Below are 69,905 nucleotides of genomic sequence, written 5' to 3'. Positions count from 1 at the left end.
AAAGAGCCAGCAACCAATTTGGACACAGGAAGGTTCCACAAACAGCAATGAGGTAAATAACAAAATAATATATTTTTTAGTTGTTGGTTGAGGGATAAATATTGGCCAGGACAGCATGGAGAACTCCCCTGCTCTTTTTTGAAATGTTGCCATGGGATTTTTTACACCCACCCAAGAGACCAGGCAGGGCTTTGGTTTAACATCTCATCTGAAAGACAGCACCTCTAGCAGAGCAGCACTACCTCACTCAGCGCGTCAGCCTGGATTATGCACTCAAGTGTCTGGAGTAAGACTTGAACTCACAATGTTCTGATTCAGAAGCATCAGTGCTATCCATTGAACCAAGGCTGACATTAAGGAGGCTTTCCTGCTATGTAGAGCTCAATGTCACCCCAGTTAAAAAGTAACAACGAGAGAAGAGGGTCTGAAAGTGTTTCAGGTGAGAACTCAAGGTTCCAGCTATTTTTATCGTTATGAGATGATTAAACACTAGGTGGCAGTAAGAGAGCTCAGTGACCCAGTAAAATTACTGAATCATGTTGGCTGCACTCTGTAAGACCAATATAGAACATGAGTCATGACAGACACCCCCAGTTTTAGTCACAATAATCCTTAAAACCAACAAACAGAAAATTCACCTCACTCCAAGTATTTTGATTAATTGAAAAAAACCACTGGAATGCATTACAATGCCCAAAATGCTTGCACTGTGCTGTGAAGCATAGAAACAGGCAGGGCTGTAGTTTGCAAAGCTGAATACTGCTCTCTCTTGACTATTCCATCTATAATGAGCTTCCTGCATATTCTTCCTGTCCATTTTTAATCTCGCTGCGCTTTTTTTTTTAACAATGCATTAATCTTTGAAGAGGCAGTGGGGGTAGGGAATAAAAATTAACAAACCGCAGCCCCTGAGTAAAATAATAAATTATCTTTTAAATTTTAGTAATGAATTATTAATGAATGAAATAATGAAACAGAATCAGATTGCTGTTTGAAAGGGAAGAAGGTACAGGGAGACCGGGGCGGGGGGAATGGCGCTAGGTGAATGGCTCATTTGGAGAGCTGGTGCAGACACGATGGGCTGAATGGCCTCCTTCTGCACTGTAACAGTTCTGTGATTCTGTAATTACATAAGAAAGAGACCACTTTGCCCCATCCAGCTTGTCTCACTGCTTATGCTTCACCTGAGCTACCTCACACTCATAGAAACATAGATAATAGGAGCAGGAGTAGGTCATTCAGCCCTTCCAGCCTGCTTCACCATTCAATATGATCATGGCTAATCCTGTATCTCAACACCGTACTCTGGTCTCTCCCCATACCTCTTGATGCCTTTAGAGTCCAGAAATCTATCTATTTCCTTCTTAAATATATTCAGTGACTTGGCCTCCACTCCCTCTTCCTCTCACCCTATGAACATACCCGATTCCTTTCTCCTTCTGCTACTTATCTAGCTTCCCCTTAACTGCATCTATACTATTTGCCTCAGCTGCTCCCTGTGAAAGCAAGTTCCACATTCCCACTGCTCTCTGGCAAAGAGGTTTCTCCTGAGTTCCCAATTTGATTTCTCTTAGTGACCATCTTATATTCCACGATCTTTAGCTTTGCTCTTCCCCACGAGTGGAAACACTGTCTGTGTCCAATCTGCCAAAATCTTTCATAACTTTAAAGATCTCCATTAGGCCACCCTTCAGCCTTTTGTTTTCTAGAGAAAATAAAGCCCAGTCTGCTCCATCCTTTCCTGATTGTTATAGACCCTTGGCTCTGGTAACATCCTCGTCAATGTTAAAAGGTTTAATTCCTCACCTCCTTCCCCCTCCCATTTACTCCAGTCCTGCAGGCGCAGGCTCTTTTTTGTGGTGCAGTTCAAACAAGGCTGGGGTATAAGTGCAACCCTGCATAAATTAACAATCATTTTGTACACAACTGTGTCCTGGTCACTCCTGTCTCTCTCTGTTGCAATCGTGTATCCACTACTAGACAGTGATCACCAACCGACCATGGGAGACTACATAGAATTTTTAATCAGTAAGGGAATCAAGGGTTACAGGGAAAAGGCAGGAAAGTGGGGTTGAGGATTATCGGATCAGCCATGATCTCATTGAATGGCGGAGCAGACTCGATGGGCCGAAAGACCCACTCCTGCTCCGACGTCTTATGGTCTTATGAGGAGGAGGGGAATGGAAGAATACTGCCAGTTAACATCGTGCCTTTTGGTTTGGAGGTCTTTTTTTTTTAAATGAACCCTCTTTCCTGTTTCTGATCAACATTCTGTGCGTGGATATCTGATCAGGGCAGAATGGAGCATGATGCCTTCACCGTCATATAGTTTGCCAATGCACCCGCCCCCCCCACCCCACCACCATCAATAATCTTTGAAGAGGTCTCTGTGCATCCATATCCCTATGGGAATTTGCACATTTATTGGAAGGAAATAAAGCCTAGTTAAACATGTTTCCTGTGTAGCAGTGTGCCTCGATGATCTAATAGCTGCTACTTCTTCCCTGCAGAATCAGGCTCCTGATAACATTGGCTGTTTTTTTTTTCTGGACTGTGCTCAGTTGTGCATTAGGTCTCTCCTTCTTAAAGCAAGTGATTTGGCCAGCAAAGAGCTAAAAACACAATGTCCATACTGGATATGCAGGCCAGGAGAGAGTAAGGATAGCTTAGTGACAAACCTCAGAGGTCTGGCTGGTCCTTTACAATCCCATCACTTCTCTCATGTTCTTAAGTGTGAATTTCCAAAAGATTGTGGAAAAAAAACCATGTTCTGCTTTTAAAGAATGAATATCATGACATCATCCTAACTTAGAGACTTAAACTAAAATCTAGGCTGAGACTAGTTCTGAGGGAGCGCTGCACAGTTGGAGGGTCAGTACTGAGGGAGCGCTGCCCTGCTGGTGGGTCAGTACTGAGGGACTGCTTCACTGTCAGAGGGTCCTGACTGAGGGAGTGCTGCACTGTCAAAGGGTCATGACTGAGGGAGTGCTGCACAGTCAGAGGAGCAGTACTGCGGCAGTGCTGCACAGTCAGAGGGTCAGTACTGAGGCAGTGCTGCACTGTCAGAGGGTCAGTACTGAGGAAGTGCTGTAATGTCAGAGGGTTGGCACTGAGGGAGTGCTGCACTGTCAGAGGGTCAGTACCAAGGGAGAGTTGTACTGTCAGAGGGGCATCACTGAAGGAGTGCTGCACTATCGGAAGGTCAGAACTGAGGGAGTGCTGCATTGTCAGAGGGGCAGAACTGAGAGACCACTGCACTGTCGGAGGGTCAGTACTGAGGGAGTCCTGCACTGTCAGAGGAGGAGTACTGAGGGAGTGCTGCACTGTCAGAGAGTTATGACTAAGGGAGTTCTGCACAGTCAGAGGAGCAGTGCTGAAGCAGGGCTGCATTGTCAGAGGATCAGTACTGCGGCAGTGCTGCACTGTCAGAGGAGCAGTACTGAGGCAGTGCTGCACTGTCAGAGGATCAGTACTGAGGAAGTGCTGTACTGTCAGAGGGTTGGCACTGAAGGAGTGCTGCACTGTCAAAGGGTCAGTATCAAGGGAGAGCTGTACTGTCGGAGGGACATCACTGAGGGAGTGCTGCACTATTGGAAAGTCAGCACTGAGGGAGTGCTGCATTGTTAGAGGGGCAGAACTGAAAGAGCGCTGCACAGTCAGAGGAGCAGTACTGAGGCAGTGCTGCACTGTCAGAGGGTCAGTACTGAGTAAGTGCTGTACTGTCAGAGGGTCAGTACTGAGTAAGTGCTGTACTGTCAGAGGGTTGGCACTGAGGGAGTGCTGCACTGTCAGAGGGTCAGTACCAAGGGAGAGCTGTACTGTCAGAGGGTCATGACTGAGAGAGTGCTGCACTGTCAGAGGAGCAGTACTGAGGAAGTGCTGCACTGTCAGAGGGTCAGTACTGAGGTAGTGCTGCACTATCAGAGGGTCAGTACCAAGGGAGAGCTGTACTGTCAGAGGGTCATGACTGAGAGAGTGCTGCACAGTCAGAGGAGCAGTACTGAGGCAGTGCTGTACTGTCAGAGGGTTGGCACTGAGGGAGTGCTGCACTGTCAGAGGGTCAGTACCAAGGGAGAGCTGTACTGTCGGAGGGGCATCACTGAAGGAGTGCTGCACTATCGGAGGGTCAGAACTGAGGAAGTGCTGCATTGTCAGAGGTGCAGAACTGAGAGACCACCGCACTGTCGGAGGGTCAGTACTGAGGGAGTCCTGCACTGTCAGAGGAGGAGTACTGAGGGAGTGCTGCACTGTCAGAGGATCATGACTGAGGGAGTGTTGCACTGTCACAGAGTTATGACTAAGGGAGTTCTGCACAGTCAGAGGAGCAGTGCTGAAGCAGGGCTGCATTGTCAGAGGATCAGTACTGCGGCAGTGCTGCATTGTCAGAGGAGCAGTACTGAGGGAGTGCTGCACTGTCAGAGGGTCAGTACCGAGGGAGAGCTGCACTGTCGGAGGGATATCACTGAGGGAGCACTGCACTATCGGAAGGTCAGCACTGAGGGAATGCTGCATTGTTAGAGGGGCAGAACTGAGAGACCGCTGCACTGTCGGAGTGTCAGCTCTGAGAGATGCTGCACAGTCAGAGGAGCAGTACTGAGGCAGTGCTGCATTGTCAGAGGCTCAGTACTGAGGCAGTGCTGCACTGTCAGAGGGTTGGAACTAGGGAGTGCTGCATTGTCAGAGTGTGAATACTGAGGTAGTGCTATGTTGTCGGAGGGTCAGTGCTGAGCGGGTGCTGTGTTGTTGGAGGGTCAGTGCAGAGGGAGTGCTGCACTGTCTTTCAAATGAGATGTTAAACTGAGGCCCCAGCCGGCCTCTTGGGTGGAAGTAATAGATCCATGGCTCTATTTGAAGAGCAGGGAATTTATCGCCAGTAACCTGATCAATATTTATCCTTCAACCAACATCACTAAAACGAGTTATCTGGGCATTATCTCATTGCTGGTTCTGGGAGCTTGCTGTGTGCAAATTGGCTGCTGTGTTTCCTACAACAGTGACCACACTTCAGAAGTACTCCATTGGCTGTAAAGCACTTTGTGATGGCCTGAGGGCGTGAAAGATGCTATATAAATGCCGGATAGCATCTCAGGCAGTGCAGAACTGAACCGCACTGAAGTGTTGGCCTAAACTATGTCCTCAAGACTCTGGAGTGAGTCTTGAACCCAGAGCTTTTAGACTTTGAGGTGAGAGTGCTTTCCACTGAGCCAAGGCATGGAGCAAACCTGAAGGTCCATAGGTCAGGTCAGGAATGAAGGTTGCAAAAAGTAGCAGCAAAGATGGAACTAGTGAAGGACTAAGTGATTAGATGTTGCCAGGTTTGGATTTCAAAAGTCTGTAGGTAAAAAGAGCAAGAGAAGACTTGAGGAGTGTTGGTGAGCTTTTATGTTTGGGTAAAGAACGAATTATGGTCAGGGACAAAGTGATGAGTCTTCATTTCAACACATTGAGGATGAAGGTGGAAGGAAGAATGGCATGTTTACAGTCTAATACACCAGTATGGGACAGATGGGTTTGTGCTGTGGGTGCTGAGGAATGCTTGCCTATATACAACCGAAACATAGAGCTGCTAATATTAACACGTCCTGACAGTCTTGTCTTTAACCGGCTCATGAGAGGAATGGAAGGAATGCATGTGTGTTGTGGAAACAAACTTTCCCTATTACTGTCGTGGCAGGTCATGCTATGGACAACTTTCACTTACTGTAGTGTCAAGGCTTTGAGGCTATCAAGTGAGCTGCTGGTGATGGAGGCAGTGACCGCGTTAGCACTTAGGAATAGATCAGATGGTTGAGTGAAGGAAAATGTTGCTGAATGAATTTGGGAACAGGGTGGCCACAAGGTGTTGGCTTACATGCAGGACAAATGCCAGCATTGACTGGTTGATTCCATGTTCCCCTTCCTACGTAATTCCATAGAAACAAGACTCCAGGCTGAATTTTCCAGCAGGGCATTGGGCCCATATGGGGCCCCTGAGCCTACCCATTTCTGCATCATGCCCGCCGGGGTAGCTTTCCAGGGGGTTGGAGGGGAAAAGGAAAGGGCCCCAGCCTTTTATCACAGCAGCCCCATGATTAGATTAATGGGACTTCCTTTTCCGGTAGCCCCCTAGCCTGCCAATGGGAGGCTGCTTTCACTGAGCCAGAAGTCTCAGCAAGATGCAGGGGCTTTTTCCTTTATTCTTTCACAGGATGTGGACATTGCCAGCTTTTATTGCCCATCCCTAATTGCCCTTGAGAAGTTGGTGATGAGCTGCCTTCTTGAACCACCTCAGTCCGCAGTGCTGCCAGGGAGGGAGTTCCAGGATTTTGACCCAGCGACAATGAAGGAACAGCGATATGTTTCTAAGTCAGGATGGTGTGTGGCTTACCACCCCTATTTGGCAAAATCCCGGCACCAGCGCAAAATGGTCCCCTAAATGGTGCTTTAATTGGCTGCGTTCCTCCATGGAGCAGAGAGCAGTCCGGTTCCCAGTCCACCCCTGGGAAAATCGCCCAGAGCCGGGAGTGCATTGGGGAGGCTGTCATAATGTGGCTCCCCACTGTTTTCCCGGCTCCCTCTGCCTCCAACCCCATCTCCATGTGGCCGGGAAAATCCACCTCTTACTTTCTCCACAGTGGGGTTGCAGGGAGTAGAAAGAGCTTGCAGACAGTGCACAAGGGAAGAGAGTTCAGAGCAGCATCAACCTTCGACCCTGAAAGACAATTGATGTCAGGTACTGGGTAACCTATGACCCTGAAGGATTACATCATTGGGACTGTGCAGCCAAGGAAGCAGAAGAGAGACGGTCTGTTACCCTGACATCACTGTTTGTTTTAAAAAGATCTATCACCAGCTCCTGAAAGAAAGTTACCACAGGGAGAATTCACTGCAGGACAGCATATCACAAAAGCAAATAAAACAGCTTTAAAATAGATGAGCATGACTCTCCTAGTGAGGAGAAGGAAATTGCTGCTCGTTGAAAGGAAAGAAAGAACATTTATGCAGAGATTGTGCACATCATAGAAACACCTGAGAGAATAATTTATATTTGGCATGCAGTGTCTATAATGTGTAAAGCAGCCATTCTGCACAGCAACATCACAGCCGACAATGGACTAAGGCAGAAAAGTCTTAAGAGAGAAAGCTATGGTCTTCAAGTAGCTTAATTGCTTGGGACCTTACAAATCCTGTCTGAGGGAGAATTCCTCAGACAGTTAGAATGAAAGAAAAGGAAAGGAGGAGAAAGAACATGAGAAAGAAAGAATTTACAGCCAATTAAGTGTCGTCACTGTCGTAATGCACGAAATGCTGCAGCCAATTTGTGTGCAGCAAGCTCTCACAAATAGCAACGTGATAATGACCTGATGTTGGTTGAGAGATAACTATTGGCCTGGACGTCAGGGAGAATTCCCCTGCTCTTCCTCAAAGTGAAATATCTTTCACCCACCTGAAGGAGCCTTGGTTTCACGTCCCATCTGAAAAAATGGCACTTCTGACAGCTCAGCATTCCCTCAGTACAGTACTGGAGGGTCAGCATGGATTATGTGCTCAAGTCTCTGAAATGGGAGTCAAATTCTTCTGAAAATAACAGGCATGAGTGCTATTAGCTAAGACAAGTTGGTAAGCAAGAGACATCAGCACTAAAGAATGCAATGGGAGTTACCCTGTGTGGTATAACATATAGTGTTTATTGTACAGGAGTGCTAAAGACATGTCTTCCTGTTCCAGGAATTCCACTGGGAATTTTGCTGCTTTTGAGTACGAGTTCTTTGTTTTTAAGTGATTATGTCATTGATGATTAGTCACAGGCACCATGTCAATCAAACAGACAGGAAAGTAAAACAATGTTGAATTCCTGATGTCTCTAAAGAACTGGAAGTCACACAGGCCCTTCCCATGGTCGCTTGATGTAGCCACTCTACTCATTTGGATTGGATATGAATTTCAGGGAAAACCTAAGCCTTTCCAAATCTTACTTGGTTCCTCACTGAATTCCTTAGTGGAACAGAAAGTCCAGAAGAACTACTAAAATAGTCAATTTGAGCAGCAGCACCCTCTCCCCAGCACCAAACGCCCCTGGTGAGATCATCTAGCCCAGCAAAGGCCTGGGATCCATTTTACTCTCTTCCTGGTCTGTCTGTCTGGTCCATTTCCACATCAATGCATTTCCGAGCTGAACCACAATTAAATACATAACCGAATGGTGAGTTAAGTCTTTAAAATTATGTACAAGGTTACATTCATTGCAACAGCAGGAGGCGATTCAACCCCTCTAGTCTGTTCCGCCATTCATACACAATGCCTGATTAGCACCTCAACCCCATTTTGGCTTTGCTTCTTATCCCTTGATACCCCCATCTATCAAAAACCCTTCCACCTTGGTGCCAAAAATTTAAACAGACAAAGTGGCGTTCCCTTCGCCCCCTCCCTTCCCTTCCCTCCACCTCCCTCCCACCATGTTCCCCTAGCATTTTGGGGAGAAGCTTCTCCATATTCACTGACCTTTGGGCGGAAGAGTGCTTCCTGACGTCATTCACTATTCACGGCCACTCTCTGAGGAGACAGTCAACAACTGTATACCCCTTGACATTCCCATGCTTGTGGCATTTTACCACAGTATCAGTTTAGGCATCTTGTGTACTTTTTACCCAAAAATAAATACAGGCAAAAAAAAAAAGAAACTTGGCAATAATACCAGTTTCTGCTTCATAGCAAGTTGCGTTTCATGGTTAATCTTTACTGAGAGAACATCATTGTTTTGGGACCTTTTGCAGCTATTGTTTCTGTGTTGGAATGTTTCCATTCCTGATTGGCCCAGACCACTGGGAATGTTCGCGGTAGCTGGGATCCCTGCACCTCCTAGTGGGCAACATCAATACTTGCAGAGACAGGGGGGTATTAGCTGCCCCTCAAGGGGGAGGGGAAGACAATCAGCTGGAGCTTTCACTATACACACCCGAGAGTAATGCCACCAAAGGCTCAGGGATCAGGCTCCACACTGCGGTGGAAAATGACCACTTTGATATGGCCGGGCAAGCGTAGAATCGCGGCCTGGAGAGCAGGGGGAGTCATTTGAAGGGTTAAAAAGCATTGTCCAATGATATCGCGTCCGATACTTCACCAAAACAGCCTTCGATCAGCGTTTCTGATGCTCTAATCGTGAATTCAAGGGAGCTGGGCACCCACTCAATAATGTACCTGAATCAGCCACACGGCGGAAAATCTCATTTATTTTTTTTTTGGGGGGGGGGGGGAAAACGCTTTTTTGCACATCGCTGGCCATTCAGCTGTGTGAGCCATCACCGCTGAGGTACCTGTCCTGACTCCGTGCCTTGGCCGCCCAGTTTTCCTTAGGAGACTCTTGTGCGGCGATCAGAAACAGAAACCGATTATGTTCCCGGGTCATTTGGCGGTTTATTTTCCGACGAATTGTTCCTTGTTCCCACTTGTCCAACGGGGGCGCGGGGGGGGGATGGGAATTGCCGCTGTTTCCAGCCCCGCTGACGTCGTATTCCATTTTCAGCTTTGGACACAAGAGGCCGAACTAAGTCTGTCACCCCAGCCCCTGGTCAAGCGCCCGGCCCACGGTTTTTCAACATGTCTATTCTGATGAATATTCTGGCCTGAAACACGACCTGTTTCTCCCCTCTCCCACCTTTGCCTGGCCTGTTGACTTGGGGTGGGGGCGGGGGGGGGGGTGTTTCCTGTAGTTTCTCTATTATTTTTTAATATTTCAGGTTTCCAGAACCACTGGAATTTGCATTAACGCCGTTGGTTAGATGGGCCTTCCCCTCTGGCCGGTTCATCATGCGCTTTTCTCGGATTCAGCGCACATTCTGCTCTAGGATATTTGATCTCAGCTGGTGGAGAAGGTGGGGGGGGGGGGGGGGGGGGGGGGGTGGGTACAGGGTTAAGTGGCGGGTCCCAATTTGCCCGAGTGCTTTTGGGCATAAAAGGGGTGAGGGAGACAAGAGCGTGAAAATGCTGATATTCTCCCCAACTTGCACCCTCTCCCTCCCATCCGCTCCTCCTGGCAATGAAAGGGCGATGAAGCCCCTGGCAGTCGAATAGCCTTCCCTAGGCGGCTTTCCCCTCATCGCAGTCGGATGGAGTGTGTACAACAGCAACCGTGTGGGGGAAAGGGGAAAGGGGGAAGGGGGGGGGGTTGTAGTTTAAGTTAGAACATCTTCTGTCAACCTCAACAACTCTTTGGAAGACGTGAACAAGAGAGAAATAAAGGTAAAGAAAGGGGTTCCGTGATTGGCCAGAGATCAGTGGCGCTGCGGAGAGGCGGGCTATTGGCTGCGACGTAGCAAGGGGGGGGGGGGCGGGGTTAGGCTAATTAGGAGGCTGCTGAAGGTTCCACACGCGACTGGGATCTGGAATTGTTGCATTTGTGTTAGCGAGAGAGAAGGGTACATTGTGTCAAAGAGGGGATACACTGTATTAATGCTACCTGGACAATGAGGGGATATTAATAATGTGTTACTTTACCACGAAGCTCTGATCTGCCGGAATTATATCGTTTCTTTTTCTCCCTCTCTCACTCCCTCTTTCTTTCAGTTTCCCGATACTTTGCATCCCTCATTCGGATCTCCTTGTCTCTCTTTCTCTCTCTCTCTCTCTCTCGTTCGTTCGAATGGATCCTGTCCCTCCCTGTCTGAGCCGGGGTTCGGCTCTGGGTGCCGCCTGCTCGCCGTCTGCAAGTGGCGGCAGGGATCACCCTCCGCCGCTGGCCTCCCGCTCCACCTCGCAGACGCCCGACATGAAACGCCAGGCGGTGAAGCGGCACCACCACAAACACAACCTGAGACACCGCTACGAGTTCCGCGAAACTTTGGGCAAAGGCACATATGGTAAAGTGAAGAAAGCGGTTGACAGATCCGGCCGAGTGGTGAGAATTTCTGTATTTTTTTTTTATTATTAAATTGGCATACAGTGTAAAGGTGATCACAAATGAGAATCTGCTTTGGGGGTGTGTGGGGTGGGGGGACTATTATTGTAGAAAAGGCGGTTTGGGGGGGGGGGGGGGAGTGGTGGTGGGAGAGGGTGAGAAATGTTGGCGGCGGTTCTCCTGAGAGAACCAGTCAAAACTTCCGCGAAATTGACTCGCTGTTAATTTCCTCGGAGCCTCGAAATTAACAACTCGCTTCACCTCATTGACAGCCCGTCTCTGCTGCTTGGTGCCTCTCGGACCCGCCTCAGCACAATGCAAAAAAAAATTCATTTCTTGACAGATCTGGGGCAGATATTATTTGTCATACGGCTGACCAGAATCTTAAGGCTGAGGCTCTCGTTTCGACCCCTGGACTAGTTCCAAATTCGCTTTGGGGTTTGCTAAGAGCTGTGTGTGTGTGTGTGTGTGTGCGCCTTTTATATACATCTTGTTGGTGTAGGAACATGGTTCACGGGGAAAATATTTACAATCATCATGGATTTTTCAATATAGCGTCCCAGTTGATGATGAATTTTATGTGGGTTACTTGCTATGTAGGGTTTTAATTCGGAGCCCACAATCTGTCTGAACATGTTTTTTGTTAATTCCATGGCGTTATTTTTCAGTGTTATGATAACAATAACTGATGCCTGTGGCAAGGGTTATGACAGGATCGCTGTTGGCGATTTCCAAATAAGTCAAGTATTGATCCCGTGTATTTCCTGCATTTTTCTCAGGAGTCTGGCTGCGAATCGTATCCCACCGTTCTGACCATTTCGAAGCAGGATTGGTGGGTTATGGCGGCTGAATGGGCCAAATTTATCTTTTATTACCTGGGATGTCTTTGCACGTTGCGGAAAGTTGCTGCACCCCTTACTTAGTTCGTCAACCTGGTCTGATCTGTGCAACCTGGGTTTAGAGGCAGAAGCGGTCACTTTGCCCAGAGTGCAGCAACAGCACAAGGTTGATATAAATGCAAAAATACTGCGGGTGCTGAAAATCTGAAATGAAAAAAAAAAACCGGAAAATGTTGGAAAAACTCAGCAGATCAGAACCAAAGGAGAGTGAGTCACACTGAGTTTTTTTTCCAGCATTTTCTGTTTTCTGTTTGAGATTTTCAGCATCCGCACGGTTGAAATGCTGGTTTTGGCTTAGCTGCAGGTTTGTCACCATACCCCAGCTTTGATGCTCTCTTGTTATCAGATTATGAGAATTTCAGGAATTTCCCCCGTGTATAGTTCTATAGTCATATAATCAGGAATCCCCTTAATCCATGGAATTTCCCCAAGAACCCCAATCCATAATGTGGAAGTTTCTTCCCCTCTTTCTCCTCCACCCACAACGCCCCCCCCCCCAAAAAAAAAGGCTGTGGATGCCGAGGATCCGTTTTAAGTATTCCAGTTCAGATATTGATAGATTTTTGTTATTTGTGCATATTAAGGGTTACAGAGCAATGATGGGTAAATTGATTTCAGGTACAGACTGACTGAGATCAAACTGAATAGGAAAATGAGCTCAAAGGGCTAGCTCCCATTCTTCTGTTCCCTTTTATTGAAAATAGGTTTGTCCCTGATTGTCACAAGTGGGTTTGTTAAAGGCAACTGCTTTTCACCCTTTCCCTGTAGTAGTCCCTGGTCATGTTGCCAGGCTACCCTGTCAGCTAGTTTTCCTTTGAATGAAAACTGACCAGTGGTTGGTTGCCATTTTGCCAGGAGATCATGAAGGGAGAACATTTTATCGGCCAAAATTGAATACATGCCTGACACCACCCTTGGTCCAGTGTGATCAGTTGAGGGTCCATTTCAAAGCTGTCACTGGGACTGTACTAAGACAGTACAGTGGGTATGTGGAGCTTGATAGGTGGAGTCTTCTGCATCAACCGTTATGATTTTCCAACCCTCTAAACATAAGCACCAAGAGTCTCAGGATGGTGAATACACCAATAGAAACCCCTGGAATTGCGGAATATGCCCTCAAACTGCATTTTGTATCCTCTTTTTGAGGAGCGACTGTGTCACTGGCTCCTGTGCAACCCAACTGGCAACCCTGCATAAACCTACCAGATTCGCCAAGAGCTGGGCATAGGTAGGTTGGTGGCCTTAGGAAATTGGGCAAGCGCAAGTTTGGGTGTTACCCTAGGAGTGGGGGGTGGGGGGGGGGCATGTATGAGGTCCTTGAATCAGATCCTGGCAGCCCATGCTCCATCCCAATGTTGATATGATAGTTATTGCTAGTCCTGTCCATTCTGGGACAGAGCATTTTGAGCTGACCTAAAATCATTGAATGATACAGCACTGAAGGAGGCCATTCAACCCATCATGCCTGAGTCAGCCAATTAGTCCCATTCCCTTGCCCTGCAAATTTTTGTCCTTCAAGTGTTTATCTGATTCCGTTTTAAAAGTTATCATTGAGCTGCTGTCACCCTTTTGTACAAATTAAGTCACAACAATTCACTGCCTTGAAACACTCTCATCTCTTTCTCTCTCCCACCACCCCCACAACCTTTTCTTTTGGCAGTGCTCTGTGTCCTCTGGTCACATTAGGGTGAACTAATGGTGGTCAGAAGTCTGACACTTGATGATAGCATCTTCAGCAATTAATTCAGGGTGATATATAAGAAATGTAATTGTAAATTTAAAAACTACTGGCATAAGTCTGAATTATTCCTTTCACTGTATTGGTGCCATAGGAGTGATTCCCTAAACCAGCACTCCCTCTGTAAGAATTATACATCAGAAAATCACAGGTTCATTTTCCTGGGATGTTTCACCATTCATTTTAAAGAACAGAAGATCATGGGTGTGTTCCCAGGATGTGCTTCCCAATGACAGCACTGCTCTACTGTAACATTGGGATTTTTTGTAGCAAAGAATGTGAAGAGGATAGGAAAAGGGCTGTCATGCTGAGATGATATTTATGTTGGAGCCTTTGCTTCATTTTTTTGACTTGAATCACAAACATTTTATCTTTTTAAGAATCTGTCAATCTTGTCAATTAATCTCCCACTCAGCAGCCATATCTCAGTTCTCCATGTCAAATATTTCTCAAACTTTCCAAAGATTGCTTATTTAGTTTATGAACTGAGAAGTTTGCTTTACACCCACTTAGCTGGTTCTGTGCAGCCATTTTCTGATTTTTCCCTCCTATCTCTCCTCTTCCAGTTTACTCTCTTCCCTCCCTCTAAGACCCAGGCTCATGCTGGTGTCCAAGTCCATGAGACCCACCAATACCTCATGCAACAGGTAGCTCCTTGTGTGGGAGTCAAGGCAATGAAGTTGGTTTGGTTATTTGACCATATGGAGTGTCATAATCCAGAGTGGGAGAGGCTGGGGTCCTCTCTACACACCCAAAGCCCATATGTCTTCCTCAAGGGATCAACCCACAGAGCTTAGTGTGGGGGCCACCCAGAGACAGAGGGCAGTTGAACTCTACTTAAAGCCATCTGCTTCCAATTAACTAACTCAACTTAACATAGCTATATTGAGATAGTCTGGACAGGGGATGAGCTCGGGTTATTCAAAGCAAAGTCAAGATTTTCACCAATCTTTGGAACAGAATCTCTTGCAAAAGTGGCCCAAGGATGCTTTCCTGTATGTATGGAAGTGGAGACAATCAATGATTGCATAAGGAAATTGGCTGGGCATTTGGGGGAAATAAACATGCAAGGCTATAGGGAGATAGAAGGGGAGTGGGACTGAAAAGGAAATTGGCTGGGCATTTGGGGGAAATAAACATGCAAGGCTATAGGGAGATAGAAGGGGAGTGGGACTGACTGGATCGTTCCACAGAGAGCCCACATGGATTCGATAGGCCGAATGGCCTCCTTTTGCACTGTTAATGACTCTCTGACTCTGTTTCCAGCATGGCTGGAATGGTCATATTGAGTTTATAAACAGCCACTTAATTATGCAAATTTAGGGATTTAAACTTGTTTGACTCAGTCCCTGTGATGTGCCCTTAAAATATACTAAAGTTGGAACAATACAGAGAAGATTAGCATGGCCCCTGCGCAAATTCGTGAAGCATTCCATATTTTAAAAAAAATTACCTCTTGCGCCTGATGTGATTGGATTTTCTCAAAAGGGCTGATCTTGTCCTTTGATAAAATGCTTTCAGAAGGATGAAATTTGAGCCTGGTGTTCGGAGTGATGATTGGAGTCTAGCTATTGTGCTTATTAACATTGATGATGCACCCGAGCTACAGTAAAAGAACTTAAATGTAAGCAGTGCAGAATTAATGTGTGATTCAGGCTTGTTTGCTCAGTGGTCATTTCTGGGAAAACATCCTGAATCCCAAAATTCACGCTGTTAAATGAGGTGGTTTAAAAATAAACCTAACTTCAACCAAGATTTATGTTCATATAAGTTCAGCTTGCTTTCTGATTTAGAAATAGCAGGCTTTCAATTGAACGCTCAGTGTCATTGCAAAGCTATTGTTTTATGTCAACATTTCACCCAGAATCTGGTATGGATGAGACACTCTTGTGGTTGCCAGTTATGGCCCATGCGCCAAGTGAGATAGATTGCTAGTCCAGTGCAATAAGTTGAAATGTTGCTCTTTGTGTGTGTTTGGAGAGTCAGACACACAGACGTTGAAAGGGAACCATGCCACATATACGCACAAAAAAAAAAGCTTGTTTCAAAAGCATTTATCTTTAATTTATTAATTCTCAGAATGTTGGAAGTGCCAGCAAGGGGCATTTATTGCCCATCCCTAGTTGCCCCTTTTTAAATATGCTGTTCTTAAAATTTGTAAAAATATGTTACGTAACAGTTCAAATTGACATTATGTAATGGTACAATTCAGTTCAATTTCTTTCAATACAGTATGTGCACTCACTACACTTGCAATCACAAGATATATTTACAATATACGTCACTGCAATTCTTATAGTGAAGGTGCTTGTACAGTACTGTTAGGCAGGGAGTTCCAGGATTCTGACACAGCCACAATAAAGAACAGAAAATACACCTCCATGCTGAGAAGGGTTATTGTTGTGGCAGAATGTTACCCTCCCCCCCCCCACCCACCCACCGACAAACTCAATGGTTCTGGGAAAACCTTGTAAGTTAGACAACAATTTTTTCATTCCTAGCTTGTATTTTACAAACACAATTATCCTGCACTCATCATGGTTTTAAAAATGTTATAGATTTAATATTATAACGTCAGATGATGGCAATTCTTGCTGGGGTTCGCATGAATACAGCGGCTGGGCAGCGCTCAGTAGCTCATTGTACTTGCTCGAGTGACGAGCTGCCCCTCAGCACTGTGTCAGTTGGCCTGTGTGAATGCACTAGCTCTTACAACAGTGCTCCCTTTGAGCGGGTGGTTTTCTGGACAAGAGCCCTGGGTGAGATTATTCAAACAGGTGCAGTTATGTGAAAGCCAGCCTGTTCATTAAATATGTAAGAAGTTTTTCGGGGAGTTGTCACTGGACGAAACGTGCTGATTAAATCTGCACTTGTGTTTCTGAAACCTGCTTTCACTTTAGAGAAAGTGCTATTGCAGAGAAGGACAATTAAGGTGCATTCGTAATGTTGTAAACTGACATGGAGATAGTTATGGGGGATGGGGAGCAATGGAGTGATCTTTGTTTAATGCTCCTTTGCATCTCCCTTGTTCCAAGATTTCTATAAGAAGCGATTTCTTTCTTGCTGGATTTAATATAGCAATTACTAGCAGCCCCTTCCCCCACCCCGCAGGCATTTGTATTTTATTTCCTTACAGGGAATTTGGGGCTCCATTGCACAGGACCCTACCACATCTGAAAAGTGTAAGAAGGCAAGATGTTAATTATATTGTTAGATACACAGGTGAAACCCATTGTTTAAGTAAGTACTTGGAGCACATATAAATAGGGGGTCTTTCATGACTGGTGGGAACTGGAGTGCTGCCTCAGTCTCCAAAATGATATTTAAATTTAATTCAATACGGTTCCTTGAAAAAAATTTCTCCTTTGTTACAGCGTTCCTTTAAGAGGCTATCACTTTAATTTGGCCTGGTTAATTGGCCAATTAGTTACAGGTGTACTCAAAACAGTATAAATAGAGGAAGCCTTCCACAACAGTGGGCACTACAAGGGCTGGAGCATTTCATCAGCCCTTGAAACAACACTCTAATTTAATGTGTGTTTCCTTTAAAGTTTTTTGTCTTTTGTTACAGTTTGCAATTTAAGGGAACCCATCTTGGTTCCTTACCCCTCAACACCCTTACTTAACAAAAAGCAATCAATCTCCATTTGAAACGTTTTTTAGCTGACCCCAGCCTCAGCAGTTTTTTGGGGAGCATGTCTCAGATTTTCACTTCCCTTTTTGTGTTAAGTATTTCCTGACAACACCCCTGAATGACCCAGCTCTAATATTAAAGATTATGAAGTGCTTTGTGTGAGAAAACCTTGCTCAGAAGTGTATTAGCCAGTTACAGCACGATTCTGATCTGCTGTAGTATGACATGTAATAAGATGCCATATTGTGATGGTCATTGTAAAACTCTGTATTGTTTGGTGTAAATGTCCATCAGGATGGTGAGCACAGATGGCCTCCTCCTGTTCCTATGTAAAGAATTCACCAGCACCTGATTTAAGTGCATGACAGTTGAAAAAATTCATGGATATGACAGGGAAACGATACCTCAGTGTTCATTTCTCCTGGCTTCTGTTTTTGTTGTGGATTGGTGTCAAGTGGGAGGTGATGTCACTCTTTGATGTTTTATGCAAATAAACCTGATGGGAATTACATCATTAAAGGCTGTACAAGCATCCAAATTGCAAAGGGAAGGCAAGATGGAGGAAGGTTTGTGGTTTTATATGTGAGGCATTTATACCTTGTCATGATGACCTCATGACAGTCATATCCTGTGTTGGAAGAATTAGGAACTTAGATAAATTGTCAAGATCCACTTAGTTAGTCTTCTACCATCCTGTAGTGAGATGACAATGATAATGGAGTTATTGACTAATCACATTGAACAATTTCTAATAATGAGTCTACAACAGACCCAGACATGAGGTGAGGAAAACCCCTACTGGTGGAGAGCTTTCAGAACCATTGCTCCAAAGATACCCGTTGCTCCAAACCTACAACCATCTAGAAGGACAAGGGCTGCAGGTGCATGGGAACACCACCACCTGCAAGTTCCTCTCCAAGCCGCACACCATCCTGATCTGGAACTATTTCCCCATTCCTTCAATGTGGGTGGTTGGGTCAAAATCATGGAATTCCCTTCCTAACAGCACTGTGGGTGTACCTACACCACATGGAGTGCAGCGGTTCACCACCACCACCACCTCCTCAAGGGCAATTGGGAATGGGCAATAAATGCTGGCCTTGCCTGTGATGCACACATCCCATGAGTGAATAAATTTTAAAAATTACACTCGCCCACACATCCGTCTCCTCAAATGTACATAAACTTACTAAAGGATGTACAGAATCCCTGATGTGAAGCATATGATGGTGCAATTGCTGTACAGTTCTGCAGAAAGTATTAATGGAAAATTACAGTTCACTTCTTTACACTGACCTTGGGGCCCAATCTGTGCTCACCATCCTGATGGACATTTATAGCAAATACAGAGTTTTACCATGACCGTCACAACACAGCATCTTACAGCAGCAGATCAGAATCGTGCTGACTAATACACTTCTGAGCAAGATTTTCTCACACAGAGCACTTCATAATCTTTAATATTAGAGCTGGGTCATTCAGGGATGTTGTCAGGAAGTACTTAACACGCAAAGAGAAGTGAAAATCTGAGACACACTCCCTCAAAAAGCTGGGGTCAACTAAAAATTTCAAAATGGAGGTTGATAGCTTTATGTTAGGTAAGGATGTTGAGGGGTAAGGAACCAAGATGGGTAAATGGAGCTAAGATATAGATCAGCTATAATCTAATTGAATGGCAGAGCAGGATTGAGGGGCTGAATGGCCTCCTCCTGTTCCTATGGAAGGCATCCACCAGCAACTGATTTAAGTGCATGGCACTGGAGGTGACAGGGAAACAATACCTCCGGTTCATTTCTCCTGACTTCTGTTTTTGCAGTGGGTTGTTATCAAGTGGGAGATGTTGCTCTTTGATGTCGTATGCAAATAAACCTGATGGGAATTACATGATAAAAGGCTGTTTAAGCACAATGTAGGATTGCAGTGTAATATCAAAAAGTAAATGGCACGCAATTAAACTGCTTTCTCAAGCGATTACTGTTAATGTGTTACCAAGCAATGTGTTACCAAGCCACCTCGAGTAAAGTGAATGTGCAGTGAATTGGATGATTAGGGAGTGGGGTAGCTGCTCTTTTTTTTTCCCATGGGGACTGGCATTGGCCAGGGGACAGTTCCAAGCACAATGAGGGACATCTCTTCCCAACTTGTTCAGGTGTCTGTTTCTCGGTATGGACCTTGGCAGTGTAATTTGGCCATGGGGAGCATCACAACCAAGACTGATCCTATTCTTGCCTGCGATTTGAGCAGCAGTTACTGTGAATCGTTCAGGAGTGACATTTTGCATGTTCTCTCCCCCTCCCTTTCTAGCTGAGAGGAACGCTAAACTCCCTAACTGTTCCCTCAAAGGAGCTTGAACTTGGGATGTGTCCTGGTTTGAAATGGCTCAGTGCACTGGTGGGCAGTGCAATCATCTGCACATCCAATGGTGTCTTCAAGTTTAGAGAAAGTTCAGCTGGTAAGATTGGCAGGGCTGTGGAGTAAATCCACTGACTTGAATACATGTCAGCTGTGGATCAGTGGGCAGCTCCTCCACCTCCGAGTCAGAAGATTGTGGGTTCAAGTTCCACCGCAGAACACGAGAGACTAGGCTGACAGTCCAGTAGACTGAGAGAGTGCCACACTGTTAGAGGTGCCATGTTTTGGATGAGGCATTTAACTAAGACTGCATCTGCCTTCTCTGGTGGATGTGAAAGAGCCTATGGCACTTTTGCAAAGAGAGGAAGGGCAGTTATTCCCTGTGTCCTAGTCAATGTTTATCCCAGAATCAACTTCACTAAAAAAGGTTATCTGGTCATTATTTGTGGGAGCTTGCTGTGTGCAAATTAGCTGCAGTGTTTCCTATACTACTATAATTCAAAAGTACTTAACTTTGCTGTAAAGTGTTTTCAGATGCCGTGTGCTATATAAATACAAATCTTTCTTTCTTTTGACTGTTAGCTGTGGACTGCAGGAGAGCTGCCTATTATGAACTCCCACCCATCAATAATGTTATTGCCCCTAATTGGGACACAGTTATACGATGACAGGATAGCTATATAAAAGTTGAATGACTGAGCTAAGTAGATAACAGGTTCCAACTCATGTGGAATTATGGAGCAGTTGGTTGATATGAAGCTTGTGCTAGTTAATCAATTGGTTAAGTTCTGGCAGGGTGAGAAGGAGATAAAAGGTCAGGGTCAATGAGAGTGTGACTGAACCATCTGGTAAGTAGCAACTCTGGTGAATCAGCCATGAGAATTTATGCAATTAAAACAAGGAATTGCCAGAGCTAGCGAATGGAAGCCTGATTATAGGCCAATACTGATGGAAGAGTGTCTATTAGTTATCCACTCCCAACTCTCGAGTCCTCCCTAGCCTAGGAAAAGTGGTTGGACATTCACCCTCATGGAATAAATGGGCCTCAGGGAATAAATGGGCCTTTAATTCCCCAGTGACAGGAGATCAGATAACCTTTGGTGGAAGGGAGGTACATTGGTCCCAGAAGTAACTCCCAGCGTTGACTGTGGACTCTCAAAGTCCTGACTAGTGGTGGATGGGAGCATGGAAGGGCTTTGAGTTTATATTGGGTACCTGTGGGCCAGTCAGAGCTTGTCCAGATTCTAAAGCAGGTCCCAGGAACTCTGATTCAATAAGACCTGGATTGCTCTGAATTGCAAAAGGCGTGTAGGGAATGGTATCTGCTAGTTAGAATCGAGGCAATGAGGCCAATGAAAGTTGGACAGGGTTTTCCCGGCACAACTGACGTATTGGGTTGATGAAAGAACGTGATTGAGATGATTGTAGATGCAATCATCCAATCTTCCTGATCTAAGAGGATGACTTGGTATAAAAGTAAAGGGGAAGATTATATTTTAAATATTTTTTTTTGTACAGCCCAATACTGATACATGAATTGATGCATTAATCAGGATCCCCTATAGATGAAATTGAAAATGTTACACTGCATTAGTGGGTATTGCACTAATTAATCAGAGGTACATTAAACCATCCAACTGTGACTTGAGATATGGCACCAAGGCATGTAGCTAGAGTTAAGATACACATCAGCAATGATGTGTATGACGGATGAGGTTTGAGGGGGCTGAATGATGTCTTCCTCGTATGGCAACATTGCATGACTGTTGTGTCATGGTAGGAAAATGACACGTCAACCGATATCCTCGTGTGAATGCTGTTGGAGTGACACTGAGCAGTGTCTTGGAATACAAGCCTTGGGTGGTCACCAACGGACGGTGCAGCAGCTGGGGCATGGGAGAGGCATTTTGTTCCTCATACATACATTAAGTATTTACGTAAAGTGAATGCTAAGGTTCATACAGTAGGAAGTCACTCTCGGGCCTGTCGGTTTGAGTCTCGCCTAGTTTTATCTGGCCTGTTATGAAGCTCAGTTACTAGTGTTGTCTATTTGTACAAAGGGGCATGGTTTAATCCTGTAGACATACATCGAGGAGAAGTAAATAATCAGTTCCTAGTTTTGTTTTCACCTGCAAACCATTGACTAATAAAGAAAATGTTTGGTTTTGAAATGCTGAAACCAGCAAATCAACTTGCCCTCTTGCATCACACCCTGGTTTAAAAGAAAACAGGCTGGCGCGAGAGCATAAACCACACTGCCATGGTTCCAAATTCTTGCCCATCATCTTTATACTTTTTAATGAAGCTTAAAGGGGTAGTGTCACCTCACTGGGCATTCAGGAAGACCTGCTGTATGGGGCACAGTATAATTCCTGTAAGAAAGCTTATGTGGATTCTGTATCTCCTGCAAACCTAATATTTGTGATTCAATTCAGATTTTTATGTCATTTGTAATCTTTTCCCCTTAAAGGAGCATGCAGTCCTTGATGAGGGGTATTTTTTTTTTGCAGTCCTCTACTTGCCCTTGTAAAAGTTTATCTTGCAGTAATATAGTTACTGAATATTTTCTAAATTCACCCCACTTTCCTTTCTAGTTCCACCCTGCCCACAAACTTCCCTGGTGTTTCATCGCACTGTTGGTGAATTCAGTGCAAAAAAAAAAACAAACTTGTAGCTTGCTGCACCTTTCTCCTTCAGGCGTAGGAGTGTCACAGTTCTGTTGATCTGAGCATGTCAGCTGTGGCTCAGTGGTAGCTCTCTCACCTCCTGAGTCAGGAGGCTGTAGGTTCAAACCCTACATCAGCAACTAGAGCACAAAACCTGAGCTGGCACTTGAGTGTTGCACTGTCGGAGGTGCAGACTGTTGGGTGAGACTTTAAACTGAGGCCCCGTCTGCAGAAACCCGGGCACCATGTTGAAGAACGGCACAGGAGTTCTCTCCAGTGTCTTGGCTGTGATTTATCTCTCAGCCAAGACTTGAGACAGCAGTTTCTCAGATCATTATTTAATTGCTGCCTGTGGGAGCTTGCTCTGTGCAAATCACTGCCACACTTCCAACATTGCCACAGTGACTACGTTGCAAATAGTATTTTGTTGGCAGTAAAGGAGATTGTGAAAGGTGCTTTGTATATCTCTCCTCTCCCCCCCCCCCCCCCCCCCCCACCACCCCCCCCCCCCCCCCCCCCACCACCACCACCACCACCTTGCCCAAAAAGAAAGCACAAAATGGAACGAAAAGAATCGTTGCAAGTTCCAATCAAATTCCATCAGATTTACATGGTTGTCCCATGAGGACAGGTTCGGCCTGTATCCACTGGTATTTAGAAGAGTAAGAGGCAACTTAATTGAAACCTTTAAGATCTTAAGGGGTCTTGACAGGGTGGATGCAGAGAGGATGTTTCCCCTTGTGGGAGAATCTAGAACTAGGGGGTCACTGTTTTAAAAAAAAATAAGGGATCGCTCACTCAAGACCGATGAGAAATTTTTTTTTCTGAGGATTGAGTCTTTGGAACTCTCTTCTTCAAAAGGCGTTGGAAGCAGAATCCTTGAATATTTTTTAAGGCAGAGCTAGTTAGATTCTTGATTAACAACGGGTGAAAGGTCATCGGGGGTCAGCAGGAATGTGGGTTTGAGATTACAGTCAGATCAGCCATGGTGTTATTGAATGGCAGAGCAGGCTCGAGGGGCCGAGTGGCCTACTCCTGCTCCTAATCCGTATGTTTCTATGTACATCGAAAGTTGGAACTGGAGACGCTCAGGGCCGCTTGAGCATTCCACTCACCTGTATTCCCCTATCCCATTTATTATGGATTCTCATCCAAAAATGCAAGATTATTGACTGTGACAGCTACATTACTACAACATGCTGCCTTGTCATGTGGGAAGATGTCTTGAAGTGTTTTAGGATGAGGGGAAGCACAGGATGGGGACTTGGGGAGACTTGAAGAGAACAGAGACACTAAGACAGGAAACTGATGGTGGAGACAAAGTTTGGGGGGGGAGGTGATGGTGGTGCGTGGCTTCAATAGCCACCAAGGGAAGGATGTTAGGGGTTGCAAAGCATGAGGAGAGCAAATAGATTCCATATATGTTCACTGAAGTTTTAGCAGCACAGAAGGAGGCTACTTGTGTCATTGTTTCCGGGCTGGCTTTACAAAGAGCTATCCACAACCCAGCTATTTTCCCCTAACACTATATTTCATTAACACAACTGCTGTTGTGTTTATATTATTGTTATTATTTATTTCATTTTTGTTGTTATTTTATTATTAGATACTAAAGACATTAAGGAAAATGGGGATAGCACAGGAAAATGGTGTTGAAGTTGATGATCAGCCATGATCTAGTTAAATAGTGGAGCAGGCCCAAGGGGCTGAATGGCCTACTCTTGCTCTGTTTCTGGGAGCTACATACAGTGTACTGTTGCTTCACCTTTCCTTCACTTAAACATTCTTTAATAAGTAACATGTTGTGCATCACTGCACAAATTCATCCCCCATTCAGGCTGCTTCCTCGAAACCTACTTGAATGAGTAACCATATGGGTTAGCAGCTGTTCAGCCTGAGCTCCACAGCTCCTGCCTTCCTCCTTGCCCAGTAATGTTCTCCCCCTTCAGCTCCCACATAACACACGACCTGAATCAGAATACTCTCTGCAGGATAGCTACTGATGACGCATACTGTCTCCCACAGAGAACTGCTAAGCGTCTTTTTTTTTTAAACTGAATCGGCGTTGAAGACAAGAGGTGAATATTTGGCTCAGCCTGGGTCAGTTTTTGTGTGCCTGCTTGATGTCACCCAAGGTTCAGCTCCTAAATGGAAAGAAGGCTGTGGGACATTATTTTTGTTTAAAATGTCAGAAGTGAAGAGGTTTTGCACGCACACAAGAGAGAAAGGGATTTAAAAGAAAATTGAAGGGTTTGGGGTTTTATTTGTGAGTTCTATGCTCAAGTTGAACATAAGCAAGAGCAGGAGGAGGTCATTTGGCCCTTTTGAGCCTGCTCTGCCATTCATTCAGATTGAGCCTGACCTTCTACTTCGACTCCACCTTACCGCACAATCCACATAACCCTTAATTCCCTTAATATCCAAAAATCTGTTGGCCTTGGTCTTGAATATACTCAACGACTGAGCATCCATGGCTCTCTGAGGTAGAGAATTCCAAAGATTTGCAATCACTGAGTGCAAAAGTTTCCCCTCACCTCAATGGTCAAACCCTTTATTCTGAGACTGACACCCAAGTTCTGGATTCCCCAGCCAGGGGAAACATTTTCTCAGCATCTACCCTGTCAAGCCCCTTAAGAATTTTATATGTTTTAATTAGATCACCTCTCATGCTTCTAAACTGCAAGGGATATAGTCTAGTCCTCTCAATCTCTCCTTGTACAACAATCCCCTCATTCCAAGAATCATGTGCACAGGCCTCAATGGTGAGTACGTCTGTCCTTAAGTAAGGAGACCAAAATTGCACGTGCTACTTCAGATGTGGCCACACCAATGCCCTGTATAATTGTAATAAGACCTGAGGGAAGTGACTGCTAGAGGAAGTAGATCCCTTTTTCTAGTTATGGGCATTCAGTGCCAGCATCTAGTGCCACCAACTCATTTGGCAGCTGTAAAGTTGCCTCATCCCCAATCTCAGAGGAAGAAGCTACCCTGTGCAAGTGCGGCATTTATAAAAAAAAAAATAACTTCCTGCACCAGCTACCTGTGGTCTCCCTGATTGGCGATGCTAATGCTGCATCCATCAGTGCCAAATTAAGAACACCTTTGTGAGGTAAATTAGAAGTTCAGAATAAGGGGGGGTAACCTCAAAATTCGAGCTAGGCTTTACTGAGGTGATGTCAGGAAGCACTTCATCCCCCAAAGGATAGTGGAAATGTTAATCTCTTTCCCCCCCGCCATTAAAGCTGTTGAGTCTAGGGAACAATTTAAATTTCAAAACTGGGATTGTTAGATTTTTGTTAAGCAAGGGTTATGGTAACTCCTTCCCGACCACTCTCATTCACACTGTCCTCAAACAGCCAGCGCACAATCCATCATTTAGTCCTGGAGTATAAGTGGACTCTGTACTCCAAGCTGTCAGGCGACCTTCACAGTTCCTCTGCATTAAATCCCTTTCACTCACCACTCCATGTGCTCACTGACCACCATTAGCTCCTGATCTGGCAATGCCTCAATTTTAAAATTCTCATCCTTATTTTCAAATCTCTCCATGGCCTCACCCTCCTCCCTTTCTCTGTAATCGCCCCCCCCCCCCACCCAAACCTACAACGAGATCTCTGCGCTCCTCCAATTCTGACCTCTTGCACATTCCCGATTTTTAATTGCTGAGCCATTGGCAGATGTGCCTTCAGCTGATTTAACCCCAAGCTCTGGAATTCCCTCCCTAAACTTCCACCTCTGTTTTCCTTTAAGATGCCCCTTAAAAACCTCAATCTTTGACCAAACTTTTGGTTATCTGTCCTCCTATCTCCTCATGTTGCTCGGTGTAACATTTCATTTGATAACACTCTCCGGTGAAGTGCCCTGGGATATTTCACTACGCTAAAGATGCTATATAAAGAGAAGCTGTTTTCATTTTGGTCTCACACAAGCTGCCTTAGTCTAGAAAGTCACATGTCAGTCATTTGGCTGCACACAGACTAACTGCCGGACATATGTCTGTTTACATTGAAACTTTTCAAACGCAAACAGCTCGAGCCGACTGGCTCCATGTAAGAGGGCGTCACAGACTTGCCTCGTCCTTTGACCAGCATTCCAAATGCCTTTCTCCCCTGTTGTCAAGGTGACCAGGATCAATAGCATTGAATTTGTCTTTTTTTCAAATGTGTGTTTGTTCGGGACCATTGAATAGAATACCCAGGTCCTTTCCCAGGAGACTTGTCTCAGTTCTGCAAGAATTCCAGCTCTGAGTTTCTGCCCTGATAAGCTCCAATAAAAAGGTTTGCATAATAGTCCAATGACCTCAGACAGATGCGGAGATGCTTTTGCAGTAAGGGCCCTGACAAGCTGTCAGTTCAGGTTGAACACAGGGAGCTCAGTTTAAAAACTTTTTAAACAAAGGGCAGGAAACCCTCCATATTCATTGTGCTGGGATTTGTGCCATGCACCAGTGTAAATACCTGCATTCTTCGCTGAATGCTGCTTTGTCATTTTTATATTGTGCTCTTAATAATTGTCACTGAAAAGTTCCCAGCATGGAAGAGTTGGGGAATCCCAGGGTGCTTTACAGTCAATTAAATAGTCTTCTTTGGAAAGTACAGTCACTGTTGTAATGTACAAGCGACAGCCAATTTGCACACAGCAAGCTCCCAGAAACAGCAGCCTGACAATGAGCAGGTACTGTCGTACATTTTGGGGAGGTAGATTAAAGGATAAATATTGATGAGGCATGGAGGAGAATTCCCCTTCTCCTCTTCGAAATAGTGACCACGAGATCCTTTGCCTCCACCCGTGTGGGCAGACGGAACCTTAACAACTTGTTCGAAAGATGGCATGTCTGCCAGTGTAGCCCTCACTCGGTACTGTGTGTCTCTTTAGTTGGTTTCTGCCTAGTTTATGTGCCGGGTAAAGCTGGAACAATTTGCACAGTTGAGCATCCAGCCAGAAAAAAACCCATTTAATCACATTTTGCACAGCAGTCAAGATATGGAATGACCTTACGTTAATTGATTGTGCAAGATGCACCCGGAATATGTAGATAATTATCCTCCACCCTAAAGTAATTGGCCTCGTTGTACCGGTAGTAAGGTGATAGCTGCAGATTAAGATTAAAGAAGCAGCTGGTAACCTGTAGGTTCTATTTATCAAACACTAGGGTTTTGAGCATTTTGTGAGTCATAACGTACAGAGGAGACACCCTCACCCTCACCCTCACAATCCTCCTTGTAGCCACTGGTAGATTTTCAGTCACTTCCCCACCGCCCCCCACCCACACTCTGATTTACCTTTCTCTCCGTCTGTGCAATCTATTCCATTTGACATTGGCTTCTCTTACAGCAATGCCTCAATTTTAAAAGCTTTCATCCTTGTGATCCTTGGGTTCAAATCCCTCCATTGGCTTTGACCCTCCAGTTCCTGGACTGGAGTGACAAGAACTGCATTTATGTAGCACCTTTTTAATATGGATTAAAAAGAATGAAGTGTTCCCATGAAGAACCAATCCAAAGAAATTGGAAACCGAGCCACATGTGGAAATATTCGGACAGTTGACCTACAGCTTGGATGACGAGCGGGATTTTAAGGAGCGTCTTGAAAGAGGAGGGAGAGGCAGAAAAGTTTAAGAAGGGAACTCCAGACCTTTGGGCCCAGGCAGCTGAAGGCACAGCCACCAATCATGGGGTGGGGGGAAAGTAAGTGAGGAATGTGTGAGCGGCCAGAATTGGAGGCACACATATCTTGGAGGATTGTAGTTCTGGAGGAGGTTACAAGAGATAGGGAGGGGGCTGAGACCATGGAAGGGTTTGAACACGAGCATGACAATTTGTAAAACTGGCATCTTTTGGGTGAATTATAAAGGTGACCGTTTCTATTCTGACAGGTCGCTATCAAGTCGATCCGGAAGGACAAGATTAAAGACGAGCAGGATCTGGTCCATATCCGCCGGGAGATTGAGATCATGTCATCGCTTAGTCACCCGCACATCATCAACATCTACGAAGGTAGGCCTGGGCTCTGAGCGTAAAGGCTGGGAGCTGACGGAGGCTTAAAATCCAAATCATGCTCTCTGCCCGCTCCTCCTTTGTAGTCACTTCCCAGATTGGCTCCCAAATGAAAGGGAAGACATTCCACACACACCCTGACCACCCCCGCCCCCCCACCCATTTTCCTGAATTTGCTGTGGTTTAAATTAGGCCACCTGGCATCCATTTTTCAGGCATTTTGTGGCCTCTGAAAGCCCCAAAGATAGCAGGGAAGAAGCACGTTCACACCTGCGATTGTTAATGCACTGGCCGTATTGGGAAAGGGCAGGCACGATGTGGCATCTTTACCCACAGCTTTTTTTTAAAAAAATTCATTCATGGGATGTGGGCATTGCTGGATAGGCCAGCATTTATTGCCCATCCTTAATTAAATGAAAGTGGTGATCAGGCCATTTAAAAGTTATCATTGCTGAGGGTCTCGAGTCATATCTGGGCCAGTCCGGGTAAGAACAGCATTTGTGAACCAGACAATCAGCAATGGCTTCATGGTCGTTATTTGACTTTCTTAATTACTGATTTTTATTGAAGCTGCCATGGTGGGATTCAAACCTGGGTCCCCAGAACATTACCCTGGGCGTCTGGATTGCTAGTGACGATACCACTACAACATGCAGGAGCAAGCATTATCCTATTTGCAGATCTTTTGGATGAGGCATTAAACTGAGGCCCCATCTGATCTATCATGCGAATGTAAAAGATTCCCAGAGCCACCATTCCAGGATGCGCAGAGGAGCTCTGCGTGCTGCCCTGGACAACATTTGTCCCTCAACCAAATCACTAAAATCTGGTTATCCGGTCGTTATCACATTGCTGTTTGCAGGACCTCGCTGTGCACAAACTGGCTGCTGTGTTTTCTACATTAAGACAGTGATTTCAACAGTAATTAGTTGGCTGTAAAAGTGCTTTGGGGTGTTCTGAAGTCATGAAAGGTGCTATAGAAATGCCCGTTTCACGTAGCAATGAAGGACCTAAATGCTTGATTTAGACACTCCTTCAGCAGCATTGGTTCACTCAAACCCAGTTGGCGTATTAACCCTGTGCTGGGGAAGGGGTGGGTCCCAAAATTGGTACTCCCCAAAGAAGATTTTCTTACCCCATGTGCTCAACATCCCTGTCCCACACACGAGCAGTCTTCTTTCTACATGAGTCTGGATGGTGAGTGTCAACCAGCAATTGGGTAGCATTGGGAAAGGGGCAGTCTTATCGGGGATCGATCCAGTCCCGTCTTTTCTGCATCCCCCCCACCCCCCGCCCACCAACCACCCCCATGCCTCATCCCCGTCCTGTCACCACCTAGCATCGGAATGACACTCGAGGATGAGATCCTGGAGTGTCTTGATCCCCGCTTTATCTGAAGGGTGGGTCCACACCTTCAGGGAGTATGGCGGTGTCGAATGAGGAAGACGCACAATTCGACAAAACCCGCCTAAGTGCGATTACAACCGTGAAACTGTTGTCAGGGGAGGAACTGTTTGGCTGCACTAAGTCCACCTGTAATTTTAGATTCCGTTGTATGTGCGCAAGCCATGGCCTGCGGAGGGAGCCGGGTCTGCTTTGTGTAAAGTGCACAGCTGTCTCCAATAGTCCCAATAACTCCTTTGGCAGCCTTCCCGTCCTTGATCTTTAAATAAAAATGTTGTATGTTTTTTTTAATGCTTTTAAGTGAGTTGTAAAGCGCACAGCGCTGCTTGATTTATGAAGTGCCTCTTGAACCTTTTTAGCAAATAGCCCATGTCGTGGGAGCTGCTGGACATAGCGGCGGCAACATTGTGTGTGTGTGTGTGTGTGTGTGTGTGTGTGTGTGTGTGTGTGGTTTGTTTAGTTGTATGGCCCTTGACCCACTGTGGGCGCGAGGGCTTATAGGTACGGTGTTAACCTCAGGCCACATTGCCCCCTGCAGCGATCCATGCCCTCCTTTGAATCATCTGTCCAGGGCCCTACCCCGTCACCTTGTGCACCTTCAAGCAATGTCCAGTGAGAACTGGAGTGGGGGTGGGGGCGCGGTTTGGGCTGCCACGCGATGCCTGCCATAGTTGCATAGCCTACTGCCACTCACTTTCTAGGCTCAGGCAAATAAAAATGCACACTCTGGCCAGAAAATGTGCCCTACTGATTGTGGGCGCTTTGGGGAGGCACTTATATCTGCATAGTGTGTGTACAATACTACAGAATGTCACCAGAAATTGGCATAGTGTGGGTACACAGCAAAATAATTTTTACATTTTAAAACAAAAACCAAATGCGCTGCCAGTGCTGTACTTTATAAAATTTTGCACTTTGGATGTGGTGATGAACAATCAGCAAATGGCGTTGATAGATGGTTTTATTGCCTGTCCCTAAAATAGGAGGATCGTTACTATTTACAATAAGTAGGTGCCTTCTGGTTGCACTTCCTTATAGTGCTGAGTTTTTTTTTTCTGTTGTTCTACTGAGATAATGGCATGAGATCGAAATTTGAACCTTTTCCACACCCCCCCTCCCCTCTCTCTGCGAGGGGAAATTCCACAAACCTAATGTTTGTTTGGTGCTTTAACAAAGTGACAGCCAAGAGGAAATTGCTGACCCTTTCCAAGGTTGGTCTGTTTTGTGAATTTACACATTCTTTCTTGCTGGTGAACATTCCATTGTTCATCATGCCTGCAATCACACCGAGTCCCTATTATTGCCATGACATCAGTGGATGGAAATGAGGAAAATTTCCATACTGTTGTATAATGCCATCGTTCTCTGGTGTCTGCTGTTGTATATAAACAGTACGCTCGCTCAGCCTTGGGTTCTTTCTTTGTTCTCTTAACTTGGCTGATACACAGAGACGCGTCTCCTCTCATGCTGCCAGATTATGGTTCCTCTTGCGCTGATGGACCTCCTGATGCCTTGTCCAAATCACCAATGTTTCAGTCTAGACGATGAAGAAGAAATAGCTTGCATTTCTGCAAGGTCTTTCACAACCTTCAGATTCCACAAAGTGCTTTGCAGCCAATGAAGTATAGCCACTGTTCTAATGTAGGGACAATGGGTCAGCCCCCCCCACCCCCATATGTGCACAGCAAGCTCCCACAAACATCAATGCAATAACGACCAGATTATCTGTTTCTTTTTTTAGTGATGTTGGCTGAGGGCTAAATGTTGGCCGGGACGCCTCTTTGAAATAATGCAGCAGGATCTTCTGTCTCTACCCGAGAGAGCAGACAGGGTCCTGTTCTCCTCAAAAATGGAAGGCCACTAGAGGGAATTTAAACTGAAGGAAGCAGCCAGGTGGATGCTGACTGGTATTTTCCATTGCAAAGTCATAGCTGCTGAATCTGTTTAACCAGCTTCGTAGAGTAAATGTGTACCAAGGTGTAAACAAGGTTATTATAATTCTGATCGTGTGATGGATTTTAAACCTGACAGATCTATCTGTGGAGGGGGCAAAATGTGCCAGTTTTATGCCCTGAGTTTCCGATGGAAATTAGTGCGGGCATAAGATGCACCTGGGCCCTATTTAAGGTATAGCCAGGCAAATGATAGGTTCATTTCTACCATAAGGTCTGCTGATCTAATTTGTGTCACTAGAAAGCTAAGGGTTAACTAAGGGCAGCAGGTGGTGAGGGATGAAACTGGAAGCTTGAAGATGAATTGCTTTTTCATTAGACAGGATTTTATAACTTTATCTTGGATTGGTCTTGAGTCAGGTTTTTAATGCCCTATATGAAACTCCTAGTTTCATTTGGAAACTTTCCTCAATGCTGTTTTTTTTTTTAAATTTTGGGGAATTTCTCTCAAGTGAAGGGGACACTGCAGTCTGATTTTTTTTCCCCACAGGAGTCCCCCTCCTTCTGACTTTACTGGTTGGAGAAGATCAGCGAACCAGTTGGGAAGTCAGCCCCTGAGGAACATCGTTCCCCGCATGTATTCACGTAGCTGTGTGACTATTGGAGGGTTCTTTTGTGTGCAGGAGTTCCTGAAGCTGCCACTTGTTCTAGGGCGTGCTCTGCCATGTCTCTGTGGTGCCACAAAGAGTGGGATTGGGGATGGATTTGCCACCATTGCTGTCATCTGCCACACATGTTCAGAGCATCTCTGCAGTCCCTTCAAATGGTTGTGATGTCTTCTCATTGCAGGACCTATTGGGATGAGTGTCCAAATGCTCAGGGGCCAGGGTTTAGTGTCACCCAAGCTTCTACTCGAATGCCTCAGACTGCAGCTCCTCGTTCCCTTGTCCACCTTGTGTGTTGAGGGCACTGGCACTGATTCCTTGCTGTAGCATCTTTTTTGCTTCCAGCCTCTATGGAGATAAAGAAGAATGATAGGTGTTGTTAATTTTCTGCTGCCTAATTGCTTTCTGTAAGGGTCCCTCAGAGTATGGCCCTCAAAAAAAAAAGAGACACCATTTCTCATCATTCACCATTAGTGTTCAGGGTAAACTCCAAAACTCCACCCCCCAACAGCATGAGCTGACTGAGTGAGTGCTCAGGATTCATAGTGCTACTGCAACCAGCTCCTTCCCCGTCTCTCCTTGCTGCAGCCTGTCCATCTCCGGAAATGCACGCAATCATTTCCTGCATGACTATAAGAATGCTGTTTATTGTTGGACGCGGACTGTTTAATTTGACGGCCATTGGAGAACTTTCATCACTTCTCATGGAATTCACACACAGATGGTGAAGTTTCAACGAACGCCCACTATTTAGCGCTGTGCCCATTTAACTGAAGCCTTCCGTGAACCGGTCACGACAGATCGTTCAATATGCCCTAGTGACACCCTCAGCTGCCTGGGCCCTGAGCTCTGGAATTCTGTCTCTACGCCGCACCACCCCCACCCCCCCCCCCCCACCCCCCCCCTCCCCCCCACCTCTCCCTTCCTATAAGAGTCCACATTTTCGCCAAAATCTGACAATGTCCCACCACAGAACAGGTGCCGGATCATGGAACTCAGAATTTCGGGAGGGCCATTTCTTTTAAATGTTGGGGCGTGGTTCGATGTTGAGCTAAAAATAATGAGTTAAATTCCCAGTGAGTGGGTGGTGAGGCGCAATAGATATTGTTCTATATAAAAGGGGGAGGGAGTTCCTTGGCCTTTTTGCTCTGTTGTGAACACTGACTCATTCACCTTTTTACAAACTTTATCTGGTCTATCAAGTTTTTTAGTTTAAATTCCATAACATACAAGCAGCATGTTGCACTGCAGGTAGTTACTGCATGCTATTTTTACATGCAACATGCTACATGAGTTGTCACTGTGAGCTATTTTACTTTCAAATCTTGATGTGATATTGACAGTGGAAACTGAGATCCTTCCATTACCATGTCCATGATTGGCTTGGGCACTGAGTTTTGCTGGGCTATTTGGCCATGAGGGCATCACAGCCAAGTCTGATCCAATCCATACCCAAAAGCCTACTGACATGCACTTTCCAAAAGAAATTGCCAGGATCCAGTCAGGAGTGGAAACCCAACTTGATTTTTACCCACCCCAAGGTGTGATATCAGTACCCTGACTGCTGCCCTCAGCTGGGTTGAGTTGAGACAACAGACAAGATCTGCAATTCTTCTGGTATGTTTCTGCCAACTGAATGGGGAGGGCAGCAGCTCAATCACCCTCCCTTCCATGATCAACCAGCTTATTCAAGTGAATCTGTTAATGGTAAAAGTGCAGATTTTATATAAAAAAAGATGTCTCTCATTTCTCTCAGAGTGCCTACTGCCTTCATTTGCATTTAAGGGTGATTTTACCTGAGTAAGTCCGTGACTGCCAGAGGAGAACTGTGCCCAGTGGGAGAGTCGATCAGAGGACTAGCTCACTGGGCCAAAGCTTGGTCTCCAACCCGAGCTGCCATTGACTGCAGCTCCTCACTGGGAGAGTTGAAACGGGCAAATTTCCCCTGTTACTTAAAAGGTTTTTCCAACAATTTTGAGTTATTTGAAGGCAGCTATCAAAACCGCCAGTGTCATTACCATTCAGTGATCTCGGAACTCCATCCTGAATCAGAAAAGCTTGTATCCTGAGTGACAGAAGCAATATTTGATGTTTATGGAATAGCAAGCGCCTTTATAAACTTCACAGGAAAATTCTGTAAACTTAAGGAATTTTTTTATATAATTTCCTCTTTTAGTTTTTGAAAACAAGGATAAAATTGTGATCATTATGGAGTACGCAAGCAAGGGTGACCTGTACGACTTCATCAATGAGAAGCAGAGTTTGACCGAGCAAGAAGCCCGACGTTTCTTCAGGCAGATTGTATCTGCCATCCATTACTGTCACAAGGTATGATATCAGACGGCATCTGCTAAACAGCTTGGCTATCTTGGTGGGTGGCAGAAGGGATTCTGACACAAATCGATTTTCAATGGGCTTTGTCTGCACTAGTAAAATTAGTTAACACTTTGCAGCTCACACAGCTGAATGCAACCTTCACACAAATGCAGGCGCACATCATCTCACACTCACACTTACTTTCTTTCTCTCTCTCTTTCCCTTTCATTCTTCCAAACGACCATGCGCAAATAGGAGCAGAAGTGGGCCATTCGGCCCCACGAGCCTGCTCCACCATTCACGGCTGATCTGTTTGTGTTTCGATTTCCACATTCCCACCTACTCCCAATAACCTTTGATTCACTTGCTGAACAAGAATCTATCTCCCTCCGCCTTGAAAATATTCAATGACCATGCCTCCTGAGGTAGAGAGTTCCAAAGTCACACAAAACTTAAGATAAGAAAATTGTCCTCATCTCTGTCCTATAACAGTGACCCCTAATTTGAAAGCAGTGCCCCTTAGCTCTGGATTCACCCACAAGAGGATATATCCTTGTCAAGACCATTCAGGATCTAATATACTTCAATTAAGTCACAGCTCGGTCTTCTAAACTCCAGTGGAAACAAGCCCGGTCTGTCTAACCTTTCCTCATAAGACAGCCCACTCATTCCAAGTATCAATCTAGTAAACTTCCTCTGATCTGCCTCCAATGCGTTTACATCCTTCACCGAATGAGGAGACCAAAACTGCACACAATATTCGAGATGTCATCTCACCAATGCCTTGTATGACTGAAGCATAACATCCTTCCTTCTACTTTCAATTCCTCTCGCTTATGATTCATTTGATGATTCAGTCCACACTGTTAAACCAAGATGGGTAAACAGGAAAATCCTAATTTGACCGTGGGTCCACCTCCCCCAACTCCCTTACAGGGTTGATTTTGGTTATAGGCAGAAATTGGGGTGCTAGAATTATCCTGAATGCCTTCAGTTAAGGAGGTGGGTGGGTGAGGGTCGTAAAGCAGCCAGGTGACCTGTGCTGGACAGTATGCACAGGCTGGTGCCTGGTGAGTCGGGATTGGGCTTGGCTATGAAGCCCCATGTGGTCAAATAGCTCGCTATTTAGACTTGTAGAACAGCTGCTTGGGTGAGGGATAGGATGGCTGCTAGCACCTATGGAACTGGAATGCTCTACCACCGCCACCACAAACCTGGGAGTAGAGGTGCTAACAGAAAGTAAAACCCTTAAACTGGCATGCATTGTATTTTAATGAAGGCTAGTGGGAACCAGAATGTTTCAAACAATTATTTAAGGTGTAACCAGATTCTTCACGGATAAAGTCACAGGCTTGAATGATAATATTCTGTCTAAATTAGAATGAGCGCATTGGGTGTGTTAACAGGTGTGCCGCACAAGCCAATGTGAATGTCCCAACAGTGGCAATTGCCCCTGGCTGACTTTCTTTGATGCAAATGATGATGACGTTCTCTGCTGGTAGGCTTGGAGGGGATGAGGATGGGGAAGGAGTGTCTGACCTTTCTGGAATCCAGGCTCCCTTTTTACAGTGCCCTTCACGCAAAGGTCAAAGTGATGTCTCTTTTCAAAAGTAAAACGGGCAAGCATCGCAGGATGTTTTCTCTTTTTAAATATTTGTTTTTTCCTTTTCTTCTTCTTTTGTAACCTAACCCCTGTGTTTTCAAGAGTAACTAGACCAGCAAGAATGCAGTCAACTTCATTGACACTTGAATCAAAAATTGAGGAATGCGTGGGAGAGTGATGTTCTTTTTTGTCTCAGTTGAAACCTTAGCTGGGAATGTCAGAGATCAAGAAGCATTTTACTGTAATTAAAAAACATTTACAGTTTCACTTTTCCTCCCCTTCATTCACTCTTGCATCGGGTGTGGTCCAATTAGCAAGCTTCCTTCACATGTGAGCCAGACAGTTAATGTTGGCCAGACGTTTGACAGTTTAACAAGTAAAACATCAGGTGGTACTCCCACTCGTGTTTTCCCGTAAAGGTGAATGGATGATGATCAGGGACAGGATCTCATGGCAGCTTCCACCTTCACCTCCCCCCGCCCCCCCTCACACCTCATCACAGTTGGACAGGATGAGTAAACTTAGCTTGTATTCTCTTGGGTAGCAGAGATTATAGAGTGATCATATGGAGTTGTTTAACATTATAAAAGGATTGGATGGGGCTGAAACAGAGAAAATACTTCCCCTGGTGGGAGAATCGAGAACAAAAGGGGATCATCTTAAAAGAAGACATGTTTAGGAAGAAAATTGGGAAGCACTTGTTTCTCTCTCTTCTGATTTAAAATGATTGTTGCTGGGTTCAGATGAGTTTTCAAGACTCTGATTAATAAATTTTTGACTAAGGCCATTGAGGAATATGGAGCAACAATGGGCAAATGGAGTTGAGATGCAGAACAGCCGTGATCTAATTGAATGCCTGAACAGGCTTGAGTGGCTGAATGGATCTCATATTGAAGGCATCCCTTGGCAGCAATGACCGTAATATGATTGAATTTTACATTCAGTTTGAGGGAGAGAGGGGTGTGTTCAAGACTTTGTGTTTAAACTTAAAAAAGGGAAATTATGAAGGCATGAAAACAGAGCTGGCTAAAGTGAATTGGCAAATCAGGTTAAGGGATAGGTCAATAGAAATGTCGTGGCAAACATTTAAGGGGATATTTCAGAATACACACAACAGATACATTCCAAAAAGTATGATAAAGTCCAAGGAACAGACCAGACACACCATCCGTGGTTAACTAGAAAGGTTAAAGATAGTGCCAAAAAGAAACAAGTTATAGGGCCAATGCTCACTTTGTTAGAAAGTGAGTCTGGAGAAGTGATAATGGAAAGCAAGGAAATGGCAGATGAATTGAGCAGGTATTTTGTATCAGTCTTCACCATCGAGGATACAAGTAACATCCAAAAAATAGCTGCAAATGAGGAAATGGAAGGGAGGGAGGAACTCAGGAAAATTACAATCAGGAAAATTACAATCACCAGAAAAGTGGTACTGAGTATAGTGTTGGAGCTGCAGCTGACAGGTGCCTGGGTCCTGATGGACTTCATTCTAGGGTCTTAAAAGAAGTGGCTAATGAGATAGTTGATGCATTGGTTTTAATTTTCTGAAACTCCCTAGATTTGGGAAAGGCTCCATTAGATTGGAAGATAGCATATGTAACTCCATTATTCAAAATAGAGGGAGACAGAGTGGGAAACTACAGGTCAGTTAGCTTATCGTCAAATGAGAGGGAAAATGTTAGAAGCTAATATTAAAGAAGCAATTACAAGGCACCTAGATAAGTTCAAGGTAATCAGGCAGAGTCAACATGGTTTTGTGAAAGGGAAATCATGTTTACCCAACTTATTGGAATTCTTTGAGGAAGCAACATATGCCATGGATAATGGGGAACCAGTGGATGTACTGTACTTAGATTTCCAGAAGACATTTGATAAAGTGCCACTTCTAAGGTTATTGTGGAAAATAAAAGCTCATGGTATAGGGGGTAACATACCGGCATTGATGGAAAATTGGCTGGCTACCAGGAAACAGAGTAGGCATAAATGGGTCTTTTTTCAGGTTGGCAAGATGTAACGAGCAGTGTGGCCACAGGGATCAGTGCTGGGAGCTCAACTGTTTACAACTTATATAAATAACTTGGATGAAGGGATAAATGGGATGGTTGCCAAATTTGCTGATGACACAAACATAGGTAGGGAAGTAGTTTGTGAAGAGGACATAAGGAGGTTACAAAAATATATAGATCGGTTAGGTGAGTGGGCAAAGATCTGGCAAATGGAGTATCATGTGGGAAAACGCAAAATTGTCCATTTTGGCAGGAAGAATAAAAGAAGTGTATTATCTAAATGGTGAGAGATTGCAGAGCTCTGAGATGCAGAGGGATTTGGGTGTCTTAGTACATGAATCGCAAAAGGCTAGTGTACAGCTACAGCAAGTAATTAGGAAAGCCAATAGAATGTTAGTGTTTATTGTGAGGGGAATTGAATACAAAAGTAGGGAGGTTGCGCTTCAGTTATACAGAGCACAAGTAAGACCACATCTGGAGTACTGTGTACAGTAAAGGTCACCTTATTTAAGGAAGGATGTAAATGTATTCGAAGCAGTTCAGAGAAGGTTCACCAGACTAATACCTGGAATGGGCAGGTTGCCTTATGAGGAAGGGCTGGATAGGTTAGGCTTGTATCTGCTGGAGTTTCGAGTAAGAGGCGACTTGATTGAAACATATTAGATCCTGAGGGGACTTGACAGGGTGGATGTGGAGAGGGTGTTTCCTGTTGTGGGAGAATCTAGAACTAAGGGTCACTGTTTAAAAATAAGGAGCTGCCCATTCAAAATGGAGATGAGGTTAATTTTTTTTCAGAGGGTCGTGAGTCTTTGGAACTCTCTTCCTGAAAAGGTGGTGGAAGCAGAGTCTTTGAATATTTTTAAGGCAGACATGGATAGATTCTTGGTAAGCAAGGGGGTGATAGGTTATCGGGGGTAGGCAGGATGCAGATTTGAGGTTACTAACATCAGCCGCGATCTTATTAAAAGGGTCAAGGAGCCAAATGGCCTACTCCTGCTCCTTATTCGTATGGCCGCCACCTCCTCTTACCGTATTTTTCACCAGGAGGTGAGAACGCTGAATTTACCTTTGCACCAACAGCTGGCATACTGCCACTGCCTGGGCAATTCCATTGCCGTTAACCCTTCTGTCCATCAGAAAGCTAAAATTCGAAGGCTCATTTAGCTAATCCCAGTGCCTGTTAGTCCAGTCCCCACTCAAGAGCATTGTCCCAAAAAAAAAGCATCCAGGATTAAAAAAAAAAGAGGAATACACGAGACTTGAATTTCCTGTTTCTTATAATGTGTTTCTTTCCACCTCAATAATCCAGCATGGTTTACAACAAGCTCCTCTTGTGTTTTCATAATGTTCAGCTACATGCAGAAATTGTTTCCAACCACCTGGGTCTTTTAAAAACAAAAAAAAGTTGAAACAGATGTCGGTAAGTCAATTCGACCGGCTCAAAATAGACAATTGTTCCCTATTAGTAATAATTCCATTATTTCAGTCCCCATCGTAACATTGTGCAGGATCTTTTTAGAAGCTGTCTGAATGGATTGAGGTTGGCGCAGCAAGGTAGGGGTCGGGGGGAGGGAGTTGATGGCTGTGGGTTGGGGTGCATTAGAGGGGGAAGGCTTGTTTTTCTCCTTGTACAGCGACTGATGATTGGTCCCCAGGTACATCAGCCTCAGTGGAGCAACCGGCTGGAGGAGAGCAGGATGGAGAGCGCGAGCTGGAGAGAGAGCTAGCCTGCGTGCTTTGTGTCTTGGCCCTGTGCCACTTTGCGTTAGAGAAGTACAAGTTGTGTACAGGGATCAGGCGAAGCCTGTTTCCAATTGAGCCTAATTTACAAGCACTGTGTTGACTGCAGGTGGAGAAAGACAGTGGGGGTGGTGGGAAGAGGAGGGTAAAAGCATGCCAGAGGTGAAAGGTCAATCTGCTATGTCTCCCACACCACCTCCACATAAAAGACTTGACTTATTTTCCAGTTCTCTTCGGACAAGACTCGAGGTGGGGGGGGAGGAATGAAACCTTTAGGGCTCCTGTTCAAATATTCTTTCATTCAAGGAGAGCCAAGAAACTTAATGGACAATTGTTTGACTCAAAACACAACATAAATATTAGGGCCTCAAAAGAAAAACATTGAAAAATGGCACCTTATATTATTTTCAGTACATCAGGCAGTTGGAATCAATCGTCTACACCCCTTGGTATTGCAGTACCACATTTCCAGTCCAAGGTTCATTCCCAGCCATTGTTGATCTCAGCCGAAGCTTCAGAAAGGGGATCCGTAGTTATTCTCTGCAGCCCTGTGGTAAAGTAAGGAAAGATTCAACTGAGCTCCCCATTCCCTTTGTAATCCAGTGAAGCACCTCCTGAAGTATTGGAGCCCGTATGATGCTGGTCAATTTTGGATGAGGACTCCAGGTCACATGTTGAATCCTCCTGGACTCCAACTTGGACCTATCTTCTGGAGGATTCAGTAGGTGACCTGCCTCAAACTGCCCTGCCCATCAAATATCCTTTTTAACAGAAGGGTCATGAGGACTCGAAACGTCAACTCTTTTCTTCTCCGCCGATGCTGCCAGACCTGCTGAGTTTTTCCAGGTAATTCTGTTTTTCTTTTTAACAGTTACTTCATCGTAAGGAAGGATACACATGTGCTGGAGGCAGTAGAACAAAGGTTCACTAGACTGGCCCTCTGGTTCACTAGAGGGTTGTCCTATGATGAGAGGCTGAGTAAATTGGGGTCTATAGTCAAATTTTGAAGGTGGTCTCACTGAAATCTGCAAGATACTGAAGGGGCTCAATGCTGAGAAGCTGCTTATCCTAGCTGGTGAATCTAGAACACGGGCACACTGTCCTTCACTGTCGCTGGGTCAAAATCCTGGAACTCTCTTCCTAACAGCACTGTGGGTGTACCTACACCACATCAACTGCAGCGGTTCAAGAAAGCAGCTCACCATCACCTTCTCAAGGGCAACTAGGGATGGGCAATAAATGCTGGCCCAGCCAGCGAAGCCCACATCCCATGAATGAATTAAAAAAAAAGGACTCAGTATAAGGGGCCTATCTTTTAGGACTGAGATGAGGAGAAATTTCTTCACTCAAAGGATTGTGAATCTTTGGAATTCTCTCCCCCAGAGAGTCGTGAATGCTCCATCGTTGAATACGTTTAAAACTGAAATGGGCAGACCATTGGCCTTTCAGGGAATCGAGGGATATGGGGAGTGGGCAGAAAAGTAGATTTGAAGCTATGATCGTATTGCATGGCAGAGCAGGCTTGATGGGCAGCGTGGTCTACTCCTGCTCCTGTCCCTCACGTTTGTATCAAACTCCCAATCCGTAACAGCATTGTGGTATTGTTTTTACAGCATGGACTGTAGTGTTTCAAGAAGACGCTCCACCACCACCACCACCACCTCATAGGTCAACTAGGGATGGCAATAAATGACTGCCTTGCCAGTGATGCTCCCATTCCAAACAATGATGTATTTTTAATAAACAAAAAAGCTTGAAGAAATTGGAAACACACTCTCCCTATGATTTTTTTTTCCCCCAATTGTTCAGGAGATTTATTCCTGGAGGTTCCAGCACAATTTTGGAGGGTTGGGCATTCCCAGGGAGGATAGGTTTGGGCTGCGCTGTTCTGCCATCTGAATTTGCATATAGCCTTCTAGCACTGGTACTGTGACATCTATAGTTATTTGGACATTATTGGAGTGGGACAATACTGTGCAGAGCTGTAGCCTAGCATGAACTAGTTAACACCACTGGGAGAAGTTGGAAGAAAAATTGAGGAGATTCAAAAACAAGCGGGCTGCATTGACTGTAAGGTGCTGAAACATTTGCATCCCATTCTGCTGCTGGGACCACACCAGCACCCAGCCTAGCTTCCTCTGGTAGACATGGGGTGCAGTCTCTTACCTGGCTTGCGGGTAGACATCACATCCCAAACTTTGGAAGAGCTCTAGAATTTCATTCTTGCCTTTTCCAGTTAAACTAGCTGCCAGGCATCAGCACATTGAGCACCATGGAGAGTGCACAAACCAATTAAAGAAGTGCAAACAATTGGATAATGAAGTTATTTTTGTCTCTGTGGGAGTTTGGAGACCTTCTCGAATTAACACTGTTGCATGGAGAGAAGGGGGCAGGGGAACTCAAAACTCCCAAGCCTCCGACCGCTAAATCTCTTCAACTATGTGGTAAAGCCAGGATTAATGGAGAAATGTGTTTGACTGTCTCTTAACACCCTTTTTGGAGCTAAGCTGAAAATTTATGGTCTTGATTTGGTTTCCTGTTTTCCAGAATGGAATTGTGCACCGGGACCTGAAGCTGGAGAATATCCTGTTGGATGCCTTCGGGAATGTCAAGGTAAGGAGTGCAGCTTCACCAGACTATCAAAGTATTGCTGAGGGTGCAGGTTCTAAGATAAAAGGGTGGGGTACCCCTCATTCATGTGGTGGACTTGCTTTCAGATACCTCCATGGTCTCACCTCGCCTCTCCCTATCTCTAACCTCCTACAGCCCTCTGAGATCTCTGCTCCTCCAACTCTGGCCTCTTGTAGCGATTTAAAACCACGGCTGCTCACCAAGTGTAACCATGCCTTCAGCTGCCAAGGTATTAAGCTCCGGAATTCCCTCTCTAACCCCCTCCACGTCTCCACTGCCAATGTTAGAAATGCAGGTCCCTTTTAAGAGTAATTCAGGACAAGCTTCAGAGTGAATTGAGAGCAGGTGATGCTCATTGAAGCCTGTACTTAAAAGCTGGGTTTTTCCCCCAGGCCGTTTGGGCATGGAAAGGGTTCAGAAGGGAAGAGTGGAAACTGTTATTTGTACAGAACTATCGTTTTACAATAAAATAATTGGGATTCAAAGAATGTCATCTGCTGCCTAGTTTGGTAAATGGATGTCCACCAATGGATCATCCAAGTCTCTCTCTCCCCCTTTAAGATGCTTCTCGAAACCTATCTCTTTCAGCAAGCTTCTGGTTTCAGCTCTAATATTGCCTTATGTGGCTCGGTGTCACATTTTGTTGGATAACGTTCCTATGAAGCACTTGGGACATTTTACTTCGTTAAAGGTGCTATATGAGTATATGTTGTTGTTGGCTGTACACAGGAAAATCTGTATCTAGAATAAAAATGGTATTATATCTTTTATTCAGTGATTGATGGTCCTCAGAAACTTTCTGAAGGATAAAGTTTCAGAAGTGTACATGATTTTTATTTTATTTGGGGAGTTGCTGAAACAAGATGTTCCTGTCTGGAAAGCTGCTCCACGTCAGGTTTTGTTTCTGTCTCTACGTTACTGCGATACTCTGTGGCTCGATAAATCCTACCTTCTTGCTCTCACAGACTAAATTGATTAAAATGGTAACTGCAGCCTCTCTGTTCACTTACAAACCAATAAATGGGATTGTTTTGTGATGGGATCTATAAAAGGTCAGTGTAACAAACACACATTGTCACCTAGCAACTGTTGCAAACACTCCCAACCTTAACTATCTTGGAGAGTCATTCAGTCCCAGTCCATTTTATTGCTTTTCCTGAGCTCTTTTCAGTTGCGATGACCGTCTCCGTTCCCCTCTCTTCCCCAACCCCACAAGCTTCTAAATCAACCTGATCACAACCATGGCAGGCCACCCATCCGTGATCTGTGCCCAGTAAACGGTTTAAACCATAGTCACGGTTGTCTGTCTGTGTCAAGAGCTGCCTGTTGTTGGGGACTATTTGGTCCCAAAGATCTAGTGCTCCAGTTTAACTTCACAAGCATTGATTAGAATTAGGTATTGTTCTCCCTTTCTCTTTTGCATAGAAGTAACAGCACAGAAACAGGCCATTCGGGCCAATAGGTCTATGCTGGCATTTATACTGCACATGAGCCTCCTCCCACCCTACTTCATCTAACTCTATCTGCATGTCTTTCTCTTCCTTTTCTTCCTCATTTACCTATCTAGCTTCCCCTTCAAGGTATCTATGCCCTTTGCCTTAACTAGTCCATGTGATCAAAAGTTTCACTTTCCTACCACCAGAAGTTTCTTCTGAATTCCTTTCTGGCTTTATTGTCTTTTATTTATGGCTCATAGTTTTAGACTCTGCCACCCTGTGCAAACGTCATCTGCACATTGAGCCTACCAAATACCTTCATAATCTTAAGAGATCTCCCTTAAGCCACCTACATATGAACATACAAATTAGGAGCAGGAGTAGGTCACTTGGGCCTGCTCTGCCATTCAATAAGATCATGGCTGACCTGATTGTAACTCAACCTCACATTGCTGCCTATCCCCGATAACCTTTCACCCCATTGTTAACCAAGAATCCATCTGCCTCTACCTTAAAAATATTAAAAGACTCTGCTTCCACCACCTTTTGAGGAGGAGAGTCCCAAAGACACTCAACCCTCTGAGAGAAAAAATTTCTCCTCATCTCTGCCTTAAATGAGCGACCCCTTATTTTTAAACAGTGACCCCTAGTTCTAGATTCTCCCACAAGAGGAAACATCCTCTCCACATCCACCCTGTCAAGACCCCTCAGGACCTCTGTCTTTTCTCAGCTACAGAAAAGAGCCCCAGCCCGTTCAGTCTTTCCTGCATTCCGCTGCATTCATGTAAATTTTTTTTCTTTTTTGCAGCTTCTTCTGTGCCTCTTTATCATCTTTCTTTGCAATTGTGGTGGCCAAGACTTTACACAGCACTCAAAGTGTGGTTTACATAAGAAATAGGAAACAGGAGTAATACTAATGATATTTTTATCGGCCTAAGAGTTTGCATCAACATAGACCAGGGACTGCATTGCATCGCTGAGGACTTGATACCTCCAGTGAACTGCTTGGTCCACTGCTTTGCTTCATGTTAGATGCAGGCGTTGAGGTGATTGGCAAAAGAACTAGAAGCGACCTAAGGAAGAATGTGTTTTGTTTGTTGAGTAGTTGATTTGGAATGAACTGCCTGATAGGGTGATGGATTCAATCGTGGCCTTCAAAAGAGAATTGGATAAATAGCTGGAAGGGAGAAACTGGGGAAAGGTCAGGGGAGTGGGATGAACTAGCTCGCTTGAAGACTTGATGGGCCGGAAGGCTTCCTTCTGATCTGTGCTATTCTATAGTTCTCTGATACAGAGAAAGAGCTCTGTGAATATTCATTCAATTATACTCCCTGTTTGGGACCGCAGGTTGAAATTCTAAGAACAGAAGGACCCCAACCGGAGAATGGTAGTAGGATGTTAAGGAGCATTGATCAATCCAAATGAGTAAATTCCAATCCACAGATGCTTTTCAGTGTGCAGTGGATTTCCATAATGATTAAACAGGATTTACAGATTCTGAGCCGTACAATGAGTCATTTAACCAGGTTATAACCGTAAAATACTGTTTCGTCAAATTGGGGTTGGGAATCTTTGGAATTCTCTACCTCATCAAGGGTTGTGGATGCTCAGCCATTGAGAATAAAAATAAAACAGAGGTGAATAGATATTTGGGTACGAAGGGGCATGGGGAGAGAGTGAGAAAGTGGGGTTGAGGTCGAAGGTCATGTTCTCGTTGGACAGGCCTGAAGGGTCAAATGGCCTCGTTCAGCTCCTATTTCTTATGTTCTTAATCTTGAGCCTTGTAACTTATTCTAAGATCATGGCACCTACTGCATTTGCTTATTAGTATTTTTCTGCTTTAGTTTTCTCCTGAAGGTGCAGTTGCACAAGTATTTCTATCCCCTCGCCCAGCTCCCTCAATAATGTAATATCTTTTAGGATGCTTGATCGTGAAAAGCCACACACGTAAGCCTAATCCTATCACCACCTGACAATAGCCCCCATGCACTTACTGGCAGGGGTCATGAGGTGATGAGTGGGAGCAGGGTGCCCTGATTGATTTCCTCCTCTCTGCCAAGGAAGCACCGGAGCAATTTGAGATCACTTCATTCAAAAGGCCCAACTGCCTTGTAAATGGCAGCTGAAACATACCCATCGAGCAAGCATTCCCCATTAACTGGGGTGTGCTGTGTGCATTGGTCCCTCTAAATTTTGCAATGTCGTCCATCTGACCTATTTGTGTTCCAAGTCTGTTTACATTTTATTGCACTAATCTGGAGGCCCATGACCTTCACTCAAAACTGACCCTGACGCTCGACTTACTGGTTAATTTTTAATGCACAAAATTGAAAGCATTGAAGGAGGGTGAAAGAGTAGATGGATTCAAACTACAGATCAGCCTTGACCTAATTGGATGATGGAACAGGCTCAAAGGGCTGAATGGCCTCCTCCTGTATCTGTCCTTTAAGATTCCCCCTGAAAGATTGAGGCAATGGGAAGGACTTCATTGCATGGCATTTTCGCATTCCAGTGCATGTTTTGATGGGAATGATGCTCAAGTGTTAGCTGAATTGTTTGGAGGGTTAAGGGCAGCCCAGTGGCTCACTGGATAAGAACAGTGCCAATGTGTGTTACTGAGCCATGAACGCCACTCTACTGCCTAACTGATCTCAGGCTGGGGCATGAGAACTAGCCTCAATGCCCCCAGGATTGGCGAGGGAGAAAGGCAACCAGGGAAGAAAGAACCTCTCAGCATCCCAAAGGGTTTTTCAACCAATGAAGTACTTTTAAACTGTAGTCACTATCATAATGCAGAAAACGCAGCAGCCAATTTGCACACAGCAAGCTCCCACAAACAGCAATGTGAAAATGACCAAGTAATCTGTTTTTATCGACATTGATTGAGGGACGAAATTTGGCCCAGAACACTGGGAGCGCTCCCCTGCTCTTCTTGCAATAGTGGCAGTGGGGTCTTGTGCATCCACCTAAGTGGGCAGATGCCTCAACTGAAACTCAGCAGCTCCAGCTCCTGGTGTTGACACTGGGAGTGTCGGCCTGCACTTTTTTTTTTTTTGGTCCTCAGTATTTCAGCCTTTTAAAATCTAAATGCAGAATTCCCTCACCCTACTGCCATCCAATAACCCTTGCTTATAAATGCTTGAATGTGCTGGGACAGAATCAGACACTGTTTACTGCCCTCCATTGGGAATGCAGCTTGCCAGCCCTCATTGTCTAGACTGGCACTCGAGGAGTGGCCACTGAGGGCGGGTATAGTTGGTCGGTGCTGTAACTGCAGGAAACAGATGGCGAGAAGAAGGAGGAGGTGACCAACTCCCCATCATTGCCTCCCACCTCCAGGTCTAATTAAATAGGTCGTAGCTGGGTTTTATTTTCTTGGACAAAGTAAAAAGAATTTTTGGCTCAGCGCCTGACTGGTGTGTTAGAAACAAGCCCAGAGAGACCCTTTGGGAACCTATTCAGTCCAGTCCCAGATCTAGCCTCTCCTACTTATGCTAACCCTGATAAAAATGTAATTACATACATACCATCTGTCAGTTCCCCTCAGCTTGATCTGATCCAAGCACGTATAATTCTCCTAAGTAAATACACTGCAAATTGCACTGTTTGCTTGTTTAGAGTCTTTTAACCATCTTGTGGACATGTCACACGTTAACTTATCACTCACAATGAGTTGTCACTTGAACTTTTGATGTGATTTAGATTTACAGCATGCAAAGGTCAAGCAATAATGATGGACCTTCTCTGCTCTAAAGTCATCTTTCTAACCTTGTCTCCCCAGATTGCTGATTTTGGTCTCTCCAATTTGTACCATCATGACCGGTTTTTACAGACCTTTTGTGGCAGCCCCTTGTATGCGTCTCCAGAAATTGTCAATGGCCGCCCTTACCGGGGACCCGAGGTGAGTGTGCACTTTTCCAATTTGCTCCCATAGTGTTTTTTTTTTCAATGAGCTCTGTTACCTGGTACAAGAAATGGCTACTTACTCAAAGGAGTTCTGAGGCATCCCTTGGAAATCATACTCATTTTTTCACCTGTGCATGCCTACCAGGAATCTTCCTAATCGGCTAAACCAGAGGAGACCTGAGATTGATTGCAAAGCTAGAGGCCATAAATTTATTTAGTCACTAATAAATACAATAGGGAATTTGGGAGAAATGTCTTTAACCAGAGAGTGGCGAGAATGTGGAACTCAGTATCACAAGGAGTAGTTGAGGTGAATAGCAGAGGAGAATCTAGACAAGCACCTGAGAGAGAGAAAGGAGTAGAAGGATACGCTGATAAGGTGAAGCGAAGTAAGATGGAGAGAGGTTCCTTTGTTGCACAGGCTCATTGGACCAAATGGCCTTTTTCAATGCTATAATTTCTATTTTAATTGTGTGGTCTTGTGACTTTGGCTGGGCTTGGAATAGGCCCACAGTATATAAGAGGAAAAATTTAGCTGAGTAGCAATCTTTATAAAACATCTGATTATGGAATGTTAGCAAATAAACCCGTGAGGCCTTTCCTTTGAGACGTGTGTTGACATTTTACACTTTGTTAGCTTTAAGCAAATGTAGTAACAATCCTCTTAATCCAACCTAACACACAAGAAATAGTCTTCATAACATGCAACCAAAATAACACTGATGTGCCCATACACACGAGGGTCAGAGAGTCCCTCTAAGATTTATGCTGTGGATTACTACAATATATTTATTATGCACCAAGTTTAGAGAGGCTTTGAGCTAGGATTGTAGAGCTGAACAGTACAGTGTAATGAATAGAGCCAATTTATGTGTATTGTTTTGAATAAAAGGTTATCCTACGTTCACCACTATATTGCTGACCTCCAAAATCTCCTTGGTTTGGTTTCCCAGGTAACATGTATTTTGTTCCCCCTGGCAGGTTGACAGTTGGTCCTTGGGCGTACTGCTCTATACCTTGGTTCATGGTACCATGCCTTTTGATGGGCACGATTACAGAAACCTGGTTAAACAGATCACCAATGGAGAATACCGTGAGCCTACCAAACCTTCAGGTAAAGAAAATTCTGAATTCTTATAGCACCTTGTATAATCTTGGGACATCCCAAAGTGCTTTACAACGAAGTGCCCTTTTAAGCATGTTCACTGATGTAGTATTGGAAACATATTGTAGGCAGATAGTTTGCTACAGAGCCTTATTGTATTCCTTTAATTTCTGTTTCTATTGTGGTAAGGTAAAGGGCAGGCAAATTTACTGCCCAGCTGAGATTAGCATTAGTGCCTTGTGCAGCTATCAATCCTGGGACCTAAGCACCAGCAAATGCACGTTCCAGTTGAACTATTAGCAGATTATATCACACGGTTAAACGTGCATTTTTATATTGACTCACTGTCAACGGTATCAGACCCTAACTCTAACTTGGATGGAGTCCCATTCTTCCATCACCCCTGCGCTCATTGACTTACGTTGACTCTCAGTCCACCAATGGGGCGAATATAAAATTCTCATTCTCATCTTTGTATTCAAATCCTCCATGACCTGTTCCCTCCCTATATTTGTAACCTCCTTCAGTCCTACAGCCCTCTAAGATATCTGTGCTCCTGCAATTCTAGCCCCTTGTGCACCCACAACGCCCCCCCCTGCAATTTTAATCACTCCACCATTGGTGTCCATGCCTTCAGCTGCCTGGGCCCTAATCTCTGGGATTTTCTCCTTAAACCTCTCTGCCTCTCTACCTCCCTCTTTCCTCTTTAAGCTGCCTCTTAAAACCTACCTGTATGACCAATTTTTTTTTGTCACCTGTCCAAATATCCCCTTATATAGCTAGTGTGAAATTTTGTCTGATTTCAGTCCTGCGAAGCACCTTGGAGATATTTCACCTATGTTAAAAGTGCTATATAAATAAAAGTTTTTGGTATTGTTGCTGTTACTGCAATTGTAATTGGAAACAGTGGTGGTTCATATTTAATTTCTTTTGACCGTATCTCAGATGCGTGTGGGCTGATCCGTTGGCTGTTGATGGTGAACCCTGACCGTCGAGCCACCATTGAAGATGTCGCTAATCATTGGTGGGTGAACTGGGGCTACAAGACCCCAGCCTGTGAGATGGAGTCGGTGAAAGACTACGAACCACCGGTGACGATCACTTTAGACTGGGTGCAGCGGTCATCCCGCATTGTCTTCGAAAGCAGCTCAAAGGTGCGTTGCTTCTTCAAGCAGCACAGCTCACCGCTGGAGCGGCAGAGGTCACTCAAGAAATCGAAGAAGGAGAATGACATTTCACACTCGCTGCAGGAGGGGGGAGCTTCTGAAAGTCAGGGTAAGTCGCTGCTGAAGAGGCCAAAAGGAATACTGAAGAAAAGGAACAATTATGAACATCGCTCACACAGTGCAGGCAATGTCAATCACTCTGTGCCATTGGAGGAGACTCTGTTCACCCATAAAGACTCCAGCACATCAGCAACAGAAACCAATAATCAGCAGCCCAATGCTGCAGCTGCCCCTGCACCAAAGAAAGGGATACTAAAGAAACCTGCAAAAAGAGAATCCGGCTATTACTCTTCACCAGAACCGAGCGAGTCAGCAGACTTGTTGGACTGTGAGAATTCTTCTGTCTTTGAGGCGGTGACTTTTGACATGAACCATGCCAGTGGCAATGGCTCCAAAGACACAGCATGCAGGCGCAAAGGCATCCTTAAACACAATGGGAAGTTCTCCTCCAGCAGCACGGACTCTTCAATGGGGAGTCCCACTCTGAAAAGCTTGGGCTCCTTCAACGAGTTGGCCTTTTCCGACATCAGGCTTTCATCAAATCGGAGCTACCCGTCGAGTGCGGTAAGTGAGGACAGCATCCTCTCCTCCGAGTCCTTTGACAGGCTCGACCTCCCTGAGGGCCGGCAGGAACGCAGCCAGATGCGGAGCTGTGTCTCGGCGGACGACCTGCTCCACCTGGAAGGATCCGAGTCAGACTGCAGGCCGCGTCTTCGTAAGATGAAGTGTTTCGCCGAGTTGGGTGACAGCAACTTTTCCCTCATGGACCTTGATAATGTGACCGAAGTCTACAAAAAGGCTGTGGCAATTTGCAATAAGCTGATCTGAGTGGGACAATCTGAATCGCTCTGTTATATCTGCATCCTAATGATTCATTGTGAATGATTGATGTCAAAGCAAATGTGCTGCGAGAGGGAAGATGAACAGGACAGGGGTGCATCGGAGATCACAGAATGTGTCTTTAAAAAGAGGAACGAGAAGCGAATGTAGAGCAAAGCGAGGGTACAGAATGTGAAAAAAAAGATTGGCGGTTGTCGAATGGAGCCAAGGCATAGTGCAAGGAGACACTTGTTTCTTCATTAATCTAATGCAGTGTTTCACCTTAAGAATAAATGGAAGTTGTCTAAAATTGGGCCTAGATCCTGCATCGAAAGACACTAGTGTGGTGGTCTGGACTTGCGCTATAAACACTGAAATGAACAGTGGAAGCGTGATTGTGTAAAGAAGGCCGATAAGATTGAAAACATAAGATAAGGGCTAAGTTTAGGAAATAATGGCATTTGCAGAAGGAAGAGATATGAAATCCTTTTTTCCCCCTCTTTTTTTTTGAGGAAAAAGAAAATGTACTAGTGACTGGGGAGAGGGGGTGGTTAGTGTTGGAGAATCTTGCAATATTTGTGGTAGTAAGATACCACCATTCTATTTACCTGTGCCATTGCTGGATAATAAATCTACAGAAAGTGCTTTTCCGCAATGCTACGGACTGTTTGAGCATTGCCTGTTTCGTTGGTCAGGTAATGGGTACCTTGTGTACCCATGTAACAGTCCCTGCCTAAAACAATAAGTATACAAGAAAATTGGGCGGTTACACCAGACCGAAAACTGATTTTACTATTTATGTGACAAACATATATATATTGCCTGTTAATTTATTTTTCCCTCTGTCTCAGACCTCTGGTCGTGTGTAAATAAGTGAATGCCGAAGAAGTTTAATATTATAATAGATTTTTTTTTCTACTGCTTAATTAATAATGATTTTGGCCATAATTCTATGAATGCAGTCTTTAATTTGTAACGGAACCCAACTGACGTGTCTGTCTGTGTGTCTGTCTGTGTGTGTGTGTGTGTGTTTTCTTCTTTGCTGGTGGAAGAGTTGATGCCATAAAAGTTTTTGACTCTTCTAAGCACTGGGCAAGTTTTAGCATTGAGATACAATCAGAATACTGAAAGTTCATTTCTTCACTATCCAAATATATCATTCCACATTTGAATGTTGTGAGGGGGATGCAGTGTCCCCATAGCGTTCTTTTGCCAGCTATATTTTTATGTACTGTCCAATTCATAATGATGTTTTGCCTTTCTGACTGAATGTATTTCTAGTGACATTTTCTCCTCTTTTTCAAATGAGTACTTGAATCCCACTCGGGCATGCCCCGGACTCAACGTTATTGGTTAAAATCCTTCATGTCAAAATGGGCTGTCCTGTGAATATTTGTGCAGGGGTTGGGTTGGGTGGGGGTGGGGGGTCAATGGTGTAGGGCAGCATTAGTGAGGAAAGCATACAGGAGTTTGAAAATATTCCCACTACTAAGTTGGGACAATTGGATTTTTTTTTTAAAACCATGTGGGCTGTAATCTATTTTCATTGTTAGACCAGCACAAGATTGTAGAAAGGGAATGTTGAGACTTCCATTGATATCTGCCAATAATTGTCAATCCATTTTTAGATTGAGTAATGGGGAAATATTGGTTGGGTTTAATTTTCTGCTTCCATTTGCAGAGAGCTGGTATAATCTTATCCATCGTGTTGGGCACCAGCAGTGGCCATGATAGGCTAATGAACCACAATGAATGGGTCACCTGTTTGTTGTCTCTGTTTGATGGTGGGGGGGTGAGGGGAGGATTCATGGTCTAAGAAGACTTAGGAGAAGAGGTTAAGCTAAAGATCGAAAGGAGTGAAGGAAATTGGAATGTTAACAACCTGAACTCTTATTAGGAAGATGGGAAAGTGAATTGGCCACTCAACCTGCTTGAGCATGTTGGCCCCCATTCAATTAAATTTTGGCTGACCTGTATTTTAACTCGATTTACTCCTTGGTTCCATAATTCGTGATACCCATGCCGAACAAAAATCTATCAACCTCAGTTTTGAAATTATCAATTGACCACCGCCCCCACCACCATCACCCAGCCTTTTTGGGGAAGAGAGCCCCAAATTATCACAACCCTTTTTGACGTGCTTCCTGACATCATTCTGAAAAAGCTTAGCTCTAATTTTGGGGCAATGCCCCATTGCTCTGGACTTTCCCACCAGAGGAAATAGTTTCTCTGTACCTCAACTGTCGATCCCTAGAATCACTGTATAAGCACCTCAACAAGCCCACCCCTTAACTTTCTGTCCTTGAGTGACCATACATTGAGATGGATTCCAAGCCCGCTGCTGTTGAGCTAGCTGACCCAAGCTTGGAGCAGTGGGTTGCGGGTCCCTGCAGTAGTCTTGGGTTTGAAGGGGAAGAAGCTGTTAGAGTTTCCCTACTCACGATTGTGGTCCATTAACTTTCCCAGCCCTATCGTACCCCTTGCTGGAAGGTATGGGCATGTGGGGAGGGTAAGATCAGGCTTGGCTATGATCTTCCAATGCCCAATGCCTGAATTCAATCTTAAAGAATGGCTGCTTGAGTTAAGGGGCCAGAGGGCTTCCTGTTCCCATAAAGTCATATCTCGGTAAGGTTTGGATGCTTTCAAATGAGAGGGTGCGAAGATTTGTTGGACTGGAGAGGGGGGAGAATGTGATCACAATTATACCAATATTTCCCCAGTGTGCACATTTCAAATCGCCAGGCTAGTTAATGCCCCAGTTCCAGTAACAGAAAACCAGGGGCTAGTTCAATCTGTGACCTTGTTGCCTATCTGCTGTGGATTACATGCTTTGTACATGTGTTCCTTGAGTTGCTGAGTAATTTGTATCAAACAGAATGTTGGACCGAAGAAATCTGTGATTTGTTTTGTTGTAAATTGCTAATTTATTTTTTTTCTGTGTTGAGTTTCTTTTCTAGATGGTTAAAAAACATTTGTCACACAATAAAAAAAAATCTGCCTTAAAGCTGGCTGTTTTATGTTTTCTTTCATTAAAGAGAAAGAAGGGCTGTTTTGGTAACCATGTCAACCTGTATTCTGTAGTGGGGATGGGTGTGGGTGTAAACCTATTGTAGTCCATGTTCTTTTTCAGTGAAATCTCTTTTCCCTCAGCAAGAGCTCACTACATTGGGAGTGACTATCTCGAGTTACTGAGGCAGAATGATTAATAAAATCAAGAAAAATGTGGAATGATGCAGCTTTTGGTTTCTCTCTCCTCTCTCCTTTCCTCCCCTAATCCCTCAAGTGCCAACAATGCCAAGCAGTTGCTGCTCTCTGTGGCTGTGAGGAGTTAATGAGCAGAAGCTATAACCTTCTGCTTAAGAGAGAACATAGAGGTTGTTATGGCCGCTCCCCGGGCAAGGCCCCCTCAATTTGTTACGATCCTGGACCGGATCCCCAAATTGTTAACTTCCCGAAGTGGACCCTAGTTTTGCTATGCTCCTGGGTGTGGAGGAATGAGCTGGCTCCCCTTCTTTATTCAACCCCTTGGTTGGTCGCAACAAGGTTAATTTAATAAGGATGCCTTCCCTCATGCATACCTATTCCCAGTCCAAATGTATTTATGCTATAGAAGGAGCCAATTTAACCAGGCTTTCTTGAGTCAAAGAAAAAGTTTATTAGTTATTAAAACCTGAGGGGGAAAAAAATAATTAAAAACACAAGACCCATACACACAGGTCATCAGAAGTGAGAAGTTAAGTCTGAAAAGGAGCTCAAAAGATATACGAATCAGTCTTTGGCTCCTCTGTGAGGAGTAGATGACAAAACATTGTAGCCATTAAGTTGGGTAGTTCATGTAGAGCTGACACTGTCAGTTGAGCAGCATTTGGTTCTTCCATTTAGCTGAAGGAATTATCCTGATTCCTTTTTGACTGTGGCTTTGCTGACTAGCCTCCAGCCAGAGAGAGGAAATTGACCTTTACCTACAATCTGCAGGGATGTCCAGTTCCTGTTCTTCTGCTGTGACCTTCACAGCACACACACACACACTCCAGAACTGGAACACTAGAAAATGCATCAGGTTTTCAGCTGGCTTTTTAACTCCTTTTCTTGTGTATTCCTGGAAGGGGAAAACAAACATGTCTTTCACCCAGGATCTGCTTTCTGTCAACTCAGATCATGTCTACGTTCTGAGACATAACTCAAAAGAACGCAGTTTCTGCTGGGATGGTAATCAGCCTCCATTGTCTCTCAACCACAGGAGATTACATTTTGCACTTCAAGTATCTCTGTCTGAAGTGGGCCTTGACACCTTTTAGGTGCTACATCCCAAGGTCTCTCTGGACTAGTAGGTCAAGTGTAATCCACATAGGAATTTTCCAGGAAGTGGTTACTGTACACTCTCAGTCAGCTTTTGCTTGTAGGTCCTTTTTTTAAAAAACTCTTCATCCCCAAAAAGTTCTATATGCCCGTAAATAATTCGGGCCATGATCCACTGTCATGACAAGGTGCATAGATCTTTTAGCGTAGAAACAAACATTTTGACCAATCAGTTCTGTGCCAGTGTGTATGCTCAACATGACCTCCTCCAACTAGTAATTCATCTCACCCAATCAGTATATCCTTTCTCTATCATTGGCTTATTTAGTTTCCCCTTAAATGCAATTCACTCTGTGGTATACTAAGCACCCTCTGGGTAAAGACATTTTTTCTAGTTTCCCCATTAGATTTATTAGTGACTCTATCTTCTATATGAATGACCCTACCCAATTTTAGACTCCCTCACAAGTGGAAGCATATTCTCTACATCTAGCCTATCAAAGCCCTGCTTAAATTATCAGATTACCCCCTGTCTTTTCTAGAGAAAAAGGCCCCAGCTTGTTCTTTTTCTGATATTGTCCTCACCATTTTATTTATTTTTTGCACCTTCTCCAGTGCCTCTTTCTCCTTTTTTATGATGTGGTTAGAACAATTCCCTGTTTGCTCTCGTTGCTTAGAGCAGCTTTGGTGGTGGATCAGCACAGAGTCAAACACTTTCCCTTCCCCATTCTCAAGTGGCGATTGACTGAGGAGAAAACAGAGACTTTCATCATCACCAAAAAATCTCAAAGTTCAAGCCTTATTAAGAGATCTCTGGCACAGCGTCTTGGGCAGAATATAACAGGTGAACTAGCTGACCTAAGCTTTGAGCAGTGGTTGAGGGTTGCTATGATTGGTCATAGTGGCCTTGGGTTTGGAAGGGGAAGAAGCTACCAAAGTTTCCACTCATAATGAAAGTCCATTGACTTTCCCACCTCCCCGCACCCCCCCCCCCACCACCACCACCACCACCACCACCACCACCACCACCACCATAACCCCTGCTGGAAGGTGTTGGCATGTGGTGAGGTTAAAATCAGAATTGGCTGTGATCTTCCAACACCCAATGTCTGGATCAAACTTAAAGGCTGGCTTCTAGAGTGAGGGACTGGAGGGCTGCCTGTTCCCATGAAATCACACCTTACCTAATGGTTGGATGCTTTTGAATGAGAAAATGAGAAGATTTACAGGGGATGCAACGCAGATTCACCAGAATAATACCTGGGATAAAAGGGTTAAATTATGAAGACCGGTTGCATAGACTAAGGTTCTATTCCCTTGAGTGTAGAAGATAAGGGGTGATCCAGTTGAGGTGTTTAAGATAATTAACAGATTTGAAAGGGTAAATGGAGAATAATTCTTTTCTCTATGGTGGGGGTGAGGGGTTGGGTGGCGGTTGAGGAGGTGGTGGTGATTGGGGGGGGCGGTGGGGGGGGGTGGGGGGTGGGTGGGGGGCGGGGGGGTGGGGTGGGGGGGGGGGGGGGGGGGCGGGGGGGTGGGGTGGGGGGGGGGGGCGGCGGGGGGGGAGCCCAAAAAATTGAGGCATAACCTTAAAATGAGAACCAGGCCATTCAGGGACAATGTCAGGAAGCACTTCTTCACACAAAGGGGAGTGGAATTCTGGAACTCTCTGCCCTAAGAAGCTGTTGAAGCTGGAGTTCAACTGAAAGTTATAATTTGAATTAGATTTTTGTTATGAAAGGGTTAGGGGAAAAAATCCGGTAGATGAAGTTGAGATCAGCCATGATCTAATGGACTGGTGGAACAGGCGTGAGGGGCTGAATGGCCTCTTCCTATGTTCCTAAATATTTTTTAAAAGTTGTCCTGGACTTCCCTTCAAACTTTATTATTCTCTTCTCTAAGCCTTGAGGGGCTGAATGATATACTCCCATTCCTAATTGCTGTACATGTCTGTAGAAATTCAAAGGTTTCACATGTGGTTTCCACTGATTTCTGAGGCAACTCCTTGTTCCTAATGGACTGAAATTTTGAGCTGAGATTCTCCCTGTTAAAGGGCCATGTTACTGTCATCGGACAGTTATCCCATTCATTTTTCTCCAAATCAGTGGGGACAAGAGAACATTTTCTTCATTCAAGCTTACTAAAGTCTGTTCATAATTTTGATGCTCCACAATACTAGTCTCAATATAAAAACAATGGCTGGAGCGTGAATCAGGATCATACATAAATAAACTTGTCAGATACTTGCCTGCCAAAACAAACAGAATTGATCCATTAAGCTGCTGTTTTTGACATAGCTTTAATGTCTTGTGAATACTAAACATCTCCAGCACTACGTTCCTTTACTAGGGTTGCTAATCTTCTAGCATTGAATGGCAGCATTCGGGAATTTGAAACATCCTCTAGGGTCAATGCTGTAATCAACTCTGGGAAAAATACTGCAGGGGCTTGAAAGTAAATCATTTTGTTTTTCATTTGCTATGAGTGCTTTTTGTTCATCAGTTATGTTAATATTAGCAACTTGCAAATGCTTCCAACACACGCCAGTGGCAGGCAGTAAGTGCAAGAGAGATTCCTGATCAGTCACGTGATAGAAGGAAAACGAAGCCTCTACTGTCACTATTCATAGCTCCAGGCTACAACATGCAAGTCAGAGTGTATGTTGCTACAGCAACTCAGACTCCTTGGGTGGGGGCCAGTTGGCTGGACGGCCAGTGGGGATCAGATTGGTGCCAACAGTATGGGGTCCGATTCCCCCTATGTCCCTGTCGCCCATGTGCTCACCTTCCTTACCAGGTACTTTGACAAGGTTGGGAGCTGCACCGAGGTTAGAGATGATTTGGGGATCTGGACATGCAAACGCCAGGTTAAGGTCACGCTCAAGACCAACGGTAAGGGAGCCATCTTCCACCCTCCCTCCAGATTCGCTATCGGGGAAAGCCGTGGTTACCTTGTCTACGCTGGGCAACCCAAACTTTGTCGCTCATGCAGCAAGGCTGGTCATGTGGCGGCCAACTGCAGCGCCGTCCTCTGCAAGAACTGCAAATAGGAAGGGCAACAGACAAAAGACTGTAAACAGGCTAAGTGCTGCAACCTGTGTGGTGAAGCAGGTCACCTCTACAGTACCTGCCCCAAATGTTGCCATACTTATGCACAGGCAGCCAAAGCCAACGAGGGGGAAGAAGAAGAAATGCCTCGTGTCACTCCAACCACCAAGACCCCCAGGGAGAACAACAGGACAAAGGAGGACACAGAGAGAGATAAGGTAGAGGAAAAGATTGAGGCAACAGATGGCCAATCAACAGCACTGCCCCCTGAACCTCCCACTCCTCAGGAGAGCGAATTAATGGAGGAGGAGGAGGCAGCAGTGGGAAAGCAGCAGGGGGAGTGCCAGCTGGTGAAGAGAGCCAAAAGGAAGAAGGGGCTAAGAAGGGACCAAGCCACTTCCCCGACAAGTGGCAAGAGGTGTCTCCATCTGACACGGATGTCAAGGGCAACTGCTCTTTGGACGAAGAAGGGCCAGGGCGGCGCCGACAGAAGAAATGGCAAAACACTAGGGAGTTGGAGGATGAGACACCCAAGCTCCAGAACATTGGAGACAATGAGGAGACCAGCGCACCCCAACTTTGCCTACAACCCGAAGAGGCCAGTGCACCACAACCCCAGGAATCTGGGAACTGTGAGGCGCTCAGCGCACCCCAGCTCCGGGAAGCCAGGAGCAGCAACGCCCCAGAGGGGGAGAGGATTGGAGAAGCTTCTCCAACAGAGGACATTTCAAACCCCGATCTCTGCACGGACCCCCAGATGCCACCCGAGCAGAAAATCTCCAATGGGGAGGTTCAGGACGCTTTCCTCAGCCCATCCCAAGTGAAGCAATTTGAGCACACCACGGGCATGAAGGAGCAGACTAAAGGTCTGGAACTCTCAGAGACAACAGGTTTGGTAAGCGACTAACTGCTTTAAAATGGGTGTAAAGATTGTATCCATAAATGTGCGTAGCATTAAATCTACTAGGCGATGTGTTGCGACCTTGGACTACCTTGCCAAGGTCAAAGCTGACCTGTCGTTTCTGCAGGAGTGTGCGATACCGCACCTCAGCTCCTACAGGCAATGGTCACGATGGTGGTCCCATGGGCCATCGATCTGGTCGGGAGGAAACGACTCTCGTTCCTCCGGCCTGGGGATTCTGCTGCGGGGAGGCAGCTTCACTGTCTCTCAGGTTAAGGAGGTGGTGGGCGAGCGCCTTCTCGTAGCAGACGTAATGTACAAGAATCCTCCACTCCGGGTGATTAACGTCTATGCCCCGTCACAAGGGGCTGAGTGGCTGGAGGTTTTTCAGCAGCTCCCACTGCTGCTGGCGACCTCCAGGCCGGTCATTCTGGGCGGTGACTTCAACTGCATCATCGATGCAGCTGGACAATCCGGCAGGGCCGACAGCAGATTGGACGCTACATCCAGATCCCTGATGGAAACAGTTAAGGATGCCAAGCAACCCTGCAGACAGAGCGCAGCGTAGATACACCTGGTCCCGGCCAGACGGGTCCGTCTGTTCCAGGATAGATTTCCTGTTTGTGTCCCGTGCATTCACAGTCAGATCCACCGATGTCAAGCCGGTGTTTTTCTCTGACCACTGCCTCCTACTGGCTGACTGTCACTTAGAGAAGGACCAGAGGGTGGGCAGGGGGGCATGGAAGCTAAAAGTGCAACTGCTGACCCCAGAGAACATTGAGGAGCTCAGGAGGGATTACAAAGGTTGGATACCATGAAACCCCTCTTTGAGTCCCTGACACACCGGTGGGAAGCGATCAAGGGAAACATCAAGAGGTTTTTAATTCTCAAAGGCACCCAGAAAGCTAGAAAGGAACAGAGGGAAATGTCCTGACGATATCAAGGAGGAACTCCAAGAGGTGAAGAGCCAGCAAGCCTCGCTCTTTGCCTCGGAGGACTCCAAGATCATCTTCCATTCCAGAGTCCGCTCCGTGGAGCAGGATGAGACGTGCTCATGTTTCTTCTTCCGAAAGGTACCCAGAGAGAGCTCTGTGATCAGCAGCCTGAAGGAAGAAGATGGCTCAGTAAAGTCATCGCAGTCCGACATTTTGAGGATCAGCAAATCCTTTTAGGCCGGATTTTATGACGTGAAGCCCACAGACAGCACGGCCTCCCAGTCCTTCCTGTCCTCTATCATGGAGGTCTTAGATAACAGTACACGGGAGAGTCTGGACAAAGCACTAACTCCTGACGAACTGACTAAGGCCCTTGAGTCCTTCGAGAAGAGTAAAACTCCCGGAAGCAACAGCTTGCCGGCGGAGTTGTATTCGGCTCTGTGGGACTGGATCGGCCCAGACCTGCTAGAAGTGTACAAGAGTATGCTCCTGACCGGCAGTATGTCAGAATCCATGAGGAAAGGCATTATCACCCTCATCTACAAGCACAAGGGGGGAAGGGAGGAAATTAGAAATTGGCAACCCATTTAACTGTTGAATATGGACTATAAGATTCTGTCCAAGGTCATCGCCAATCGGGTCAAATCCGCTCTGGAATTGGTGATACACCCTGACCAGACCTGCACTGTGCCGGGCAGGAAGATTTCTGACAGCCTTGCGCTGCTCAGGGATACGATTGCCTATGTGCAGGACAGGGGTGTGGACACCTGCCTCATCAGCCTGGATCAGGAGAAGGCCTTTGACAGAATATCGCACACCTACATGGTGGATGTGTTCTCCAAAATGGGGTTTGGGGAGGGAATTCACAATTGGATCCAACTGCTCTACACTAACGTCAGTAGCGCAGTCTCAATCAATGGGTGGGAATCAGATAGCTTTCCGATTAAATCTGGAGTCAGGCGAGGCTGCCGTCTCTCACCTGTTCTTTTCGTGTGTTGCATAGAACCCTTTGCTGAGTCCATCAGGAAGGATCCGGGCATAAGCAGAGTGATGATCCCAGGCAGTAGAGGCACTCAGGTCAAAGCCCTCCCTGTACATGGACGATGTCACCGTCTTCTGCTGGGATCTGCTGTTGGTGTGCAGCCTGGTCCACATCTGCGACCTGTTCGAACTGGCCTCGGGAGCCAAGGTAAATCATGGGAAGAGCGAGGCCATGTTCTTCGGGAGCTGGGCTGACTGATCCTTTGTCCCCTTCACTGTCAGGGCTGATGGCCTGAAAGTGCTGGGGATATGGTTCGGAGAGACCAGGGCACGTGTTAGAAACTGGAAGGAGCGAGTGTCTACGGTGCAAGGGAAACTGGGCATGTGGGACCGATGCTCCCTCTCCATTGCAGGTAAGAACCTGGTCATCAGGTGTGAGGCACTCTCGCTGTTGCTGGGCCAGGTCTGGCCCATTCCACACTCCTGCGTGGTGGCGATCACCCGAGCCATCTTCCGCTTTATCTGGAGGTCGAAAATGGATCGTGTCCACAGGGACGCGATGTACAAGCCTCTAGATAAAGGGGGAAAAAACGTGCCCAACATCGCCCTCATATTGATGGCCACCTTTGTGTGTGGCTGCATCAAGCGGTGTGTAGACCCTCAGTATGCAAACACCAAGTGTCACTACGTGCTGAGGTTCTACCTGTCCCCATTGTTGCGAAGGATGGGTCTGGCCACGCTGCCATGGAACGCTCCAAGTAGTTGGACCGTGCCGTACCACCTGTCCCTCATGGGAAAATTTATGCAGAGAAACACCTTTGACCACAAGTCCATCAGGCAGTGGTCGGCACGTAACGTCTTAAAGGCCCTGAGGGAAAAGGAGAGGGTGGATCCTGTGGGATTGTTCCCTGAGCAGACAAAGTCATTTGGCAGAATGCCTCATCGCCAGAAATTTCCAACAAGCACCAGAGAAAGGCCCTCCCCATCAGATCCTTCCTACATGCCAGGAGTCTCACCCCTTCTGCACGTTACCCTCGAGGTGGCTGTGGTGGGGAAGAGACTGTTGTTCACCTCCTTGTGGATTGTGCCTTTGCAAAGAAGGTCTGGAGAGAGATGCAGTGGTTTCTGTCGAGGTTCATCCCGAGCAGTTCTGTGACACAGGACTCTGTGCTCTACGGGCTGTTCCCAGGGACACACACCGAGACAAACATCAACTGCAGCTGGCGGATCATCAACTCGGTGAAAGACTCTCTTTGGTCTGCCCAAAACTTGTTGGTCTTCCAGCGCAAAGAGTTGGCCCCCGACCGAGTGTTGCAGACTGGCACATTCCAAAGTCCAGGACTACGTGCTGAGGGACGCACTAAAGCTTGGGGCAGCCACTGCAAAGGCGCAATGGGGAAGGGTCGCTGTCTAAGACCTTTCTGCCACAGTGCACCAAGGGACAGGGAATTGTGTAGAGCCTCTCAGGCTGTACAGCTCGAAATGAATGTCTGCAAATGATTGTAATATTCATTGTTTGTATTGATGCACCTTGTGATATATGTTGTAAAAGTTGAACCTGATTGTACCTTTGTAATGGTGATTTTGAAATGGTTTGGAATGTGGTTGAAGATATTTTATGAATAAAGTATATTTTTGCAAAAAAAAAGTATGGGGTCCGATTCCTATTTTGGCCGGGTTGGATTCGGAACCTGTGTCCTTTCCCTACCCACAGTGGAGGTCGTGGTGCTGTGGGCTGAACCTGACTTTGAGCAGAAAACTGAAGAGGAATGTTCATGTATTTGAGGTAGGGGTAAAAGTGCTGCTTTACTGATGGTCAAGAATCATCCAATCAGATGACAAGGAATCTGCATTTCCCATTTATTGTGTCACAGTGGTGGGCTATGAAGATGGACCTGTTGGTCGGCCAATGGCAGGAGCCTGGGGGCGGGGCTGTTGGAAGCAGGAGATTGGGAGATTAAAACCTCTGGGAATGCCATCCTGAGCCATTAACTACGGTGGGCAAGGGACCACTGGAGATGCATTCTAGGACACCTTGCCTTCGAATTTTCTCTTCCTTTGTCTTGTAGCCACAGACTCCAGCTCCCCCTGGGGGATTCCCAGGCGTTCCCAAACCAGCCGAAAGATGTAATCCCTCCAGTGTGTCCTGAGTTGGCCTCGAAGTCTCCACCTAGTGGGCTGTACCTGGTACAGCCCCAGCAGGAGCCTACCAGGGGACATCCTTATCAGATGCCCGAACCACCTCAACTGGCCCCTCTCCATCCGGAGGAGCAGCGACTCCACTCCAAGGCTCTCCAGGTTGGCGAACTCCTCACCCTGTCCCGGAGAAACCTCATTTCCACCACTTGTACCCACTTATCCTTTCGGTCATTACCTGCAGTTCATGACTGCGGATGAGGATGGGGATCAGTAGAGCAGAACAGCAGCCGTCGCACTGATCACTCTCACGTTGACCCCTCCCATCACTTGCGAAAAAGATCCTGAGAAACTTGAACACCTCCACTAAGGGAAGCTGCTCCCCCCCCCTTCACCTGGAGAGAGCAACCCACTCTTTTCTGGGAGAGAACCATGACCTCAGGTTTGGAAGTGCTGATCCGCATCCCAGCCACGACACACTCGGTGTCCAAACATTCGAGTGCGCGTTGTCGATCACAGTCGGTTGAGGCAAGAAGCACAACATCACCTGCAAACAGCAGAAGATGCCACCCTCAAGCCCCCAAACTGGATACTCTCTGTACCTCGGCTGCATCTTGATATCCTGTCCATGAAAATCAAGAACAGGAGTTGAGACAAGATGCACCCTTCACGGAGTACAATGCCCACCTTGAATGAATTCGACTTGACACCGGGAATGCGGACACAACTCTCACTCCGTGAATAGAGGGACCTGAAAGCATGCAGGACAGCACTGGTGCCTCATTTTCCCACTGCACCTCCTACAAAATAACCCATTAAAGATCCCATGGCACGATTTTGAAGCATGGCAAAGGAGTTGTCCCCTGGTGTCCTAGGCCAATATTTACCCCTCAGCCAAGATCATGATAATCAAAGTACTTGGTCATTATCACAATGCTGTTCTGTGGGAACTTGCTGTGTGCAAATTGGTTGCCATGTTTTGTGGGTTAAAACAGTGGCTGCACTTCAAAAGTATTTCACTGGCTATGAAGCACTTTGAGATATCCTGAGTTTGTGAAAGGCTCTATATAAACGCAAGTATCAAAGCTCACGCAAGAAGGTTGGTGATTTGGACAACACGTCAGAAGGACGTCAGCAACAGGGCAACAGTAATCCAGCCAAGACGGGTGCCCTGAGGGGCAACAATTCTCTCTGCAACCGTGGCTACACTTCAAAAGTACTGCATTGACTAGGGCAAGCGCCTTCAAATTCCATTTCAATTGAATTCTATCAATGAAGTGAATGGCTTGTGCTTACTCTATTGGAATTCCATCAATGATCAAACCCTTTTCTATTCACTCTAATTAATAGAATTCTAATGAAGCAAATCCATCCCCATTCACTCTCATTGGTAGAATTCCTATGGACTAAATTCCTTTCCCATTCACTTGCTTTATGTATGACCCCTGATTGAGACACAATAAGTGCCTTATTATCTGATTGTTAATATTTGGCATGAGAAGTGCATTCAATGCAACTATCGCCCTCAAAACAACATTTTAAAAAGTTTATCTGTGCAAAGTGTGTTTCTGTTTTGATTGAGATGCTGAAGAATGATAAATGTTCTGGAAAGTGAAAATTTACCAGTTGGCTATTTTTAACTGGAGTAGATATCTTTGTCCAACAATAACAGTTCTTGGCAAGCATGTCTCATGTTTATTGGGATTCTGCTCCTGTGACAATCACATTACAGAAACTAAATACCTAAAGTAAAAATCATAGCCAGCAGAGTTGGGCCAGAGACGGACAATGCTACGAAGTGCCAAGAAAACACATTGGTGATGGAGCAAATTTTGAGGAGAATATTCAGATCAGGATTAAGCATCAGACCCAGGTTCCATACTACTGGACAGAGCCTGAGGTGCCAGTTGGGGAGATTGATGGAGTTAAGGGCTGTAGTAAATAGGAGCTGTTTGGGGGGCCAAACTGGACAATTTTGCCTTTAACAAACTGAAAGAACTTTTAATTCAAAGAAAACAAAAGTCTTGCCTTTAAATAATACCTTTCACAACTGCTGGAGGTCTGAAAGCACCTTGCAACCAATTAAGTACTTTTGAAGTGTAGCCACTGTTGCAATGTAGGAAGCACTGCAGGCAATTTGCACACAGCAAGCTCCCAAAAATAGAAATGTGATAATAACCAGAGAATCTGTGTTTTTCTGAGGGTTAATGTGGGAGAAGCAGTTGGCCAGTCAAGTGACAGTCTTGGAATCGAAAAATGAGGCTATTTGCCTTAGTACAACTATGGAACCTGATCCCTTGCTTCAAACTCACCAAGGTAACTGGTGAGGAGGAGAGAATGTGGGACAAAGTACACTAGACCCATTGAACCCATGTGACAGGTTTCATGGCATCAAAGCAGAACACAGGATAGGCTCCATACCCCCGTGACTCTGAATCGGATGAAGCGGTTCTGGAAGAGTGAGTGAATGTTTCCAGTGGCAGAAGGGTCAGTAACCAGAGGACACAGATTTAAGGTGACGGGCAAACGAACCAGATACAATTTGGAATACATTGCTTATTAAGGATGGTGGAAACAGATTCAATTGGAACTCCCAAAAGGGAATTGGATAAGGGGAGGCAGTGGTATTCTGGTATTGTCACTGGGCTAATATTCCAGAGACCCAGGGTAATGCTCTGGGGACCCGGGTTTGAATCCTACCATGGCAGATGGTGAAATGTGAATTCAATAAAAATCTGGAATTAAAAGGCTAATGATGACCACGAAATGATTGTTGTAAAAACCTATCTGGTTCACTAATGCCCTTTAGGGAAGGAGGAGATTCACGAGAATGATCCCAGGAATGAAAGGCTTAACATATGAGGAATGTTTGAGGACTCTGGGTCTATACTCGTTGGAGTTTAGAAGGATGAGGGGGAATCTGATTGAAACTTACAGAATACTGAAAGGCCTGGATAGAGTGGACGTGGGGCAGATGTTTACATTAGTAGGAGAGACTAGGACCTGAGGGCACAGCCTCAGAGTAAAGGGAAGACCTTTTAGAACAGAGAAGAGGAGAAACTTCTTTAGCCAGAGAGTGGTGAATCTATGGAATTCATTGCCACAGAAGGCTGTGGAGGCCAGGTCATTGAGTGTATTTAAGACCGAGATAGATAGGTTCTTGATTGGTAAGGGGATCAAAGGTTACAGGGAGAAGGCGGGAGAATGGGGTTGAGAAACTTATCAGCCATGATTGAATGGCACAGCAGACTCGATGGGCCGATTGGCCTAATTTCTGCTCCTATGTCTTATGTCACTCCAGACCCACAGCAATCCCCCTGAACAAGGGCAGTTAGGGATGGGCAATAAATGCTGGCCAAGCTGCCCACATCCAATGAATAATTTAAAAAAAAGAAAACTTTGCCAGCTCTGGGGAAACAGCAGGGTGGGATGGGGGAGATTAATCGGATAGCAAGTCAGAGGCTAGGAATTCTGCACAGAGTTAAGACACCACCTGACTCCCCAAAGCCTGTCCACCATCTACAAGGCACAAATCAGGAGTATGATGGAATGCTCTCCACTTGATTGGATGAGTGCAGCTCCAACAACACCCAAAAAGCTCAACACCACTCAAGACAAAGCAGCTCGCTTGATTAGCACCCCATTCACTCCCTCCACCACAGTATCAGCAGTGTGTACCATCTACAAGTGCTCCTTTGACAGCACTTTCCAAGCCTGTGACCTCTGCCATCTTCCTAGAAGGACCAGGACATTCGAATACCACCACCTGCAAGTTCCCCTCCAAGCCACACTTGGAAATCCTGACTTGGAAATATATCTCTGTTCCTTCACTGTCATTGGGTCAAAATCCTGGAAATCCCTCCCTACCAGCATTGTGGGTGTACCTACACCACAGGGACTGCAGTGGCTCAAGAAGGTGGATCAATGCCACCTTTATCAAGGGCAATTAGGATGGGCTGTAAATGTTGGCCTAGCCAGTGACATTCATGTCCGAAGAATGAATAAAAAAAACGGGCACAAACATGAGAGGCTGAATGACCAGCATCATATCATTCAGTAAACAATTTAAAATGACATGGAATGAGCAGCTCTGGTGGCTTTAATAGTTTCGGGGACATCAAAAGGATAAGATGAAATGATGAGGTGGGATGGACTAAGCTTGACGTCTATGCCATTCCCCTTGACGCAGACAACTGGAAATGGGACAGTTTCCTGACTGTATGGTTTCCAGGTTTCATTCCTGTGTTTCCGCAACGTGAATGGAAAAGTTACATAAACCCTAACTGATCTAGGTCACAATATATTTTATCTCAATTAAAAAATGCAAATTAGCTACACAGAGTTACAGTGCATTCAAAGGCCAGTTACTGTGACGGTGTTAGAGAGATGGGTGACAGTGCAATGTTGCAGTGATAGACACATTATAGTGAGGGTTTTATGGGTGGGATGTGTCACACTCAGTATGTTATAATCGGCATGTTTCATAGAGGACACATTGGGCCAGGTTTTGCTCTCAATGGTGAGGCCAATGGTTCTTTAGTTGAGAGGCAGATGCATAGATAAACGTAGATATGCAGAACGTACTGTCACTGTTCACTCCACGAAAGCAGCATCTGACTGATTGGCTCACCATTTGTAGCCATTGAATGACCTGAAGTTGCAATATATGTGTGGTAGATTCAAACTAAATGGGCCACAGAAAGTTAAAGTCTTGCCCCTTTCAAGGTTAAGTATCCTTTCTGCAGCCTGATAAGTGTTGTTTATTGCCTATCGATCTCCCTGGAACTGAAAATTAACTATTGCAAGTGTGGAGTCTCATTCCTTCAGATTTTAATTGTTGATGGGGATTTTTAAAATGTTAAATGTTAGTTATTTTTACATTATTATGTCTCTTATCTCCCTTTTTTCCTTCTTTCTCCATACCTGATTTGGGTTTTCATTCAACGTCCACTAAATTACACCCTTTCTTTGTCCTTAAATTTTAGTTTCAATTTAATTGGTTAATTAGGTGCACTGTTGTTTTCCCTATTCACTCAGGTACCACATTCCCAATGTGGTTCTGCAATGTTATCAGTCCACACTTTCAACAAATTGTCAGACAAAAAAAACTTAAAAGCCTAAACACAGAAGGGTAGAACAAACGCTGCAGATTCACTTCTATAGGAATAGAGTCATAGAATGGTTACAGCACAGATGGGTAGAGAAGACCAAGTTAGCTATTCGCACTCCCTACCAGCAAATTTCTTATCTTCAGGTGTTTATCCAATTTCCTGTTGAAGGCCAATTGAATCTGCCTCCATCACAGTCCAAAGCAGTGCATTCCAGATCCTAACCACTCGCTACATAAAAAAGATTTTCCTCGTGATGTCTTTGGTTCTTTTGCTAATAGCTGTAAATCTGGATCCTTTGGTACTTGACCCTTCCACCAATGGGAACAGTTTCTCTCTTTCAACTCTGTCTCGACCCCTTATGATTTTGGATACATCAATCAGATCTCCTCTGAACACTCTCTTGTCTAAGGAAGTCAAAGAATTGAAGTGCCTCATCCATGGAACTATTCTTGTAAATCTTTTCTGCATCCTCTCTAAAGCCTTCACATCCTTCCTGAAGAATAGTGCCCAGGATGGGATACAATACTCAAGTTGAGGCCGAACCAATGATTTATAAAGGTTCATTATGACTTCCTTGCTTCCGTACTGTTTTTGTTACGCACATACGCCTGTTCAACCATTTTCTCAGCCTTCAATTATTTGTACACATATACTCCCAGGTGTCTCTGGTCCACCCGCTTTGGAATTATACAGAACTCTTTAGCTTATAAATACATTTATATACATTTTTGCAGGGGAGGCAATGGCATAGTGGTATTGTCACTGGGCTAGTAATCCGGAGACACAGGATAATGCTCTGGGGACCGGGGTTTGAATCCCACCATGGAATTCCATGCAGATGATGGGATTTGAATTCAGTAAAAATCTGAAATTAAAAGTCTAATGATGACTGTGAAACCATCGTCAATTGTTGTAAAAACCCACCTGGTTCACTAATGCCCTTTTTTAAATTCATACACGTGATGTGCCATGTCGATCCTGCAAAGTCCTCCTTACTAACATCTGGGGGCTCATGCCAAAATTGGAAGAGCTGTCTCACAAACCAGTCAAGCAACAACCTGACATAGTCATCCTAATGGGATCATACCTTACAGATAATGTCCCAGGTACCACCATCACCATCCCTGGGTATGTCCTGTCCCACCGGCAGGACAGACCCAGCAGAGGTGGCAGTACCGTGGGATACAGTCGAGAGGGAGCTGACCTGGGAGTCCTCAACATCGACTCCGGACCCCATAACATCTCATGGCATCAGGTCAAACACGGGCAAGGAAACCTCCTGCCGATTGCCATACACTGCCCTCCCTCAGCTGATGAATCAGTGCTCCTCCATGTTGAACACCACTTGGAGGAAGCACTGATGGTGGCTAGGGCATAGAATATACTCTGTGTGGAGGCCATCACCAAAAGTGACACTACTGACTGAGCTGGCTGAGTCCTAAATGACATAGCTGCTAGGCTGCGCTTGCAGCAGGTGATGAGGGAACCAACAATTGGGGAAAACATACTTGACCTCATCCTCACCAACCTGCCTGCCACAGATGCATCTGTCCATGACAGGATCAGTAGGAGTGACCACCACACAGTT

At 45.3% G+C, this 69,905-nt stretch overlaps 1 protein-coding gene and 1 pseudogene across 1 annotated transcript; both read left to right on the top strand.

Moving 5' to 3' along the window:
- The first annotated feature begins 10,366 nt into the window (after window positions 1-10,366).
- nuak2 (NUAK family, SNF1-like kinase, 2) lies at window positions 10,367-52,017 on the top strand. Its single transcript, XM_041196054.1, has 7 exons — window positions 10,367-10,873; window positions 28,038-28,158; window positions 34,296-34,447; window positions 42,332-42,397; window positions 47,633-47,752; window positions 48,739-48,871; window positions 49,808-52,017. Exons 1-7 carry the CDS (start codon window positions 10,619-10,621, stop codon window positions 50,914-50,916), a joined length of 1,956 nt encoding a protein of 651 aa, XP_041051988.1. The 5' UTR covers window positions 10,367-10,618; the 3' UTR covers window positions 50,917-52,017.
- LOC121282656 lies at window positions 14,861-14,952 on the top strand (annotated as a pseudogene).
- Window positions 52,018-69,905: the final 17,888 nt, after the last annotated feature.

Source organism: Carcharodon carcharias, chromosome 9 (genome assembly GCF_017639515.1).
Source record: "Carcharodon carcharias isolate sCarCar2 chromosome 9, sCarCar2.pri, whole genome shotgun sequence".
Taxonomy (NCBI): domain Eukaryota; kingdom Metazoa; phylum Chordata; class Chondrichthyes; order Lamniformes; family Lamnidae; genus Carcharodon; species Carcharodon carcharias.
This window is presented reverse-complemented; position numbering and strand designations above follow the sequence as displayed.

Coding starts and splice junctions, on each gene's coding strand:
- nuak2 (XM_041196054.1), top strand. CDS start 10,619: ATGGATCCTGTCCCTCCCTGTCTGAGCCGGGGTTCGGCTCTGGGTGCC. Junction 47,753..48,738: donor GCCCTTACCGGGGACCCGAG/GTGAGTGTGCAC, acceptor TCCCCCTGGCAG/GTTGACAGTTGGTCCTTGGG. Junction 48,872..49,807: donor TGAGCCTACCAAACCTTCAG/GTAAAGAAAATT, acceptor ACCGTATCTCAG/ATGCGTGTGGGCTGATCCGT.